This window comes from Cupressus sempervirens, chromosome 5, assembly GCF_028749045.1.
Source record: "Cupressus sempervirens isolate cs-2001-9-10 chromosome 5, ASM2874904v1, whole genome shotgun sequence".
Taxonomy (NCBI): domain Eukaryota; kingdom Viridiplantae; phylum Streptophyta; class Pinopsida; order Cupressales; family Cupressaceae; genus Cupressus; species Cupressus sempervirens.
The window spans coordinates 762,838,859-762,910,947 of NC_143122.1; the positions used below are offsets into that span (position 1 = coordinate 762,838,859).

Consider the following 72,089-nt stretch of genomic DNA (forward strand, 5'->3'; position numbering starts at 1 on the left):
TTAGTCCAAAGGGCATGACTAACCACTCATATAGACCCTCCTTGGTCTTGAATTTAGTATTCCACTCATCTCCTTCTCTTATCTGTATTTGGTGATAACCAATCTTCAGATCTATCTTTGTTAAGTACTGAACTCCACTCAAAAAGTCTGCAAGATCATCCATCCTTGGCAAAGGACATTGATACTTGATGATTATATTGTTTATAGTCGAGAGTCTATACACATCCTCCACTCTCCATCCTTCTTTAATTCTGGTACTATAGGTACTACACATGGACTTAGGTTCTCTTGAATCAAACCTTTCCTCAATAGCTCTTGAACTTGTTTGTTCAACTCCTTAGTCTCAATAAGCATCATCCTATAGAAGCCTTGTTAGGCAAACTAACTCCAGGGACTAAATCTATTTGATGAGTGATTTTCCTTATTAGCAGCAACCCTTCTGGGACATTATCAGATACAATATCTCCATACTCACTTAATAGACTCAAAATTTCAACTAGAACTTCATTACTACCTTCCTTATCCTTTCTAGGAATTAATGCATAACACATATGTTGATGTTTCATGTTGTCTAGAAATTTTCTTCCTTCAACAAGACATACCCTAGCACTACTACATAACTTGTCATCATCCTTTATCAAGGGCTTCAACTTGTGACAAACTCCATCCTTTGTTAGAGAATAGGTGTTTGCATGACCATCATGTATAACACACCTATCATATTTTCATGACCTTCCAACAAAAAATAGCATACATCCACTAGGATGATGTGACAGAGAACCTTGTCATAGTAACTCCCAATCTCAAAATTTACCAAACATTGTTCACTAAGCAAGAACTTATGATCATCTTGCACCCAGACAATCTGATATGGATGGGGGTGGTTTTCTCTCTCTTGAGCTTTAACTTTGAGACCATCTCCTCTAACACCAAGTTGTTAGTGCTCCTGCCATCAATAATCACATCACAACATTTACCCTCACACTTGCACTTGATATGAAAAAAGCTCCTCCTTTGTCTAGGTTTAGTCTTACTGCTTAACAAGACCCTTTCATTAATCATGACCTCTACTCTTTCGGCATCCCTCGAATGTGATAACTTAGCATCACCATCCACATGAGCAACCCTTTCTTAACCATCAACTCTCCTACCTATCCTTCCTTGGTATTGAGGGCACTCATAGGCATGATGGCCTTCTTGGTTGCACTGAAAACATGTACCACAAAAGCCTCCTCTTCCCAAACCTTGTCCACATCCTCTACCTCTTCCTCTTTGATCTCCAAAATTTTGATCATGGGAGTGGTTGAAACCCTCATTCCTTTGGTTTTGACTAGCACCCACATCTTCATTTTTCTTTTGGTCCTCATTTCGACCTCTAAAAGACCTACCACTAGCCCTTCCTCCTTGACCACACTCTCTTTGCCTGCCACCAAACTTTTTGTTTAGCTTCTCCTCAACTTGCAATGCAAACTAGCATGCCTCTTAATTGCTAGTGACTATAACTAGACTTAGCTCCTCATGAATGCTAGGTCTTAACCCATTAAGGTAACATGCAACATTCTCCTTGTTTGCTTCTGCATGCTCTGTCCTAATAAGGACTCAATAAAATAAATTTGCCTGCTTTCTTTAACTTTTTGTATCTTCTTTAACAAATCAAGGTCGTAATAAATTGGAATGAATTGCTTCTTTAGTTTATCCACCATGCGATTCCATCTTGTGATTTTCTCCTTCCCTCTTCTATTCCTTTTGAACTAAATCTCTCACCACCATATTTTGGCATGATCCTTTAGTTCGGCCTTTGCAAACTTAACCCTATTAGGGTCCTCAAAATCCTTGTTTAGATTTCTTGGAAACATGTTGACCTTGAGTTTAGGTTTTTTTCCCAACCTGGCAATGGGCCTAAAAAGCTTCTCCTCCACCTAGTTTGAGACTTCTCCTTCTTCTTCCCCTTCCTACACAACATTTCCTTTTTCATTTTCCTCCTCACTTTCATCCCTTACGACAAGATTCATCCCTCTACGGATCTCCTCTTGCAATGCATGAACTTGTCTTTGGAGGGCTGTAACCTCAAGGGAAACACCTTCAGCTCTTCTACCTGCATGTTCTCTTTGTGGAGACATCTTCTTACCATCTCAAAATTCACAACCACATAGTCCTGGTACAAATTACCTCATCATTAGTGCTGTATCTACACAATCATGAATTTCCACTCTAATACCACTTGGTGAGGGCATAACCCAAGACAAAATGAACACAATAGGAAAAAGAGAATTTTATTATTAGAAATGATATGCTATTACATTCAATACAATGAAAATAAACTCAACTAAATGCCCTATGGGCTTAGGGCTTACAATGTTATCAAATTATCGAGAAAAACCCTTCTCATAGTACCTTCTCCCAAACTCCACAAAAATTGCCTTTACAATGCAAGAAATGACCTTAAGTAACCCGAATTAGGTTTAGGTTTTAGGAACACATTGTAGAATATGCCATTTGGCATCCATTGCCAAAGAAGACGGTTTTTGAAGAGATGTTAGAAGTCGGTGAAAAATTAGAATAATCCAAAAATGGTAGTCCAATTTTTGGGAGGCATAACTTTTGATCCATGATTCTGATTGATGAACCATTTACATTTTTTAGAAAGCTCTCCAAGTGCTCTATAGTCCTAATGATGTGCTTAGCTCTTCTCCATTTTTTAGGTCCATACGAGGCCCTTTAGTGCCTCAAATATGAGTTTGAAGCATTCTTAGGGGGTCTCTAGGAAACTTAAAGCTGCAATAGCTTTCAAACCGTAAAGCTTTTTGATCTAATTCTTTTCCTAGAATGCTTTAAATTACAAGTACAATCATCCCTCCAACTTAAACCCTCTAACTCATCATAATTATCACTCAATTACAAAATAAGCTATTTTTTACATTGGCACATATCCCGAGGTGCTAAAAAAATATGAACCTAAAAGACCAATAGTGGAACTATGAGTTGAAATCTCTATTTGGCCCAAATGGGTATCCATACATACAAACACATTAAAAATAAACTAATACTAAGCATATATTTGAGTGAGACAAGATTGCCCTTACACCACTCAATGTTCATGCATCACCCACTCTTGTTTTTGAAATTAAAAGCGACCAAAAACAAGGGGGTCGGTCCTTAACAGTCAAAAGGTTGGTAACTAGCACATTACCAGCCAGTAACAAAAATAGACAAAAAGAACAGGAGTACTAGCAGGCAGAGACTTAAACCATAAACCAGAAATAAACTAGAACCAGAAGGGAAACAACCTAGCTACTAACCACAAAGTCCAAACAGGCACCCAGGCCATAGAAAATCTTAAATATAGCTGATTACTAGCATCACCCACTCTTGTTATTAATTATTTGTAAGTTAATTTTTGTCATGTAAGTAACACTATGGTTGTGTTGTTAATGGCTTGTCTGGCCAATGTTAAGCCTTTAATTCTAGGGGTGAGCAGCCTAGTATTGCTCCTAATAATAATATAAAAAATGAGAACCATGTAAAGGTGGAAGCTAACATTGAGCTCCCTAATTAACCTAAGGAAACTAGAAAAACAAGAAAAAAGTGCATAAAACACATTAGTTGACTATGATCTTAAGGAATAACCATGCTTGCTAGTTATTCCTTTGGGTCATTAAAAAGGGGCTTTAGCCCTTTCTAATTTTTATGTTTTTTAATTATTAAACATTATAGTTGTACATGTTATGTGGTGTTATTAGATTAATGCATTTGAGAAAAATAATGTGTAAAAGAAATACCCATATCTTATTTCATCCTTGGGACTGCGAACACAAAAAAAAACTTCTAGATATCCTACTATATTTATGATAAATAGTTAAAAAAATAGTTACTCTCTTTGGGATCTGCTCTATATTAAAATGTTAGCCATCCTTTGCTAGAAGAGTTGTCTTCAATCAACTTATTTCAAGAGCACCCAAATAAAACTACAACATTTGTGTATGAATACCAACTTGCAATCTATTTGTTAAGTCAAAACTAATGTATGCATAACATCTTTTAGAGAGGAGAAAGAATGTAACAACTTAAGCTATCAATCTCAAATTGTAATATATCCTTGTATCCCATTTGACATATTAAAGGAAATGAACAAGTTAAATAAACCTACAAGAACTTCTAAAATAAGGAATTAAAAATATACAAATTAATCCTTGAACCAAAATTACGTAATTTCAATGGTCAGCAAAATCCAATACATGATAAAATACATTACCTATAAAACTCAAGAATGTTAAAGAAAATGAAGTAATCAATAAACCTACTAGAGCTTAAAAATCAGGCAAACCAAAAAATATATTAAACCCTCAATTAGAATTACTAAATAATAATGGTACACAAACTTCACTACTTGATTAAATACACTACCTTTAAAACTCAAAAATATTTAAGAAAATGAACAAGCTCAACAAAAATACTAGAACTTCGACAAAAAGGAATCCAAAAAAATATGTTAAACCCTAAACCAAAATTAGTTAATTTCTATGATAAGTAACTTTACCACTTGATTAAATACATTACCAATAAAACTTAAGAAGTTGACAATTTAGTTTACTATTGGAAATAATTTTGTTAAATGTTGTTGAACTGCATTTAGGAAAAACCTAGAGAGAAGTAAAATTCCAATGAACACCCAATAACCTATATAAACATTCATCCTATAGTTGTTCATCAATTGAACTCTATAATAAACACATTTTACTATATACATATATTTTATAAACCTATACTATCAAATGAACATTTTTTAATCACAACATAATATCAAGACATTTACAACATTATTTTTTGTGATTTATGTTTTTAAACTACACAATATTTTGATGAAAAGAAAGTCCTTAACAAGGAGATTTTATAATCCTTTTATTGATAAGAATATATATAAACTAAAGGGGTGTCTCCAGTACTTTCCCAACAACACACCCATGGGCAAGCGTGGCTAAACTAATTGCCCTTGGGGCACACATACATACTTGTAATTTATAAGATAGGATAAGTTAATATATACTTAGTAATGTCCAACATGAGGGACTAGGTGTGAGGAAATTGTAATTTATAAGATAGGATAAGTTAAGATAAACTTAGTAATCTCCAACATGAGGGACTAGGTGTGAGGAAAAGATTAACTCATTCCTTGAGAACACAGAGAAGTCAATCACTTGGTTAGTTGTTTTGGAAATATGGGCTGCTTGTAGAGAAGTTGTTGGTGATCTAGGAAGCATGATATAAGCAACTTCTCATCTCACCTGCAAATAAATATCACTTCATCAATCCTTTAACTCTAAATTTACCTTCATACATTTCACTACAAGAATATTACAATTAACAAGAATAAAGCGAACCAAAACATTCATTCCCAAGAAAATCCAATTAAATATATTGAACCATTAAATTACCTCCATTGTCAAACATGTGATGCCCACAAGTGTCATCTTTATAAAAGCATCAACAATAACTTCAATTGTAGAGGGGAATAATATTAATGGTGCATGAAACTATTTGATAGAATGTCTTAATAGGATGTTGCCAGAAGTCCATTTAGATAGAGGGTGCCTAAGGCAAGGGTTCTATGACAAGGACTTGGCTCTATTTTTCAGGAAAGGGAGGTCCCATGACAACATTTTTTAAGGGCAAAAAGATTATTTGGAATCTTTTCCTTCAAAATAGGAGCCCCTACCTTTTCACCCTCTCAATTTGAGTGGGTTAAAAAGGGGTGGGGCTGGAAATAGATCCATTAATTTAGGAAAAAAATTCTGCCACATGTCAACAATATTCTCAACTTTTTTATTTTTATTATAAAAATATTTTTAATTTAAAGTTTCCCAACTTCCTTAAATTTAGGAGTTGAATTTTTTAATTTGCAACATACTATATATTTGATGGGACAACTCACCTTTAAACATTTCTAAAAAATCTCACTCGCCATAGCTTATTTTTAAGGAAGCCCACCCCATCCTAAGGGTAAATAACCAGGGTTTCATGAGTTGTTGGTGGCATTTGCTTGTCCAATATTGACCATAAGATTGGAAAGGCAAAAATTTATGTGACTATTGAATCAAAACTACTATTCAAAGATTATATAGCTTTCAAATTATACTCAAAATATATGAAGTGGTCCAAGCCATATGAATTCCTTAAGTATTATAGAGAACCATTTATTAGTAATTCAGTTGTAAGAAATAGAATAGGCCATCTTGCTTGACAAACAGGAAAAAAGGCTGATAGATTATCCACCATGTTTTTGCTATCAAAGTTTGTCCTTTGATTATAACAATCCACTTATATTTGTAGCTTAAATTTAGCAGAGAACAAACTACTACATGCAACTAATTTTCCTATTAACAAGAGTATGGAAATGAATGAGATGCACTGTCTAAATATTCTCTGTCAAAGAGCACAACAAAGCCTTCTGATCAATAGTCTTCATAATATGTAGGTAAAGACAATTCCAAGAAAAATCGAAAAGGGTTTCTCACACAAAGGACAATGTTGTAAAGAAAACAACTTGATATCACTCAATTTCCCTAAGATTTGGCTTTTGTTTCATAGCTAAGAAAAGCTTACTGCCTCAATCAACATAGAGGCCAGTAAAATTATACAGATCAAACATTCTCCCACTCCTAGTGTAGTGATGGAAAATGACTGATTAACTGGATGACAACTCTCAATCTAGAAAGCTCAATGTTTTAGTAGTTAAAAAATCTCATAGGCCTTCCATTGCTTAAACTACCAATAGAATAAGCCTATCTTCCTGTCTCGGTGGATGAACACCTACACAAAACAAGGACATTTCTTGTCCAATAATCATGCTCTGTTGTCTATAGAAGATGAAGTGGACAGTAAGCTCGGCCAGAAAACTAACTTTGGCAGAGTAGAAGATTTGAAAGTTTCAAGAAGACAATTCTATATAATTGAGAAATGCTTCCACATTTGTTGTTCCATTGATGTACATACAATTCTATAATGCCCAGGTTCATAGATACGTTTATTAGCTCATTCAGAACTTATAATTTGCTTTTTGTACTTCTCAGAGGCTAATTACATTTTATTGATTTTCTTTGGGCAGGTCCACCTTGGGTATATTTCAATCAATTGCCATCTATTCTTTTGCCATGTCAGAAACTATGTGAATTTGTTGACTTCACAGAACATAGTACTTTGGATTAGTACCATCAATCACAGCATTACAGAAGCATAAAGTTTGATTCTCATAAGCTAATTATCTAATATGATTGTGGAGGGTGTACTAATCTGTCAACTTAGATTTATCGTTTGTTGAATTTATGAAATTCAGATGAGGCAGATTTGTTCCTTAAAGATAATTGTGAGCTTTACTTTACATTAAAATTATATGTATCATAACCAAATAAAAGGTTAACTATTTATCAATCTTTATGAATGCTAATCTATGATCAGTTAAACGTAAAAAATAAATTAGATAAAGCATATTAGCTCAATCCATATGCTATTAAAATAATTTAAGATGTTCTTAATGTGTTTCTATGTGGTTAGCTTAGTTTCTGCTGAATTACATTTCTCTACCAGTTGGCTTATGGCTGTAAGTTGACTGAGCGCCTTGACTGGTGTTTCTTTTGTGCACACATGCTACCACAGTCACTGAGCTTTTTGCTACTTCCTTATTCAGTAGTACTTTTGAGAGATTTCAAGGTCTTTCTTTCGTCATCTAAAGATTACTAGCGTCATTGGCATCAGAGATAAAAAGTGGGAAGTGTTTATGAGCATAGGGTTCCACAATTTCATGCTTGAAGTTGAACAGATGGACTCATTTGGCAGAGTATAACCTTCATGATATTGTATGAATGCTTCCAATGTAGGCACACTGCCAATTGATATCGGCCAAATTTCCCCAACTATGAATCTTCCATTGTTAAAGCATGTCAAAAAACCAAGGCAACCAGTAGAAAAACAATCAATACAAATTTTCTTGTATTTAGAACTTTCAGCTATTGTATGCCATGCAAATTAGTGCAGGAGTTTATCTCTGTATCTTGCACATGCACATGACTTTTCTCTTCTACTCTCATCATTTTTCACTAAATAAGATGATCCCATAACGCTTGAAACAATTTTGTGTTTAACATGTGGGGTTGATATTTTACAACATGTGAAAAACATCTGTAGGGAAGAGCTATCCTAGATTGGGTTTCATATCATGACAACACCTTAGTTACTGGTTCAGATGCATGTACGAGAACTCTGTACATGGATGCATGAGTGAATATACCAAAAGCAAAAGATAATATTGAATGTCAATTGATATTCCAAAAATATATCATCTTGTACAAGAAAATTCCCATTGACCACCAGTACGCATCCAAGCACATTGGTGTGTTCATCCGTGTCTGATACAGAGGGCCCAAAACACGTCTAGTAATTAAGGACAACATCCATAGCATTATAGGAAGGTTAATCATCTGGTGGCGAAAATAAGTTCATAATCCTTTTTATATTTCTTGAATTAGAAATAGCGCAAGAGATGAGCTAAACTGTCATATCATATTATTCTGACTAAGAATCATATATGACTGTTAGTATCTTTTGGTCCACTTTGGTACAATAGCAGATTCTGGTCAAGTCTAAAGGAATGGTATACACAAGAAAAACTTAAAAAAATTAGTAACCCAAAATGGGGGTAAAAACAGTCTAAATTCTAAAACTTAGGCACATATACGAACTGAATACGATTTTTAATCATTCATGTGAATGTGAGAAATATATTAAAATTTAATTTAATACTCACAAACCTAAACCTAAAATTTTACTCGGCAGTTAAAAGTTGCTTGACACATGAAGGTGCCGAGTGCCAATTTTACTTGACACATGAAGGTGCCGAGTGACAGATTGCTTGGCACTTGATGGTGCCGAGTAGTAGGTTGCTCGACACTTGATGGTGCTGAGTGACAGGCAACAGGTGCCGAGTTAGCTCGGCACTCAAAGAAATAATACTCGGCAACAATGGATGCCGAGTAAGCTCGGCTCCAGAGGAAATGCTCGGCAACAATAGATGCCGAGTGAGCTTGGCTCCAACTAAGAAAGAGGATGCCGAGTGTTCTGTTCAACTAAAAAATTATAACTTAAGGAATTCCAACATGAATGCTTTCACCATTAAAACTAGAGAGCCAAAGCTTTAAGCTTTCAAACAAATTACTCAAATGCAACATACAAGGGAAGAGCAATGGATTCAAGTATGCCTGCTTGCCTTCTATTCAATCTTTGATTAAACTATTACAAAATCTGGGAGCATTCGGCTTCAACCAGAAAACCCTAAAATAACCCTAAACTGGTAAAACTTCAAACTTCAATAAACTTTAAACTTGTAACTCTAATGGCTGCATACAATGGTGCCTGGAGCAATCACTACTTCAACAAGACAAATCCAAACAATGACTTACAGAGAGAACAAGGGAAACATGTGCAACTGCAAGTACAAACTTCTTTTCTTCTTCCTTCTTCTGCTCTGCTCTCCTCTGCAACTTTTGATCTGCTTGATTTGCTTGAACTTACTAAATGAATGAATAATCATTCCTTTTGTCGCATTCCATTTTCCCCCTCTTTTTCTGATTTGAAAATCTCACCTACCCGTATTAATGTTTCTATCTGTTCTGGACGTCAGGGGTGTAGGTGAGCATTTGGCTCGAGGGAGAAAATGTACGCTGCATTTAAATATTCCAACAGTGAACTCATCAAGCACTTCAGTAACTTTAGCACCTTTTGTTTGAGTAAATCAACAGGCATCCACGTGGTAAACTTTTAAAACATTACAAATGTCTCAAAACCTGGAAACCATAAATTGGGATTTCAATCTTTACCTGTAGCCAAGTAAAATCCCATCCTTGTATTCCATTTGAAATATTAAACAAAGGAATAAAACCAACAAATCTATCATAGTTCCGAAAGCAAAGAATCCAAATTAATATTACACGTTGAACAAAAAAAGAAAAAGAAAAACTTCACTACTTATAAAACACATTAAAAATATAGATTAGTTAGTTGATACTTTGGCCTTACTAGTGTAGATGAGTTTACGGTTCCATAAAATATTTGAAAGCAAATAAACAATACAATGCTGTGACAGATAAACACAGAATGGGGAATGGGGCATCTATAGACACATAGACACATTTGAAGCCCAATAGTGCATTGCAGCTATATGTTCTATGAGGTTAGTGATCTACTGAACTGTACTAGTAGAGACAAACATGCAAAGAAGTAGAAGTTCAGAAAACCCCCCAATAAGCTTATACATTAGCTTATTCCTAGCATAGTTGAAAAACTCAGATTTCACAAAACCTCACAGAGGCCTTAAAAAAATCAACTGGCAAAAATTCAGAGGAACTCAGCCAAAAAAATTGGAACTTAAAAAATTGCTTAAATATAATGTAATTATTTTTGGAAATATTCAATGCAGAGAAAACACTAGGCAAAAATTCGGAGAAACTTAGCCAAAAACATGCAACTTAAAAAATTACTTAAATTTAATGTAATTAATTTTTGCAATATTCAATTCAGAGATGCATTTAATGAGTTAATGAATGAGAAAACAAGAGAATCAAGCTGAGTCTAAGTATATCTAAATATAAAATGGATACAAAATGTCAGCTTCATGTGGAATGTTGATTGGCTGGTAGCTCGATAGTTTGAAGCAAAATTTAAATAACAAATCGTCTTTGATGTATAAGTGCAACATTAAAATAGTTTGCATCTTCCTCTTCCCACTTCTACTCAAAACTACTGAGGTAGAGGGTCTAGTCCTAGTCCACTATGTTTCTGCCTCCTCACTCGGCGCGACTAGCTATGGCTCGACATTTATCCTAGACATAATGTTGTTAAATCTTGTTCATTAGACTCTAAACAATTTTGAGTACTTAGGAAATGTCATTATTGAGGTTCTATAAACCTACATAAATTCTTCCCCATCACTTGAATTGAGTAAAGTGGGTATAAAAACATCAACTCAATTCGATGTGATTTCCTTGTCAATTTATTATTTTGTTTTTGAATTTGAAAGTGGGGGTCACCAACAAGACCTTTGGAATCTTTATTTTTTGAACATTTTTCTCTAAACATTGACATGTTTTAAATGTCTTCAAATATACTTCAAAGAGACTAAAATCCTTGCAAATGACCTTGCATAGGCTTGGAAGGCTTTTCATCTCTTGAGAAACAACCAAATGCAAACAAAATGATTATTTTAGCTTTTCCATGTTGGCAGGAGACTTATGTTTCCACAGTCAAGTTTTTAAACTGGATGAGCTTTTGACTCGAACTCGCCAAGTTTTTGTGATAGATATTGCACTATATCTATTAAATCCCTATCAAAAGAGTAGATCTTTGCCCTTGCTCTTACTTCTTGATCACTAGAATCAATGGGATCATCTTAGGAATGCAGACTCTTCTAATGGGGATTTAGATGTATAGTCATCTCGTCCAAATCAGAAATATTGCAAAACCAAAGAGAGCAAGACTAGTAATAGTAGATCCAAGACCAGTACCTCACATGTTCTATACCCAATGATCATTTAAAAAATATGTCCCCGTTAGAATTAATTTTGAATCTTATATTTAAATAAGTAATTACTAATAAGGTGTACTTGTGTTTTTCTTAGAATACTCCTAGTCATGACCCCTATCTACAACCCATAGAGAGAATAGGCCTATTATTATAAGGTGCCTATATATATTAGAGCTTCTTGTGATAGCAATGGGTTCAAATCAAAACTTATCTCTAGTAGAATTTCCAAGGCATGAAACGAAGTAGTACCAACTATGATTTCTCGGTAGGTCGAGTACACCCTTGATGGAGAGCGAGTTCATAATCCAATGTGATGTGCCTCTACATGCATGGAAAGGACAATATTGCATGGATAAATGACAATACTATTTTCTACCTAGGCATCCTATGTTCCTCTTAAGAAATACAAATGACAACTGACATATGGGGGGGCTTATCTAAATCCATGGATCAAATCCCTTTTAGTCAAGTGCACTAATCTATCTAGGGTCCCCAAAGGTCTGGGGCTCATATATAGAGAGCACTAAAGATATTGATGCATCTTATTCATATTACAATTATTCTACTACAATAGATGGTCCACCTTATATTGTTGATGTTATTATAGCTATGGTTGGATTCCTTCAGCCTAACATAGATAACATAAATGTTGTGATACTATATAAGTATTGTAACATAATAATTATATTGTATAATTATTATATATTTATAAGGTTAGAGCCTACAATACAATGGTAACTTGTGAGCCTCTCATGTGGGAGGCCTTGGGTTTGATCCTACTCAATCTTAATACATAAAAATAATTAATTACAAAAAATAATAATAACTAATCTAGGCTTTGGCCCAGTACCGATCAAACAATTATTATATTATTGTATTATATAATAACTATTATATTAATAATATAATAACTGTTACCACTTAGAAGAGTAGTGTCCTCGGTGAAGGGGAACCAAAAAGTTATAAAGGAAGATTAATCTCCCTCACTTGAATGATTAAATGTATACAAACATTCGAAATTAGTGTGTAGTTCTCAAGGGTGACAATTGGGTATTGCCTATGGTTGGGAGGGTAAATCTGTGCCTGTAGTTAAATGAGCACATAAAAACAACATAGTATTGTAGTAGATTCCCTACTAGCTTTTGAGGCCACAATATTATTAGATCCTAGAGAAAAACCCTTCTCATGGTACCTTCTCCCAAACTCCACCAAAAACTGCCTTTACACCTAAAGAATGGCCTTAAGTAGGAGAAAAACCCTTCTCACTGTACCTTGTCCAAACTCCACCACAAACTGTCTTTACACCTAAAGAATGGGCCTTATGTAGCATGTCTTAGGTTTAGAGTTAGGAATACAATTTACATTTGAACATTGGCGGCCAACTCTAAAAAAGAGGTTTTAGAATTCAAATTAGAAGTCGGTGCAAAAAATAAAAGGTTCTAGAAAAAGTATTCCAACTTCTAGGAAACATAACTTTTGATCCGGGACTTTGATTGATGAATTGTTTACATTTCCAGAAAGATATATGAGCACTCTATAGCTCTATGGGAAACCTAAGGCCATCCAATTTTTTTGGGGGCTGCACAAGGCTCTTTAGTGCCTTAAATTTGACTCCAATGCATTTCTCTAGGTTTGCAAACAACTAAAAACTGCAATAACTTTCAAATAGTGAAACCTTTTGACCTGATTCTTTTTCTAGAGCACTTGAAATTTCATTTACAAACTTGCCTCCAACTTACACCCTCTAATTCTTCATAATTATGGCTCTATAACAAAATAACACATTTTCTACATTTGTATGTATCCTAAGGTGTGCCAAAATGCTAACCTAGAAAAACAACAATGGAAATTTGATAGTTGAAATCTTTATTTTGCCCAAATGGGTATCCAAAAATGCAAGCACATTAACAAAAACTAACACTAACCATATTTTTGGGTCATAGAGGATTACCCTTATAGTATTGGATGCTCCTACATCAAGTGATCCCCCAAACTATGGCAGAGATGACATGTATATTATATCACAACTCCATAAGCATGCATTCAACAATAATAAATAGTCTCCATTCTTGCAAATTATATCAAATATGAGATGCTGAATCTTCTTCACAATTTGGTCACCAAATTAAGTACAATCATAATCCTTGAACGAGATTGTCACTGGTACAATCCATTGGTAGAGAACAACCAATTCACACTACAAACTATTTAAAAGAATTCCTATTTCTTCCATCTTTCAATTACTGAAACCCTAGCCACAAAATCTTTCACATGTTCACCATATCAAATGCATATTATTATTATTTTTGGCATTAAATACCTTTATAATTCTCAAATGCAAATTTAGCTTGAATATTCCAATTTCCAACACACACTTCACAAAACTTACATATATGGCTCTTTGGTTGCAAAGTTCGAAATATAGTATTTTTTTGTATCTCCCACCAAGAGCAACTTTAAGTTATAATTTAAAATTGACATTATTAATTTAAACTCCCACATTGCTCTGAAAATGATTTTTCATTAATATAATCATATTTTGAAACACAAGGTCCTTGTTTCATGTGTGCATGATTTAAAACTTCTCATCTCAATTCCAACGAGCTATTAGACTAGGGTACTCATTAAACAATTGCCATAGAAATAGCAACCTTAGTGCACATAATTAAATTATAACCGATAATGCATTTGAGTTTGTGAGATTGGCCCAACCACATCGAAAGTGAAATACTACTGCACAAGAGTGATTGTGATGATAAAATATGATGAACGATCCCAACAATGTGACTTTCTAAAATAGACACTCTCTCCAAGAATCTTGGAACCCAATCCGAGAGTTCGAAATAACACTTGAAAGCATCATACAACTCCTAAATTCCTTGGGAATGCGTCCCCGCCCAAAAAGCCTAGGTTTTTGAGAGGGGGATGTCCCTAGGATGAGGGGATGAGTATGTGACATTCCTCCTGTTGGTTTCGAAAACCACAGATTGGAATCCTACGATTCTTTCCAACTTGATGCTAGGATATCCAACTAGTTATGGCCAACTTGACAGAATTGAAAAATGTAGTTCGAGTTCCTTGCACTTTTGGCTTTGCAAAACCAAGGTAAGTGTACCCAATCCTCAAAAAAACACTTGAGTCCAAGACACTTATAGCAGATCGATTAGAATGCGAATGTATTGAAAGTTTCCCAAACAACAAGGATTATAAAAAACTTCAAACTTGCAATTTATGAATTAAGAATAATAAATGAATACATGAATATTTTCAAAATAAGAATAAGTATAGATTAATGCAACAAATAAATATAATAGTTCTTCAAAGGGAAGATATGAAACAATTGCTAGCATATGGATTGCGAATTATAAAAAATATAAAGACCAGTGCCCAAGGGTGGTAGAGTCAGTATTATAAGTTTTAAAAATACAACTTTATAAAATTCTAAGCACATTAATTATAAACAATTTAGTAATCAAGATGCGACAGATCAAATATATTGTAATGTCCCCATTTTAGCAGTTGACCAAGTGTGTGTGCGTTAGCCTTGTTCTACATGGTCCCGAGGGCTAACGAAGGGTTTAATGGGATCTTGGAGTGTTTTGGCCTAGTCATTTCCAGTTTGGGCCAAAACGAAGTTGATTTACTCAGTTTCAGGCATACTTACTATTTTTAGTAAGTCGGCAGGACACAGTGCAGGTCAATTTTGGTGATTGGATTCGATACTCCTCGGTGAGAGCTTTCCGATGAGCTATCACTCGCATTATTCGGAGTTCGATTGCTAATACATTTTAATGCCTGAAGTTTTATTAAAGTAATGTCTAATTTAATTGTAAAATATTAAAGTGTTACTTTAATATTTATTTTATGGTGATGTGTACCCAAGGGAGACATAAGGGGTATTTTAATATATGTTTTATATTACACATCTTTTATCCCACATTGCCCATATGAGTTGAGCGGACCCGTGGGAATAGAATAAAAGGAAGCATCTGTGGCTTCATTAGGCAGGTTGAATATGAGAAGAAATTGGTATGTGAGTTGCAGCTCAGTTCTTGGCATTTGAGGACGTCTATCCTCTCTTGTAACATTCTAGACGTCATTCCCTTGGGGTTTGGCCTTTGGAATTCTTTGTTTTTGGCTTCATTATGAGGCAGTTTAGTTGCATTTCCGGCTACAGGCAGATTTGGTATTTTGCTCATATCTTCTTCACTACTTGTCCGACGCTTATGCCGCTTTGAGGGAATGGTATTACGAAGGTAGTGGACTGATTGAAGGACAAAGTATTGTAGCAGCAAGTTCATAAGCATGGGCTGGAGTATTATGACAATATTGCTGAAGTAATTAGTGAGTTGATAAATCTGCCATGCATTTGGTTTTATGAATTCTGAAAATAACATTTTATTAGCAGCAGTTCATTTCCACTTTGCATATTATTGTAGTTCCTTTCTTGTTTATGTTGTATGATACCAATTCCATGCATGAAACACAACAAACAAATAAACGTTTGATTTCCGGAGTTATAAGGGGTTTTAAGAAGTTGAATGCAAACTGTTTGACATAATTCCTTTCAGCAATTTGGTTTAGTTTTTTGGGACATCCAGGGGTGCCCATTACATATATGGATGCAATTTTAAAATAGTCTATAATGTACTTTAACTCTTGTGGTTCAGAGACAAACTAGACATAGATTCGGAAACAGTTAGATATTTCTCAATATCTATGATGTTCAATTTTAAAATGCTATAATTGATCCTGTCCACTTATCTATCATATAAATTATTTATAAAAATAAAATAAAAATTATAAAGGATGAAACTATATAATATTTTAACTCTAAAGCTTCATGCAAATAAAATAAATATTTCTTACTAATCATGCCTGAAATAAAATTGCACTAGAGGCACTCCTTACAGATGATCCATCCAATACAGTTTGGCTACAAAATCACATAAGAATTTATTCAATAATCCACAATCCATGGGCTTAGTTCAAAAATTCATTCATTTTCCAATGAAAGAATATAATACATCAAATGTGCATGTATAATTGGAAATATAAAATTTAGGGAATTGAATTGTCCATTTTAATCTCTTACATCTCATATTTATAACAAGAAAATAGATGTGAGTCCCTTCTCGAAACAACATGCCCCTCCTTAACAAATAACTAACTCTTTCAAGCTTTAATATAGCCTATATTAGCAATTTTTTATAATTTTGTCTTATGCTCTACATACTTTCTTCAAATGGTTCGCTCAATATTGAAACAGGTTTCGAACTCCATACCTAGATTGCCTCCCTCTGCATATCCATGACGTGTTACAACATGTCCTCTCCAGTGATTCACGTGACTTCATCTTCCTACGTACATAATCTAGGCAATAGCTTGTGTATGTTCATATCCTCAGAGGTCAGATCTCCACCCAAAGAATCATGTGCTCTAAAATGAATTCTTGAAATGAATTGGCTTCTACGTATTTGCTCTTGCCACTCTCCTTCTATGGGCACAAATAATGTATAAATTCATTAGTAGCCTTCACTCTGAACTCCAGACTTGTATATCTATGGTTGAACATAGTTTCTCCTCTCTTGCATGCTTTTCATTAAAATTGCAACAAATAGAAAGAAGCAATAAGTAATGCTAAATCAAACCAGAATGAACGGTTTGGATTCTTATATATTGGTGTCCAATGGGTTAGTGCAAACAGTCATTGCATGTTTGAAATTTCTCTATCTGTACGATGACTTGGTCATCCTCTTGGCATATCTTTCATTACAAGTCATTATATCTTCTTTTATAAGCATTAGAGATTGGATGCTACACATTCTCCTCATGAGTTTTTGGTCTACATTTATTATTGGTTTCAATTGATGAGCATATACAATGGGCAATAATACCTCTCAGAAAACTACTCTGCTAAGTGACCTCCAACTCCCAATGACACCATTTTTCAAGGAATTGATTGTCGCTAATCTATGTTGCACCTCAAACTTCTCTTCACACATATATGATTTCTACAGTTTAACTCATCCATCAAGGTTCATACACACATGCCTTCATTTGACTCTTGGCATGGATATGTTCATCATTAGAACTCCACAGGTGGCCTCTGCTTCCCAAACACATCTTCCTCTTTGGTCACAGATGGCTTGTAGCTTTTGCAAATCTCTATCTCAGTATTTGCAATAATCTCAACATCTTTAATGGTTCCTGAACTAGCCATGATACAGTCACTTCCATAAACATACTTGATATTTAAATCTGGGTGCTTCAATATTTATTATAGTCATTGCCTTTTACTGAATATCTCATTAATTATCTCTGCCAATCACCATCTCACTATTCTTCTAAGTATTATGTGATGTCACTATTCATTGAATCGCCATTTCTAATCCAATGTTACTTTGTTTAATATTTTTCTATCATCCTTTTGAATTCACATACTTGTTCTTTCAATATGATGAATACACACCTTTCACACAATTAGTAATAGACCTATTGCTACATGAGGCTTGTATTTATACAAGTCTTGGAAACATCTATGTGTCTTCATACTTTTAGTCATAAAATATGCTCAAATGGATACCTGAAATTTTGAATTTTAGGTCTCCATCACCTCCGTTGTCCCCATTTTGCAAAAAAAACACAGGAGACATCCTCTATACTTGGGGACATTTTGCAAATAAAAAGGGGTACAGAAGGGGATGCCACATGTCCCCTGACCATATTGGAGGTAGCCGACCATCGCCGTTTTGTGTAAAGCTCAAGCAAAAACAAAACATAAATTTTATCCAAACTTGGTCATCTGATGGGCCCCACCCCTCCAAATGCCCTAAAATGTCAAAAGTGACCACATTATGGTTGTTTTGACAGTTGTTTGGTTTTTCCTATGAAGTTGTTGTGTGTTGCAGCTAGATGGGATTTTCATTTTGCAAGAAGAGGAGGTGATTTTTTTGCTTCCAAGAGCTTGAGTATGGGTTTGATCTTCTTCTGTTGTCCACCAAGGAAGCATGAAACTCTTTATGCTTCCATTTCCCATTTAAAAAATAGATTTGCAGCTTGAAAAGTCTGATGTTTTTATAAAATTGTTTCAGCTCATATTTTCATTGCATATTAAATCTCAAAACAAAGCATAATGAACAACAATGGAAGCACTAGTAGCAGTGGTGATGAGTAGATAAATGTGGTTGGGGTGATATTGCTAGTAGTGGGACCAAGAAAGGAGTTGATCCTAAAACTGATTTGTCTAAATGCCCTTCCACCATCATGAATGCTTTTACAAAGGGTCCTTTCAATAGGAAAAAACCTCTTCTCCAATTTATCACAGGTAGCCAAAAGATAAAAAGAATGTAGGAGGGACTATGGTGTGGGATTCTCATGTTTATTTTTGATGATTTTAGGGGAAGCTATACAAGAGTGAAGTCACATGTTTTAGGTGTTGCATGCCATGGAGTCAAAGCTTGTCCTAACTTGACTGATGAACAAAAATTATAAAATTTCAAAGATTGCACTTAGAGGCTAAAAGGGGGGGGGGGGGGGTGTGGAGCGCAAATTTGACAATGACATCACCATCTATTCAATCATAATCATCTAAGAATATGCCATTCGCCATTGGTACTAGTGGCAGCCCTATTGAGTCTAGAGAGAAGAGGAAGATGAGAATTGGTGACAAGGGCTTGGTGGAAAGTTTTTTAATGCATAGGCAAAAGAAAAGTGTGAGACATCCATTAGCAGATTATTTGTTGCTAATGGTATCTCATATCATGCAACCCATTCCACTTCTTTTTACCAAATAGTGAAAGATATATTTAGTATTTGTACCCCTGGTGAGCATAAGCTACGAACCACCATCCTAGATGATGAGTACTCTAAAGTTGCTTTTTTGTTTAAGGATATGAAGCATACTTGGGTTAGGACGGGCTGCTCTATTGTGCTGGATGAGTGGATTGATGTTAGACATTGGTGTTACATCCCAATTTTTGACCTAGCTTGAAATATAGCCATTGAGGTTCACATGAGGTCAGTTGGCAGTTTAATTTGATATTTAGTCATTATAATTTCAAGTGAAGATGACATGTTAGTTGATCGTTAATCGCGAATTCATGAATTAAGATGAAAGGTTAACTGATATGATTATTTATAATTTATAATTTAATTCCTTGCAGGGAGCTTGTCGAAAGGGTGGAAGCATTATTAGAAAAGAATTAGGCAGGGCATCACCATCACTAGCAGACGGGTAAAGGACCTAACGATTTGAAATAGGATACATCGGTGAAATTGCATGAGTTATTTAAATAAAATAATTGAGTTAAAATATAAAACGTATCTTAAGGACTTTAATTTTTAAAGGATTTTAATTTATCTTTTGTTATATTATTTTTAATAAATATTTATAAATGTACATTTAAATACAAAATCATTTAGCACCATTATAATTTAATAATCAATTAAGTGATGTTTATAAGTGCATGTAAGATTTTAATAGTATTCGAATTATAATAACTTTAGAATTATTATAACTTATTCCTTTTCAATTTAATATTCTTTGCTAACACTTGGCATAGCAAATCAATTTAATATTTGGCGATTTGGATTGTATGATCATTCAACTTTTCCAATCTTTTAATTAATTCCTCTTCTTTTTATAATTTGATATATTGGTATCCGAATGGTCATCTTGGGTAGTCAGATGGTTTTCTGTATTACTGATGGTAACTGATAAGCCAAGCATCTTCTTTTAATAGTCTCTTTGATTGTACTTTGATATATCTCTCTTACCTCTATGCAACCCATGGCTCTCCTTTTTCATCCATCTATATGTTATTGCTATGCATTTAAAATGAGGAGAGTAATTTTGAGTTTGGGGAGTATCGGCTCCAAAGTTCATTGGCTATTTTTCCTCAATTCCACGACAGCAAGAAACCACGGGGCCTTAGTTAGAAAGGTCAGACTAAAGACATGATCATTCTCCCTCAGTCCTTTTCCACCATAGCCAATAGTAATCCCAGGTCGAGAACTCAATAAATCATGATTTTTTCTACCTGAAACATCCTTATCACTGGTCGTGGATCACAGTTTGAAGCAAGGACTTGATTTAAGATGTAGGCCATCCAAAGGAGTCACCTGTAGTTTCTTGCCCTCTTCTTATTGTTAAGATTTAATGTACTGTGATCAAGTTTTGAATTAAGCTCCGCTGGTACTGAGTTTCTTTTATCATAATATAACATTGTTAATAAGCATAAAGTCTGCCATTATTTCTGTCATTTTTCCTAGATGACATTATAACAAAGATAAATACATATAGACTTTTGTATTCCTTGATAAGTTTGTTCTACTCCTTGTAAGGACTGTCATTTTCCTTGTAAAGTCAGTCAATTGCCTTCTAGGATAATATTCCCCTGATTAAACATAAGTCTGATGCTTTCTTTTATCTATATTCATATCCGAGTATGAGGAATTTCTCTAAAGCATTTATGGTAATGGAAAGAAGGTTAAAATTCTAGATATAATCAATTGTATCTTGATATAAATATTAATAACTGAGAGTGAAATTCTGAAATCAGATCACCAAGGAAATCACCGAGCGAAAAAGCCAGTATGCGGTGAAGGTGTAAGGTAACATTGTGTTTTAATCTGACATCACCAAGAAATCACTGGCTTGTTGGCCTGAAGGTAGTGAGGTGTAAAGAAATAAAATATGGGTATTGCATAGTAATGATGTTTTGATTTTCCTGATTTGGAAACACGACCATTTTCAACTATGCATTGTTAGATTGAGATTAAATTATATTATCTTGCTGTTGGTTCTCTACATTATATAGAGTTCATTAAAGATCTTCATCAATTAATATGAACCATTATCAGATAAGACATTTTAATCAATTAATAAGAACTAATTAATAGCTCATGCATATTCTTGTCATGGTGATCTCCTGCTGCCAAGTTGTATGGCGTGTTATTTATCATGATGCCCAGTGGATGGAATGATGCCCCCTGTCAATTCCGAGTAGGGAGGTCCTTTCTCATTAGAGATTGTGTGGGGATGTATATTGTGGTCTGAGGTTGGGTGGTTAAGCCCTTGACAATGTTTCCACCTCACTCAAGATGTCAGATAGAGAAAAACTATGCATACAATTGTTTACCAGAAACAAGTATTATCATTTTTAATATGAAGAGGTAAGATTGAATTGAGTTAAATTCATTGTTATCATTATTTTACACCTGGTTTGATTTGTGAATTATTTTCTTTTATATGAATATTGAATATAAGTATTTATCTAATCTTGAGATATTGTCACAAATAAGTAATCGAAAGGAAAAAAAATTCGAAGCCCTAATTTATTGTGATAGTTGGAATCTTTAATTGATACACTGGTATTGGAAGCCATAGTTGAATCCGTGGTCGCGGAAACCTTAAATTGAATCCGTATTCATGGAAGCCCTAGATAAATTCCGTGGTCGCGGAGGCCCTAAATTGAATCTATAGTCGTAGAAGCCTTAAATTGAATTTTTCATTGCGGAAGCCCTAAATTGAATCCATGGTCGCGAAAGCTTTAAAATGAATACGTGGTATTGAAATCCCTAAGTGAGATAGTTGTATCAGAAGCCCTAAATGAACCAAAGGTAAACAATGCCCTAATTGATATAGTGGTATGTGATGCCCTAATTTAAATTATAGTGGTATTTAATTGAAATTATCATTTGATTTTTAAGATAGTGGTTTTTAGATGGTAGTTGTCATATGAAATCATTATAGAGTATTTGTGGACTAACCAGGTGGTTGCAGAAGCAACCTTATGTTTTGATTTCGATCTCAATTTTTTGACGTATGTGATTTTTAATTTCTGTAGTAATTTAATTTGATGGTACTTCAAGTATTTAGTTAAGAAAATTTTGTTTAATTGATTTTAATGGTAAATCTTCTTCACCTAAACATGAATGATGTAGCTGCCTTCCTATGATATCGAAGTTATAACTGTATTCTATGCTTATGTTAGATGTTAATTTAGACCTGGGAAAATCGAATGTTACAATTGGTCACTCGCAAATATCATTGTCACATCTAGTGTTGGCTCTTATTTTTTGAAAGTCATAGATTGCCCAGGAAAGAAGGATGTTGATTTCCATTCACCATTTTGAGAGATGTCATAGAGGAGGTTGGGTCGAATAGTGTTGTAGATATTTTTACAAATTTTGTACATGTGCAAATCAGCTAGTTTGATGGTAGGGGGTGCTTGTAGGACATCTTTTGGACCCATTGTTGCGTTCGTGCATTGAAAAAATCTATTGAATGACATAGGGAAGATTGAATATGTGAAACAGGTGGTGTTAGAAGCTAGAGAAGTGCAAATGTTTATATATAACAACCACACTTACTCTGTTTAAGTCCTTCTCTAAGAAGGAGTTCCTCAAACCATCTAAAACAAGGCATGCCAATTTTAATTATAGTTTAATTTGCTATATGTTTTTTTTTAATTTATAAATCTTACAAACTTACATGTGATAATTTTAACCATTAATGTTTAACTTTATTTTAATTTATAATTATTTGTATAGGTATTGCATGTATTTCATCTTGATGGAAAGGATGATTGAGGTGTATGAGGCCCTCCAATTTATAGTGGTGAATCAAGAGTGGGGACAATGGTCTAATTCTAAGTTCTCTGAAGGAAAAGTGGTGAAGCAAAGGATCTTGATTTTAAAATTAAATGTTGGTCTTTTGCTTGCTGATTTTCATACTAACTTAAAAAAAATTAAATTCTAATTCTGATATTAATTTTTGTTTGCATCTTGTCGATATATTTTCTCTATCATAGAGCCCATTGTAGATGTCATCAGATATGCTAATACTGATGCTCTAAATTTTGGGAGAGATATATGAGACTTTTGACAGCATATTGAGGAACGATGAAGAAAATTATTGCAGCGAAGGATCCTACATTGATGTTTTACAAGGAGTGTATTAGGCTTATTGTGACAAGGAGGTGGAACATAATGAATACCCTTTTTATATGGAAAACTTTTCTCTAAATCACAAATGGTATGTAGAATTGGGTGGAAGGGGCCTCCCATGTGATGATCTTGAGGTATTGGATGGCTTCACAAGAATCATTGATAAGATATATTCAGCTCAAGAGGCCCAACTTTGTGCATAGTTCTTTGACTTCACCAACCCTTGTGGTCCAAACTTGGGTAAGACACAAGCGAGGTTGAACAAAGTGGCTTTGACACATATAGATCCTATTGGATGGTGGACCTTGCATGGGAGAGAAACACCTGAGTTAAAAGAACTTGCCACTCGCCTCCTTGCATAGGTTGCTAGTTCCTCTGCTGCAGATAGGAATCGGTTCACATATTCATTTATCCACGCTACCAAGAGGAACAAACTTACCTCTAAATGATTGGAGAAGCTAGTGGCAGTGCATCATGCTCTTCAATTTGTGGATTGTTAGACTCTAGAGTATATGCAGACTCTAGCTTTGTGGTGGGATGTTGTGCTTGAGCATGTGGCCTAGATAGATGAGGATGAGACAATAATAGGATTGGTTGGGATCCCATTAGATGAGACCGCACTTCCTAGGGAGCATGATAGAGGGGACTTGTAATAATCCCAACTGGTTATAACTTAATCAAACATTAATTTCTTTCACAATTCAAAGGTTTGACATTTAGTCAAACACTTGGCAGGCATCCTGTTGACTTTGATTTTTTGTTTGACAATGATTTCTTATGATGATATTGATGCATATTGTTAGAGTTTTAGGTGATTCTACAACACCCCCAGGATCAAATGAAAGACCAAGATAACTTCCTCAAGAGAATGGCAAGACAATTGCATGAAGATGCAAGAATGCTATTATTGATAATGGACTTGATTGACATCCAATGGATTGATTTAAAATGTACATAATAGGCCTCTTTATATAGGTGAGGCGATAAGAGACAATGATAAGGAGAATATAAGCTTTCACCCACACAAGGTGGAATCACATGTCCACCAAAGGTGGATCATCCTCCATTATGCAATGGAGTATGTGCGATGATAATGTGATAAGTACACTAAAGGTGGAATGAGATAACAACTATGACCACCTAGAGTGGAATTCTCCTACACCATGTGTTTAATTGAGGTGAAACACCATGTGTTTAATTGAGGTGCAAACTCCCAAGTGTCTCAATTATAGACTACTATGAAATGCATTATCCTAAATAAGCTTAAGTAAGTATAATTAGGGAATATTTAATTACACCAACACCCCCCCTTCAGTGCAACTTAGGAGAATGCACTTAAACTCACAATGCAAGATGGGTCCCAGCAACAAAGCCATTTTAGGTACCCATGTATAATATGCAAAACAATACATGAAATGTAATCTCTCATAAAGTGGAGAAAGAGAGAAAACCTCATGGGAAAAACCCTCCTCCAAAAAGAGAGATAAAAACAAGATGCATGGATGGATAAAGTACTCAAGACCCCCAAAAATTGCATACATCATGTATATACAAAGAATGATCCCCCCATAGGAAGGAAATAAGGAGACATGATATCCCCCCCATAATGAAGAAACTCCAATGTAGATGAAGAGTACCTACAAGCAAAATATAATCCAATGCCTACAAGAAAGATGTCTCTCCTTAGGAAAAGATAAATACATCAAATGATGAAGAAGCCACTCCATGTAAAAAGTGAGGAGGGAGGAAGGTCTCCATGTATGCATCTTTGAAGACTAAATAGGTGTCTCCAAGCTCAAATATTTTGTCACACCATCAAGCTGACCTATGAGATGTGAAAAACCAAGAGAGCATGAAGAGTTGGGAAATTCAATCTCCAAAAAAGGTGAAGAAGTATCTTGACGACAAACCTCCTCAGATGTATTAACTAAATCTGCATTATGAGATTCATCTGAAAGAGCATCCAGAAATTCATCTCACATTACAAGATCTAAAGCATAAAGATCATCTTGCTGAATAGTAGAACTCATGTCTAAAGAAGCAGGAGGTGGAGGAGTAGGAAGTTCAACACTTGTCTCAAGAAAAAAATGATTCAAGTGTCCAATGTTCTCCTCACATGAATTATTCACCCTTGATAAGGGGTTAGGTACATCATGAATACCATCATCATTATCAACAAAATGTGCAAAAGAATACAAGTGTCATCATGAATACCATCATCATTATCAACAAAATGTGCAAAAGAATACAAGTGTGATGTATGATCAACAACTCCCATAGCTATGACATCTCTGGTCTCCATGTCCCTAATATAGACATAATCAGGAGTGAACTCAACAATTTTACCTTGTGCCCCATGAGTAATTTGGTAAATGGAAAGGATATTAGTGGTCAAGGATGATACACAAAGAACATCATTAAATGTATCTTGTCCCATAGGAATAGAACCTTTCCCACAAACCTTCATGTATGTATTATTACCCATCAATATAGGTGGAGAATTACAAAGCTCAATAGAAGAAAACATATCTGTAAAAGATGCCATATGATGTGATGTGCATGAATCCAGAAGCCATTTACCTTGCTCAGGATGTGTGGAAGCAATGAGCGCTTGTCCTTTGCCTTTGGATGATGATGTAGATGTGGTAGCTACTTGATATTGAGAAGAAGGAGAAGACACTGATGAGGGCAACTAGATATTGTTCTTTTGAAGAATGTGAGTAAACTCATCAATATTCTTATGGAAACATTTATGCTCATCATGTCCTAACTTTTTGCAATAAGCACATTTATTTCTCTTTTTTTTAGATGTTTCCTCTCTTGAAGAGGACTTGGATTCAATATTATATTGTGAAGGAGACTCATCACTTTTTCATGTTGCTTAGGATCCTTGTGTTGTTTGTTTCCCTTTCCTTTGGGAGCCTTTGGAAAGGAGTCATTTGCAACCAATGCTTGATGCTTTAAAGGCTTCAATTGACCCATGTGTGCTAACTTTGCTTGTTCCCTTGTGAGCTGAGTTGCAAATTCATCAAGATAAGGTATTTTGTATGCACTGCCAAGAGCATCCATAGTAGCATAGAATGTGGAAACAAAGATTGAATATTTTGGACCAAAGATTCCTTCCAATGTAGTTTAGGCATCATGAGGATGTGTGTAGGATGCAATTTGATATAGAAAATCATTAGAGATGGTAGATCTAAGAGAGCCAAGTTCTTTATCCCTTCTATCAAACCATTTCCTTCTTTTCTTCAACCCTTGTATTTGGTTCTAGATCCTGTCTAAGAATCATTCTAAGCAATCTAATACTCATCAACTAATTAGAAACTGCTTGATTCCATTTATGATAGTTATAGGAAGTGTGTAATGGAACTTTTTAAAAATCCATAATGAAATCAAATAATGACTAAAATCAATTGATAACTCCTTCAAATTAGTGACCCAATTAAGGAAGTTGCAATCCAAGTATTCACCAAGTGCAAATATAGCCAAAAAAGACCTATTTATGAAAGTGATATGCCCACTCCAAATCATTGAAATCTGATTACAGATTTGGAAAGTAGAGGAAAAATCATGCACTTTCAAACAAAATTTGCACATGACAATGTTGCCAGATGTGCCCAAACCATAGTACCAAAAATTGCCGAAATCGCCGAAATCGCGATAAGATTCATGGCTCTCGTTTTTTTGGAATCGGAAATCGCTGGTGGTGATTTTTTCCTGTGAATCGCCTAAATCACCAAAATCGGTGATTCATGGCAAAAATTGCCAAAATTGCCATCGTCAATCTCCAGAAATCGGCCGCGGCAGCAAGGATCGAGTTCAATTTAAAAAAAAAAAACAATGTTTTATTTTCTTTCTAAGTTGACTTTCCTCTTTGTTATAACCCTAAAGAGCGTTCTATTTGCTTAGTATGAGTAGAAGAGAGGAAGCGTGAGAGAGAAGAAGAGAAAAGAGAATCCATAGGTTTCCAACCGGCAAGAAGGAAGAGCACCAAAGAGATCAGAAGTCCATCTGGGGAGGCCATAAATTGCATTGGGAGCATTAAGGAGTCAATATCAACACTCCTCAACTCATTTGCAAGAGGTAAGTGTTGGTTTTTTTTTTGCATGTTAGTTTAGTATGCATTTTTTGGTAAATTTTTTTAGTGTTCATTTGCAAATCTTGAATGTTTTTTATTTTTACTAAATTGCAAACCAGGGTTTGTTGTTTTGTAGTTTTTGTTTATTAGTTGCAAACTTTGATTTTTTACATGAATTTTTTTATTGCAGCAGCCCTTTGCTTTCATTTTCCAATTTCCACAATGGGTAAAAAAGATGAATGCTGGAAATATAATGAAGAGTTTCCTGGGAGAACCAAATATCAAACAAAATGTATATTTTGCAAAGAAAAAATAAATTCGAGAGGTATCTATAGATTGAAATACCACATTGCTGGCATACCTAGCCATGATGTCACAGTTTGCACTTATCAAACCACTGAGGCAAAATGTACTTGTTTAGTGGCATTAGAAAAAATTGAACAAGACAAGTTGACTAAGAAAATGCAACTTGAAGGGTTAAGAGGTATTGGCTCCTGTGCTCCCACATCCGCAACCGCATCTACATCTGCAAGTGCATCTGCATCAGCTTCTGCATCCGTAGGTTGTGTTGGAGAGGGTTCTTCTAGGCCTCCTTTTCATCCTAGTGCTAGTGCTCATGTGAGTGTTAGTGGTAGTCGGTCTCATACTGAGACAGAGTCCAACACCAACCTATTGTGGCCTAGAGTGCAGAAAAACAGAATGGATAGTTACTTTGTGCCCCGCACTACTCCTGGCTCCCAACCCATGCTTGAGGGCATGGGTTTGAACAAGGAGATTCATGATGCTACCAGAAAAGAGATTTGCAAATTTTGGTACTTTTGCAACATTCGATTTATTGCAGCCAGGTAATTGATTCTTTTTTCTTTGTTATCTTCAAAGTTAAAGTTAAAAGTAAAAGTAAAATTTTAATTATATCTACTTGTTTTATGATTTTAGTTTTTGACATCTAAATTCCTAATCAATATCATTATCTATTTGTGACAGGACTCCTTATTGGCAGAACATGATAGATGCAGTTACCATTTGTGGTCCGGGGTTTAAAGCCCCAACTGAGGCTGAGTTGAGTGGATACCTCCTGGAGGAAATGGTTGAGGATATGAGGCATGAGTTTGAGGACAACCGAAAGAAGTGGATTGAAAAGGGTTGCACCATCATGATTGATGGTTGGACAGATAGGAGGGGAAGAACACTCCTCAATTTTCTTGTATCCTGTGGAGGTGATTGATCATTCTACTTTCCTACATACATAATTTTGAATCGTGATTGACTATTTCAAATTTTGATTTGTTGATTGCTAATAGTAATTATAATTCATTGTTTTGTTACTTGTAGGATATACCATGTTCCTTAAATCCATTGATGCTTCTGCTCATGTAAAAAATGCCACATACATATGTGAGGTTATTGAGGAAGTTATAGCAGAGGTGGGGGAACAACATGTGGTGCAAGTGGTGACGGATAATGCAGCAAGTTATGTTGCTGCAGGTAAACTTTTAACTTTTTAAGTTTTGAAAATAAATTTATTTGAATTTTGAACTTTTTCTAATTCTAACTTAGAATTTCTAAGTTTCCTAAGTTCTAACATGTTTGAAATTTGAATTTCTAATTATCTTAAAATTGTTGTAGGCAAACTTTTGATGGAGAGGCACCCCACCATATTTTGGTCCCCTTGTGTAGCACACTGCCTTGACCTCATGTTGGAGGAAATTGGCAAACTTGAGTGGGTCAAGTCATGTGTGGAAAGGGCAAAAAACATATGCAAGTTTATTTATAATCATTCATTTGTCCTTAGCACAATGAGGAAGTACACAGGAGACAAAGAGTTAGCTCGTCCAGGGATCACGAGGTTTGCCTCGAATTTCATCACCTTGCAGTCCTTGTTGACATCAAGGGATGATTTGAGAAGCATTTTTGTTAGGCGGGAGTGGATTTCATCTTCCTATGCTACGACCACTGCAGGGATAGATGTGGTGGATTGCATATTTGATGATGATGGTTTTTGGAAACCTGCTAGAGAAATCCTTAAGGTAATTTTATTGCAATTTAACATTTAATATTTTACAGTTTACTATGCTAATTGTTTAATGATTTAGTTTTACCTTAAGTTATATTATTGAATTATTCTATGTTTAAGTTTTGACTCAAATTTTTGTTTTACTTTATATGTAGGCCACTGATCCCCTTGTATCTCTCCTACGAACTGCTGATGGGGAGAAGCCCTCTATGGGCTACATATATGAGGACATGGATAGGGCCAAGGAGGCCATTAGAGCTCAGTATGTAGGAGTGCAGGAGAAGTATGCCCCTATTTGGGACATCATTGATAGGAGATGGCAGAATCAGCTCCACAGACCCATCCATGCAGCAGCTTACTTTTTGAATTCGGCATTTCGTTTCCGTCCTGACTTCAAGGCGGATGAGGAGGTTCTCACTGGATTATATACAGTGATCCAGAGGTTGAGTACTGATGAGGATAACAGTGCTGCAATTATTGAGCTTGATAAGTTCGATAATAAAGAAGGGCCACTTTTCTCTAGCAGGGTATCCATAGATGCTCGAGAAACAATACAGCCAGGTAAAAATTAAATAATATATTCAATGTTCATGAATCTAGATTCTAAACTTAAAGTTGATTATGTAATTTTAGAGTTAACTTGTAATTTGTAATTTGTAAATGAGACTAATTATTTTTATTTTCCCTTATTTCAGATAGATGGTGGCAAATGTTTGGGGCCACAACCCCAAAACTTCAAAAAATTGCCATTCGTATTCTGAGTCAGCCAAGCAGTGCTTCTGGATGTGAGCGCAGTTGGTCCATGTTCGAGCACATCCACTCAAAGAGGAGAAATAGGTTGACAGTGCAGAGGTTGAATGATCTTGTCTTTGTTCATTACAACCTCCGTCTTAGGATCAGACAAATTTTGGGCACTAACTCCTCTCCGATCATTCTGGAGGAGATTGATCCAGAATTAGAGTGGCTCACAGAGGTTGTAGATCCAGTCTTCATTGAGGAAGACCGTGCGTGGATTGACCAGGTGGATATAGAGGCTAAGGCAGCTAGAGCACGTTCTTCAGGCATTAGTAGATGCACACGTGCACGCACAGACATAGGCCCTAGCGACATTCGTGAGCCCATCTTACATGCGGGAGATATGGCTCGATAGTCCTCTAGGACCTACATTAGACGCCTTGCTACTAGGCAGATTGGATACTCAGAGGCTGAGGCTGAGGCTATAGCCGAGCTTGAGGATGATGATGACTATGAGCCTGAGGCTTGAGCTGGAGCCTTGTTTTTATATTTTGTTTACAGATATTGATACTGAATCATTGATAGACATATGTTTCAAACTTTCATGGATCTTCATCTTAGATTCTTACATACATTTATGATTTGATGTCTTATGGATCATCTTACATACATTCTATGATTTAAATCATTATGATCATTTGATTTCTATTTACTTCAGCTAGCCTACAATTTATATTTTAGATAACATAGTTACGTATGTGATGGATTTTATGTTCCATGTTTATGTATGTTAAGTTTTAACTTCTATTTGATGATGTTATAGTGTGCTTAAGTTATATTCAATAAAGGGTGCATGAAATAAGTTTTAAATTGTTAAAATGATAAAATCTTTAAATTTAAAGGGTTTTTTCAAATTTGCCGATTCATTGCCGATTCACGATTTGATTCGGCCTTGCCGATTCCGATCTGATTCCGATTCACGTTTCTTTGGCCCAAACAAAGCCTTGAAAGTTGCCAAAAATGGGATTTGTGATTTTTCAGAAATATTTAGAGACTGAGATCCAAAATCACCTACACCACTATGTAGATAGTGAAATTCTACCCCAAAATAAAAAACATTGCTTGGAAAAAGGAGTTCGTATGAGGGAGATATCGCTATTTGAAGATCACCTTTGAAATTATTTTTTCTGAATTGCTGATGTCGTACCTTCAAAAATCAAATGGTTGTAGATTTGGCCTCAGATGTTTGATTTGTATGAAACAAAATTTGATTTAGGGGTTTTTGGACCTCCTCTATATGATGCCACCTGTGATTTGCATCGACAAGCTCCAATTTTTGCCTGCAATAGAAGGTCACAAAACATGACTCTTGAAATCTCTTCCAAATTGAGATGTCCAAATTGCCAATGCTGCACCAACAATAAGTCTAGCCAAAATTGTACTTCTTGAGAAGAGGTCTTCACACCATGAGAGCTTTGATACCATGTTAGAGTTTTAGGTGACTCTAAAACACCCCCAGGATCAAATGAAAGACCAAGATGACTTCCACAAGATAATGGCAAGACAATTGCATGAAGATGGGAGAATGCTATTATTGATAATGGACTTGATTGATATCCAATGGATTGATTTAAAATTTACATAATAGGCCTCCTTATATAGGTAAGGCGATAAGAGACAATGATAAGGAGAAGATAAGCTATCAACCACACAAGGTGGAATCACATGTCCACCAAAGGTGGATCATCCTCCATTATGCAATGAAATATGTGCAATGATGAAGATGATAATGTGATAAGTACACTAAAGGTGGAATAAGATAACAACTACGACCACCTAGAGTAGAATTCTCCTACACCATGTGTTTAATTGAGGTGCAAACTCCCAAGTGTCTCAATAATAGACTACTATAAAATGCATTATCCTAGGTAAGCTTAAGTGTGTGTAATTAGTGAATATTTAATTACACCAACACATATATGAAGGAAGTTAATATAAAATTCTGAAATGAAAGTATTTCTCTCAACACAAGGATAGATAATTAGCTCAAAAGCAATTATTCTAAAGTTTTATTAAAATCAAGAATGGCTGCAATGATGTAAATTATTACAAGAAATGAGCTTGTCCAATGTACAATTCATAGAATGATTGCAATAGATTTCAAATTATGCACTCTCCTTATACCAACAGACCCAATTTGCAATGTCTAGATGTGTAGATTAAACACTAATAATGAGAGTAGGCCTCGTAAATGTAACTACAGTTCCTTGGAAATTCCAAATGCAAATCTAAAAGTTGAATGCAGACCCTCCAACTATGAATGCAAACTATAGGAGAACAATATCAAGCCTCAAACATGTAACCATAGCCATAAACAAATTAACATAGGTGTAAGAGTTTATGGCAGTACTCACAAATATCCAAACTGCCCCCATCAATTTTTCTTCAACACTTAATCACTTCTCAAAAACAATTAGCATTAGAAGAGAAGCTAGGGAAAATTACTATACTTGAGCCGTAATTTGCAATTCCAATTCCCAAATTAATTTTCGGACTTCACAACTCTCAGCCAAATTCAAGATAATAATAAATAATGACTTCCAACAATAGTAAGAACAGTAGGAAGACAAAATAATTCCTTAAAATTAATTCACAATACCTCAGTTATGAATTACTTCGTACTTCTCCAATCTAGACCCTTATACTTCAACAAGGGCACAAACCACAAACTCAGAATTATCATAAAGACAACAAAGGCAAACAGATAATCAAATAATCAGATGCTTTTCTTATCAAATATCCTCATATTTATAATCTCCAAATGACACCGGTTTCCCAAAAGAACTCCACTTAAGAAGCTTACTCTGCACAACAAGGTTGCATGGGTACTCGTACCCATGTACCCAAGTACCAGGTACACGTATCCCACGTACTGGGTACTCGGTGGAGAGCATCATAGCTAAGGACCTTGATTAAGATTCTAATTTTTTTTTGGGTTTTTATTTTTGTATTAGCTTGTTGTTTATCAAACTTAATTCAATACCAAATCAATTTGAAACTTTGATACTCATTAACAATAAACTTTATCACTATTCAAGTCATAAATTTATCATTTGCAATATGTCATTGTCATATGATTTAGGATCTTCTTGTTCATGTTTAAAGTCTGCCTTCTTTGTTATGCATCTATGCATTTATCATGTATTATTATTTCAAACATATAGCAAATTTGAAAATGAAAACAATATATTACATTTGCAAACTTTATCACTGTTCTTGTTTTGAAAAACCATTGTCATGACTTATAATTTTAGATTTTTTATAAATATAAAAGTATAATTCTTAAATAAGTTTGACATACCCAAGTACCTCCGTTCCCTATTATGAAAAATACTTTAAACATTAAACATTCAGCAATAGCATATATATATATATTATAATTTGACTTATGGCTCATATTTTCAAATTTCTTGTTTTGAATGCTCAATGTCATGACTCATGACATATAGTAGGAGATGATTTCCACAGCTAGTCAAATTGTGATGTGAATATCAGGATTTAACTGTATGTCACATCACAATTTGACTAGCTATGGAAATCATCTCCTACTTATCAATTGATGAGCTTAAGGGGCTTTCTAATGAATGGTTCATAAGGCACAACACTTGGTGAAGGTTTTGCAAATGGGGTTGCAAGCTTTGGGTTTAACCGTGGAGGAAACTTCGTAGTTAAGCGCGCTCAAGCCGGAGTAGTACTGGGATGGGTGACCTCTCGGGAAGTCTCGGTGCTTCACCCCTGTGAGCATCACCTAGATCCAATGAGTGCTAAGTGTTCCATTTATTGTCATGAGAGATGGATTCATGTTGAATCACTACTCATGAAACATGGGTCATCGAGTTTGACTCAAAATCACACAGTTAAATCCTGATATTCACATCACAATCATGACATATATTTTGATTTTTATATTTTCTATAAAATATTAATTATATAGAAAAAATTAAGCATACACACGTACCACCGTCCCCTATTTTGAAAAATATGCATACCCATAACCGTTCCCATTCTTGTACCCACGTACTTGTGCAACCTTGCTACACAACATTAGAATATATTAAAGTGCCATTAATATAATTTATTAATTGCTTTTGGCTCTAAAAAATGACCATTTCCACCATAAATTAAAATTTTGACACATAAGGCTACTGTTTCTTGTTCCCATGATTTAAAACTTTTCATCCTAGTTCCAATGAGCTATGATAATGAGGTGACCAACAAACAACACCAACAAAAATAGCCTTAGCATGGTTAAGTTTAGTCAAGGTGGTTGAGTTTGTCCCACCTTTTTCTCCTTCATAAAATGCAATAGTTACTTCCACAAATAATAAAAATGTTCCTTTTTGACTTGAAACACAAGGCTCTACCCGATTGAGCCAATAAGCAAAATTTGGGTAAGAGTTATAGCCTCTTGACATTTTGTTCAAGTAGACTTTGAGATGTTCAACCACTTGTCTAACCACTTGTCTACACTCATGTAGCAATTCAAGCTCTTACAATCTTGAAATTCTATAGTCCTCATTAGCGACCAAATATTCAATGATACCCTTAGTGAAGAGCCCTACTAAAGAGGAAGCATCGCCTTTTGTTCCATAAACTAGTGCCAATAGTGTAGCCCCTATAGCCATTTTGATGTTGTTTCTATATGCCCACAATACTGGATTGATTAGTAAATGTCAATCTCTCTAGGATTTGTTCACAGTTATGTATAAGATTTTGAGAAAATTCTCCCAAGAGTAGTTTCACCAATTGGAACACTAAGTGGCCCTCCTATATCAATTACTCTCATTCCTCTCATCAAACTGTTTGTAGCACTCATAACAACAGCTCTAACTTTATTATTTCCTAATAGTTGTTGTACCTCACAATTCACACTTATTGGTTGACTAGTTGTATCGTATCTTTAACTATCAAAGAATTGTAAATTCTAGGCATAGTACCTAGAGGGAAAGATAATCTAGTACTAGGCCGATGATCTGAGCAATACGTCCTGCCTTCTCTTTGACAAGTGTGGAAACCCCAAAAATAAAAGGATTGGTTCTCATAAATAATAAATAGGATATTGATTCCAATTGCTAATCGTTAGCCAAAAAAAAACCTAAAAAAGCAAAAATGCTCTGTAATGAGTTGATCAGTCAATAATCATTTTAGAGTTCTAACTTCAATTTACTTAGTAATCTCTTTCTTTGTAAAGTTCAACTTCGATAATGATCTCAAAATGGATTCATTATCATTATTTAAAATGGAATCAATTTTTCTTTTTGTTCAATGAATTTATTTTATTCAAAATAGAGTAAAACTTATTTGCTCCAATTGAGTTGAGTAATAAATCGTAGCAAATAAGTTTTACCTACTATTGGATTTGAACCAATGACTCTTGCCATATGAAAGTGATACTCTAACCACTGAGTTAAGTAGGTTCTTTACTGAGCATACCTAAATTCTAGGCATAATTAGACATATAAACAATATGCCCTTAAGAATGATTAAATCAAATATCATCTTGATAGAAAGAGATCTATTTTATTAGTATATTTTTAAGACTAAACTATGAAGGGCTATAGCTCAGCTTGGTAGAGCACCTCATTTACACATGCGCCAATGGTTTTCAGAAGAGTTTATTGGTTCATTCAGTTCATAAAATATATTTGAGTCTTACTCTATAAATTAGGAGAACAATAGCATGACAAAGATGAAGTTCGTTGTATGATTCAAACTATAGATCAAGTTGATATGGTCAATCTCGGGGGCATTCAATGTTAGACATAATGAGTATAATACATACAAGGATCTCAAAAATACATTTCTTTTCACTCTATGAACTTTGAGGTGTATGAATTCTCATATTCTTATTGGATCCTTCTCTCATGACACTAGAACTTGCCATAGAATTTATAGGGCTATATCCCGACACTATCCAGTCTTGTATCCATAGAATAGTAGGGGCCTCTCCGAGTGAGAAAATAAACTATTCTCCCACCCCCTACTATTCTTAAGGGCCCTAGTTGGAACCACCTTATCTTCCCTTCCTTTCACTTCTTTCCTGTAGGGCCGGTCCTTACAAGACTTGGGCAACCTATTGCACGTCCATTGACATCTATTGCTTTCAACCTGCTGTTCATCCTTACAACCTTCCGCCAGAGGACCTTCTTGTGTTAACTTCTATGTGGGTACCAGGAAGAATCCTACTTCTCACCTTGAATAAAACTTCCTACTTCTCTAGCCCCTACTATTTTATAAGCTACATCTAACTCCCCTACTATTATAAGGCCCTCCGACCCTCCTGAACCCCCAGTAGCTAGTCGATCCAGTTGGGAGGAGAAAGATGGTACCAAATAGCTGGCCCACCCTTATCAAGCCATTGGTTGCCCTCCGTCATGATAGTTACCATCCCTCCTTTTTATTTCCTTCTTGTTAGGCTCCATCCCCCACCCTAGGTAGGAGTCCGTAGAATAATTTTCCTGCCTACAGCCTATTCTATGGTAGTTGTAGGGCTACAATAATATGAAGGTGCATCTGCATTCATTTTTTATTTTGTTGTTTCTGTCATAATAAGGAATCAAAGTAGGTTGACTCCTCCCACTGCTTGAAAGCATTACGGTTTCATATTCTATTCCAATCCCTGCTGGGGGTTCTTTTCACATTTCCCCTGTGGTACTATTTCGCTATCGGTCACCCAAGAGTATTTAGCTTTGCAAGGTGGAATCCCTTGTGAATGTTTTATTTGATGCCCCATCATGTTCAATACCTTGAGGGTAATAGATTGAGGAAAAATGTCGAATCATAGAGACAAACAAATAGATATAATCATTTTTCAAAAAAATTCAAATGCTTGTCTTGTGATTTTAATGTGTTTTGAGTTTTGTTTGTTTGATTGTGGATATTTATTTGAAGGTAGTTTTGGGAAACACTTTTGTTTAGGTTTAATGTTTAAAGTATTGAGCAACACTAGTTGTGTTGCTCATTATAGGTAGGAGGTGTTAAGAAATACCTTTGTTGTATTAGTGCATTTGATACTTTTTTTTTAATAATATTGAGAAACACTTGTCCTATGTCAGTGGAAAACTTCTCTAGACCACAACCTAGGCTTGATAGAAAGTTTAGTCGATCAACCACCATTGAAAAACTAGGTTTGACAGTTGGACTTGCTAGGAGAGAGGGCTCTTAGTGAAATACGAGCATCCTAGGATTCAGATATATACATATTCTAAACTAGGTGAATAATGCATTGTAAAATTCATGTCAAGTTCAGTAATCTCATGAGAGTGACTGAAGGATATATACAAGCTAAAAATCAAATAGCCAAATGGTCAAGTGATGTATTGATAGATATAGTGTTGATCACAAGTGACACCTATTTTTTGAGGTTTTCACCACTTGGCAAGAAATTTTTTTTTTTCTAACAAGATGCCTATTTAATAGGTTTTCATCATGGCCCCTTTTTCCTTTTTCGATTCTTTTGTTCTTTTCACTTTTCCATATTTTTGGGTTTGTTTCCTTTTCAATTTTTTAGTATTTTTTCCTTTTTTCAAATTTTTTGTTTGATACATAAAAGTATTGGTTTTCCAAATTTTCACTAAGATGACCGTTTTTCCAAGACTTTTGCCATTATTTTTTATTTTCTTTAGAATCTATATTTTTTCTAAAAGTTTTTTCCCAAGTATGTCATTCGTAAAACCATTTGAGATGTAGGGTGTTGACAAGATCATGGAGAATGTCTCCCTCAGTTGTTGCCATTTTATATGCACCTGATCCAAAGGAAGTTTTAAAAGTGTTGAGAAACACTTATCCTATGTTAGTGGAAAACTTCTCTAGAGCACAACCTAGGCTTGACAAAAAATTTAGTGGATCAACCGCCATTGGCAAACTAGGTTTGACGGTTGGTCTTGTGGAGAGAGGGGTCTTAGTGAAATAAGAGTATCCTAGGATTCAAATATATACATATTCTAGACTAGGTGAATAATGCATTGTAAAATTCATGTCAAGTTCACTAATCTCATGAAAGTGACTAAAGGATATACACAAGCTGAAGATCAAATAGCCAAATGGTCAAGTGATGTATTGATAGATGTAGTGTTGATCACAAGTGACACCTATTTTTTGAGGTTTTCACCACTTGACAAGAATTTTGTTTTTTCTAATAAGACACCTATTTAATAGGTTTTCATCATATGGCCCCTTTTTTCTTTTTCGATTTTTTTGTTCTTTTCACTTTTCCATTTTCTTTGGTTCTTTTCACTTTTCTATATTTTTTGGTTCTTTTCCTTTTCAATTTTTTTGGTATTTTTTTTTCTTTTTCTCAAGTTTTTTCTTTGATACATCAAAGCACCAATTTTCCAGGTTTTCACTAAGATGACCATTTTTCCAAGACTTTTTCCATTATTTTTTATTTTCTTTAGGATCTATATTTGTTCTAAAAGTTTTTCCCCAAGTATGTTTGGCATAAAACCATTTGAGATGTAGAGTGTTGACAAGATCAGGGAGAATGTCTCCCTCAGTTGTTGCCATTCTTGATCCAAAGGAAGTTGTGATGATGAAGGAACCCAACTAGTTGGATTCAAGTTTTCCCTATTGTTCTCTATGTAATTGATTTCTTGGATTTTCTCTTAAGACAAGATCTCCTATTTCAAACACTCTTGGTTTACTTTCTTGTTATAGCCTCTTGACATTCTATTCTGGTAGACTTTGAGACATTCAATTGGCAAGTATTTGTTCTCATCGAGCAATTCAAGCCCTTATAGTCTTGAGATTTTATAGAAATCATCAGCGACCAAATATTTTAATGATACCCTTAGTGAAGGAATCCCTACTTTAATAAGAAGCACAACTTTTGTTCCATAGACTAGTGCAAATGATGTAGCCCTTATAAGCATTTCGCCATCAATTCTATATGCCCACAATGCTGGATTGATTTGTAAATGCTAATCTCTTCTTGATTTCTTCATAGTTCTATGTAAGATCTTGAAATTGTTTTATTTGGTGGCTCAGTATGTCCATTACCTTGAGGGAAATAGATTAAGGACTCGTGCTTAGGGATTTTAAACTTTCTACATAGTTCATTCATCCTTTTTTTTTATATCGTCTCCCGTTGTCAATCACAATTGATAAGGGTACATTGGTACCTGCTTACCTGTTGCATTGGATAAGGGAACAACTTGATGCAGGGGCATCTAGGGGTAGTTGGAAATCCTATATGTTGGTGATGTAAGAGCATTGAAATTGGATTTGTGGATCCTATGGTTTGTGTGGTTAGGGTTATGTTTGAGGCATATTGGTGGACCTTGTCATATGTGCACATAATAAATGGATAGATTGTACTCAAGTTAGATCCCTTTTGGTGGCTAATAGTAATGTGTTCTTTATTTACTGGGTAGACTTTGGAGATAATTTTTGCAAGCTTCAATTCGTGGGAGTTATCTTATGTGATCTTAGATGTGGATCATTGGATGGCATGAGGTCCTATGTCTAAGGCCACATAACCTTATTTTTTCTTATGAGTTAGTTATAAGTGTAAACTTAGGGCTTGTCATAGGTGTTATGTAATCTACCAGGCCAACTTATAGCTTGATTTTTTATTTAATGTAACTTGCTAGGCCCACCTATGGCTTGGTTTAGTATAAGTAGAGGGTTTTGTGATGTCTACAGTCACATTCATCATGGAGTTGAGCATGGAGTAGCTACAAACATCTTGAGGATGATAGCTAGGTGATGGATCTTCACATACGGGGATCAAGTTGTTTTTTTTTTGTATTGGTCGTATCTCGAAAGGCCTTACACCTAGGCATGTTGCATGTTAATCTTATGATTCTATTATGAGAATATGAGTTGCAATTGATCTAAATCTCTTGTTATTATGGCAATTTGTTGGGGGCTAGGTCATCTCCTTTAGGGACACACCTACCTTGCACTGCATCAAGTGGTACCAAAGCATAGTTTTGATCTGGTTGGTGATTGTTAGTGTATGGTTGCAGGATTTCATGTGATTCTTATTGTAGATATGTGTTACTAGACTTGTGAAACCCAAGTCTGTTGTTTGTGCGAGGTGGTGGGCTGTGATTTGACTTGCAAACAACTTGGGATTGTCACAAGGTGCTCGGATAGGAATTTTTGCAGAGGGTTTTCAAAGATCTTGGAAGATGCCTCTGAGTAAATTAGACACTACGGCGATTGCAGATCTTTGTGATGAGGTGGAAACCAAGATTTCAAAGAAGGTTAGATCTGAGATGGAGTTGATGAAAAATTTTATGGTCACTGAGATCATAAGAGATATAGCTTGTATACCAAGGAATGTGGGTATGGAAGATAGTTATGAGGAAATTGCAGAAGAATTTGAGGTTGTTGGATCTAGTGGAGAAGACAAAATCGATTGAATGGAGAGATCTATGGAAGACAGAACTGGTTAGTTGGATAGATTTAGAGCTCAGTTGAAATTAAAGCATAAGATGGAGGTTCTAATTTCATAGGTACATTGAATCCCAAGGACTTGATTGATTGGATTGGTTAACTAGAAGACTACTTTGAGTTAGAGGATATTGGAGATCCTCTCAGAGTGAGGTTGGCACAAACTAAACTAGAAGGGCATTATGCTTTACGGTGGAAAGAATTACAAAGAGATAGAGAAGAAGAAGGTAAAATGAAGATCACTTAGTGGAGATTGATGATGACAAAATTAAAAGCCATGTTAAATCCTACTAATTATGAACTTGAGTTGTTTAAGAGATTGTAGGATTTGAAGTAGACAGATATGACCGTGAAGGATTATACTGAGTTTTACAAGTTAACTATTCGATTTGGACATAGAAAACTTCTAAAGAAAGGGTGGCTAGATATATTAATGGTTTGAGATTCAATATTTAGATGAGATTTCTATGCAAAAGAATGATTTAGTTGAGCATGATTATCAATATGCTCTAAAGGAAAAAGATAAGTTGAAGAGAAGACATCAAAGTAATTCTTGAGGGAGGGAAAAGAAGGATCACTTAGTGAAAGATAAAACAATTGCTAAGGATGGACCAAAACCCATTGAATAGAGAAGAAGAATAGGTAGAGGTGCATTTAAAGGTACTTGCTATAGATGTGGTGAAGGACATAGATTTTTTGAATGTCCCAATGCAGATAGGAAGGTTAGTGATAAAAGAGTTGCTGTGGTGAATGAAAGTGAGGACTTGTGCCTGAGGTGGAAGATAACTTGTTGGTTCGATGAGTATTATTTGGGAAGAAGGTGTTGGAACCTTGTCAAAAGAGAGAAAATTGTTCAAGACTCAATGTTAGTATGGAGGTAAATCCTGGAATGTGATTGTGGGTGGTGGTCGTACTAATAATCTAGTTGCTAAGGATATAGTTTAGAAACTTAGTTTGAAGAGAGTGAGACATTCTTGTCCTTATAGGATCATTTAGTTGCAAGATGAACATGCTTTGGAAGTTAGGGAGCAGTGTCTTGTTAAATATTAGATTGGGCAGTATGTGGATCAAGTGTTGTGTGATACTGTGGACATGAGTAGTTGTCACATATTACTTGGTAGACCTTGGCAGTTTGATTACAGGGTAGTGCATGACTGTGTCAAGAATATGTTTACTATTGAGAAGGGTGGTAGGAAGTTTTCCCTAATTTCTTTGCAGGATGCAAAACTTGGTAGGAGGAACCTAAGTGTTGGTAGGTGAATTGAGTTGAAGGATTCTTGAAGGGCTCGAGATCAGCATGGGAAATAGACTTGTGGCACACCATAGATAGATGTAAAGTTATTTGTTCCGAATTTATAGAAGTGGAATAGAGGCAAGAGTGTACAAGTTGATAACTTGGAGAACATGTATGGGAAGAACCAATTTAGGGTTCATGTGCTAAATTTTAACAGATGTTCTTCCAGCTATTGAGCACATCTTTTTGCATGTAGGGTGTTTGATGCAGGAGCATCCTGGGGTTGTTGGCAATTCTGTATACTGATGATGCAGATGCATTGAGCTTGGATTTGTGGACCCTATGTTTTGCATGATTAGGGTTTATTTCAAGACATATTGGTGGACCTTTCCTATTTGCACATAAAGATTGGATGGATCCTATTAGAGTTAGAGCTCTTTTGGTAGTTGATGGTAAGGTGATCTTTATTTCCTAATAAGATTTAAGAGATTGTTTCTGTGAGCTTAAATCCATGGGAGTTATCTTATGCGATCTTAGATGTGTATCATTGGATGGTGTGAGGTCCTATGTCTAAGGCCGCATAATCATATTTTGTCTTATGAGTTAGTTATGTTGGTAACCTTGGGGCCTATACTAAGTGTTATGTAATCTACTAGGTTGACTTATGGTTTGAATGTTTATTTAATGTGAGTGTTTATTTACTATAACTTGCTAGGCTAACCTATGGCTTAGTTTAGTATAAGTAGAGGGTCTTGTGATATCTAGGGTCAGATTCATCATGGAGTTGAGCATGTAGTAGCTGCTAGCATCTTGAGGATGATAGCTAGGAGGTGGATCTTCACTTATGAGGATTGAGTTGTATTCTTTTTTTTTGTATTGGTTGTAACCCGGAAGGCCTTATAGTTGGGCATGTTGAATGTTAGTCTTATGATTCTATTATAAGAATATGAGTTGCAATTGATCTAAATCTCTTATTATTGTGGTAATTCCATTGAGTGGTTATTTGTTGAGGGCTAGGTCATCTCATTTGGGGATACACCTGCCTTGCACTACATTACAACTTCTAACCACTCAGTGAGGTATTCTATATCGGTAATGATGAGTTTGTATCCATTTAAAGAATTGGGGTAAATTTTCCCCACCATATCAAAGGCCCATTGTTGAAATAGCCAATGTGTTATAAAAGAAATGATCTCCCTAGGTAGAGCATGTATTAGATTACTATAAGTTTGACATTTAAAAAAAACTTTTAGCATAATTGATAACATCTTTTGCCATAGTGGGACAATAGTACCCCACTCTTAGCAATTTCTTAGGTAATAAAAAACTATTAAGTGACATAACATTAAGAGATAGTTATACAAGTCTTTAGCAATAATTACATATCTAGATTCAAGTCTTAGTAGGAAAAATTTCTCCTTTCTAGAATAATTTTCAAGCATAGTTTGATCTTTAAGGTAATTATAGGTATGAGAATATTGTGAAGGTTCTTGAGATTCTAAAGCAGAAATTATTTGGAAATCTAGTGAATCATAGGTGTGGAAAGGGAGTTCTTCCACTAGCAAGTCATAGCAAAATTGATGTTCTTCCAGCTGTAACATGGATGCTAAGCTAGCCATCCCATCTACTGCTTTATTCTCTGATCTTAGAAACTGTTCAAAAGTGATGTAGACAAAATACTTCTTCAATTCATCAACCATTGTCTTATAAGGCATGGGTTTATGATCTTTAGTTTGGTATTCATTATTTACTTGATTGATAACTATGTGTGAATCTCCATATATGTGCAACTCCAATATTTTCCATTCAATAGAAAGTTTAAGGCTATTCAGCAAGGTTTCATATTCTGCAATGTTATTTGTACAAGGAAAGATCATCTTGTAAGCCTTGGAGATTTTATATGCTTATGGAGTGATGAAAAGCCTTGTAATTTTTATATCCTTGTGGAGTGATGAAAAGAGAACCTGCTCCTAATGCTTGTTGAATAAAGGAACCATAAAAGTACATCTTCCATGGGTGTTTCGTTAAATGCATGATTGTTGCATCAAGAAACTCTTCATGCAATGGTTCATTATCTAGCATTGGTGACTCTGCCAACTGATCTGCTATCACTTGTCTTTTAATTTCTTTTCTTTCAACATACTCAATATCGAATTCACTTAGGATAAGTGCCCACTTTGCTAGTCTTCTTGTTAATGTAGCTTTTTTCAATAAATACTTCGAGTGGATCAATCTTTGTAATTTACTTTTCTTTATGAGATAGCATGTAGTGCCTTAGTGTTTGTGATGCAAACAAAGACAATAGCTAAGCATGCATTTTCTATCATGGAGCTGTTTAGTTCATAAGACGGAAGATTCCTCTGGATATAATAAATTGTTCTTTCTTTGTTAGTTTCATCTCTTTGTGCTAATAAGACTCCCAAAGATGTGTTTGTGGCTGATATGTATAGAAGTAATGGCTTCCCTTGAATAGGAGGCATCAAAATTGGAGGATATGCCATATAGTTCTTGATTTGATTAAAACTCTTTGTTGTTTACTGTATGAATATATACAATTGGTAAAGTTAAAATGATATACAACATAAAAACAATTTTTTCTTTGAAAGAGAAAAGGATGGTGAATGTAGTTGCCCGAACACTATTGAAGTTTCCATTCAGCAAGTCGATTAGATGACAAAGTAGCTGATAAATAGCATTTTGTGAGGGATAATAGTTGTATGAAATACACAAATTCATTTACGTTTTCTCTACATAGGAACATAATATCAAGAGGACTCAATGCTTGAGTTGATTACATGTTTTGGATTTGCAATAGAAATCTTTTATCTATGGATGTTTATTCTGATACAATCACCTTCATATGCAAAGGATGTTGATGATAATAGTAATATTAAACATAAAGACATGTGTCATTTAACTTGAATTAAGGCATGGAAATTGGAAGAGTTATATTTGTAATAAAGAGTTATGCTTATAAAATTGAAGAGACCTTTGGGTAGAATATGAAGTGTCTCTCTTTATGCTATATATCTCGTGTCAAGCAAAAGACATTGTACATATGAATTCATATTATCAATAAAATGATCTTTTGTAGTGCAGCTGAATTTTTTCCCTTCATTTTTGAAGGGTTTTTCCAGGATATCTTCTAGTGTTGATTATATCTCTATTTTGGTTTCTTTATTTTTGTTATCATCTTATTTTTTGTGCTCTACCTCTAACATGGTATCAGAGCTTTGGTTGGTTTGATAATGGAAATAAAGGAGAATAGGTGAAGAACTTTTTTACTTTGGCCCAATAGAAAAGGTAGGCATACATTGTACACTTGAATTCATATTATCAAAAAATGATCTGTTGTTGTGTGGCTGGGTTTTTTCCCTTCATTTTCAAAGGGTTTTCCCAGGGTATATCTTCTGGTGTTGATTATATCTCTTTTTTGGTTTCTTTATTTTTGTTTATCATCTTATTTTTTGTGCTCTATCTCTAACATGGTATCAGAGCTTTGGTTGGTTTGATAATGGCAATAAATGAGAACGGGTGAAGATTTTTTTTACTCTGCCCCAATAGAAAAGGTAGGTACACATTGTACACTTGAATTCATAGTATCAATAAAATGATCTTTTGTTGTGTGGTTGGGTTTTTTCCCTTCATTTTTGAAGGGTTTTCCCAGGGTATATCTTCCGGTGTTGATTATATCTCTTTTTTGGTTTTTTTATTTTTGTTTATCATCATATTTTATATGCTCTATCTCTAAAATGGTATCAGAGCTTTGGTTGGTTCAATAATAGCAACAAAGGAGAATGTGTGAAGATGTTTTTTTTACTCTGCCCCAATAGAAAAGGTAGGCAGATGTTTGCATTCATTAATGAAATCTTCATCTTCTTCACAAAATGGTCACAAAACCAACAAAAAGTAGTGTGATTCAAAGAATTTGGTTAATAACAGTTTGATTTAGAGTAGAGCAAATGGGAAGTTAATATCTCCTCAACTAGGATCATCACAAGCATTTTTCAATGTTGTATGATCATGGAGATCACAATGCATTGTTACCCCTCTGTTGATCTCAACAACCAACTTCAGTTGAATTTTCTCAGTAAGTCGTTCGAGGCCCTAATCTGTAAGCTTTCATGAGCTTTCCTATCTATGGACCATGTAAAACATTCTCTCCTAGGAAGGATCATAGGTGTTGTACCTGATCATTGTTGGGATTCATATCTGTAGACATCGGTTGCTAGATCTGATCATGTCATTTAGTTTTTTTAAATTAAAAGTCATCACTTCTCGTAATAATATCTTCGGTCCTCATTATGGACACTTCCATTCATTTTTTATTCATTTGAAGTTGATTTCATGTTGTCTTGTTTACGTTCTAGTTGGTAATGTCATTAATTCTTGGTTGTAGAGTGAACATGAATTCTTCCTAGTTTCGTCAATCTATTTTCTTGCAGATTTGGGCTTATTTGTCTCTTGAACAAAACTCTAATGCATAGTTTGAGTTTTTCAGATTTTGTTCGACATTTTTGATAAAGTTGGGCTTCAAACTCAAAGTCTCGACTCTATGAGGAGAGAAGCAAGCTTTGGCTCATTATGTATCATGCCTTCTTATCATTATGCCTTCCTGTCGAAGCGTCTTTGATTCTTTTGGCATTGTGGTTTCTTGGTGTTATGCACTCTTTCTGGTATACATTATGAGTTATGCTTTCTTGGCCCTATTCAATCAGAGTTATTCTATTGGATTTCATCAATTCCTCTTCTCATAAATAAAGCATAGGTGGTCCTTCAATGCTCACTCATCTCTGCACTCAACTCTTCAAGTAGCTCTCATAGTTCATTGTCAACATTGTCCTCTAATAACTGATCATTTCAATGCAAGGAAGTAAATTCTTTTAACTAATAGAGCAGTGTTTGCATGGATAGGCTTGACTCTTTAATGACTGGAAAAGTTGTTGTGTTGATAGTAATTAATGCCCCACCATTAAGGAGCAATCTGTATTGATGGATAAATAAATGTGAGAATGGGCATTATGTAAAAATGACAAAGGATATACTTATTTATTTCGATAAGAATATACTTGATTTATATGGTTTAGTTAGACTCTTTAAGTTTGTTTTTTTTGCAATATGTCTTTTAATTAATTGGGAAATTTGAAGATAACCATTAATGCATTATTTTCTTTGTCATATGTGGTAATTATCAGATATTTGAGCATTACATCAATTATAGAGGCTCAAATCAGAAGCCCTTTTGTGTATATATCTATATGCAGGTTTTTATGATATATCTTGAGATGACAATGGATTGTCAATAAGTGTTTTATTTATTGTGTATAGATCATGAGGTTTTTATTGAAAATATTATGCTTTTAGCATTAATATTGATGATAGGTTTATCTCTCTTGGTTGCAAGATGCAACAAGATACAATAAGATAAGAATGTTGCTTTGACATGAGATTCAGAGAGAGATTGTGATGCAAAAGAAGATGATCAGCCTCAGAGGGAGGTAATGTCATGTATTTGAATATGGATACAACAAGAAAATCAATGATTAAGAGGAAGATGTTTTAGCTTTAGAGGGAGGCTTCATAATTAAGAGAGAGTGCTTATGGAATCCCCTTCATTCTCATATGTGCTTGTAATACTTGTGGTATTTGTAAAAAATTGTGACTTAAATGGAACTAAGTCTTGTTTTTGTTCTTGTGTTTATAAATAAGATTGTAAGGATCAGCTGTGATAACTCTTCCGCTCTAGGAGTTCATCATGTGGAGAGAATCCATGACTACATCACATGGAGAAAATCTGTGATTAAAGGCTTAGCTGTGATTCTCATAAATCTATCATGTTGAGTGATTCCATGATTGAGTAATTGTTTCAGGTCTATCATGTTGAGTGATTCCATGAGTAAATTTTCCTCTCAGTGTTATAAGAGAATCTAGTTGTATTTCTAGCAGGATTTTCATGTTAAGTGATTCCATGAAATTTTATAGGACCTATGTGATTAGATTTTATCATTGACATTTTGGTTGCAGCCTTGTGTGATTGCTCAACTAAAGATTTCTCTCTTGCTAAGACGAAGTGTTGGAGTTTGTAGCTATGATAGAAATCTTTATCTTTGGACATTTATGCTGTTATAGTCACCCTTCAGCTGAAAAAGATGTTGATGATAATTATGATATTGAACATAAACACGTGTCACTTAACATATGTTAAGCCATGGAAACTTGAAGAGTTATATTTGTAATAAAGAGTTATGTTTAGGAAAAATAAAAGACCTTAAGGTGGAATATGAAGTGTCTCTCTTTATGTTATATATATCGCATCAAAAGAAATTGTACACTTGAATTCATATTATCAATAAGATGATCTTTTGTTGTGTGGCTTGGTTTTATCCCTTCATTTTCGAAGGGTTTTCCCAAGATATCTTCTAGTGTTGATTATATCTCTTTTATGGTTTTTTTTATTGCTGTTTACCATCTTATTTTCTGTGCTCTACCTCTAACAACATGGACTTGGGTATTGACTGAAGAGAAGTCTCTTTTCACTTGAACTTGTTGGTTTGAAGTTTAAAATATTGATTCACCTGCTCACCCCCTTTTAGTATTTTTGTGCTTTTAGTGAGAGGAATGGAAAGTCAAGAGTGAATCCTAGTTTACGATACACACGTTCTATGCACCTATGTGGCAAGAAAACTCCTAGTCCCACCCAACCCTAATAGTAGGGTGGTCGGGATTGGATGGGCATAGATAATCGCAAGCCACTAAAGCCCTTTCCGAAACCCAGAACTATAATGAAGCACTTGCCCTATTATATAAAGTTCTTTCCAAAGCCCAAAACTATAATAAAGCACTTGCCCTATTATTCTATGGTAATTATTATTATTCTATAGTAATTATTATTCTTGAACAATCAAATTTTTGAACTCAACGAGTTTTTCATAAAACTTCTGCAAGTTTTTTCAAAACTTCGTACAAGGTTTTAGGCAAGTAAAAGTTGTGGAAAATCACTAAACAAATAAAACAAGTTTTGCCAACTTGACATCTATTACGCTAGGTATAAAAACATCTATTACATGATTATTTATCGATAAAACTTCATAATTAACATTTAATTTAAAAATAAGAAATTTTTTGGATTCAATTGTGTATGTTTTTTTACCATCAACGTTTCGGATCATACTACATGATCCATCATTAGGATGTGAAAGAGCAGGATAGAAGAGATGATGATGGATCATGTAGTATGATCCAAAACATTGATGGTAAAAAAACATACACAATCGAATCTAGAAAACTTCTTATTTACAAATGGATTGTGGAAACTTGATGATGTTAATTTAATTTAAAGTATTTGTATAATAAATCCAGGACATCAAATGATTGACTTTTGAAATTTGAGTTTTTAACATACAGTATTTTGATGGACTACAATGTATAGAACATGGAGGAATCTGTAATCATTTATTCATCTTAAACAAAGATCTTTTGTAAAGAAATATTTGATCTAAACACAGTAAGATAAATAAAGACAGAATCGCTGAAGGTTTTATCTCCTATATCAAAGATTCAAAATATACACATTGAATATTCTTACTTGAAATGTAAAGCTTAAATGACAATGACAAGTAGATACCTGGTGTCTTCTCTCTGTGTTAGTCTATGTTAGTCTAGGTATCCATGTGACTGTATATAGCATGCATTGGTGCGCATCTCCATGCAAAACCACAAGATCAGAGTCATGGTGTAGCATCTGTAGATAGCTTAACCATTCCCTCAACAATTTTATATCTGCTCACCCAGCAAAAATCACTCTTCCTATCATTAATAAATTCATACAAAAGTAACAATGAAACTAATGTTGGAAGGCTTGTGTTGATTACCAGATACTTAAAGCTAAGCTGTGATTCAAGGAGTGGAACAGAACATATCCGTAGGATCTATGCTTGACAACAAATCCAAATAGATTAGCTGTGCAAAAGAAGATCAAGTCATTCCCTGAGAATACAGAGAATTTAAACATGAGGTTACCTGTTTTGAAAATATGATTTCCTTCTATAGACGCTAGTTGTAATTTATGAAGCAAGCTATAACGAATCATCTCTTCTCTGAATTATTTATATGAACTCTTATTAGATTCTGTATCTCATGCCTGCATTGAAATCTCAGTTCATCAGTCAATTGAAGTTGACTCAAGCCAAAAGGATTAAAAATGAGAATGATTGAAATAAAACCATAACATTCATTCCAAAGAAAATCAAAATACAGTGTGGGAACCGAAAAATTAAAAGAAAATTGGCTATCTAGATCTGAAATGTTTTCTCTGCAGTCTTAGATCCCAATGACACAGAAAAAATTAACGAGCATTAGATGAAATTGTATTAATTACAGTATCAAAGCATTAAATTATCTCCAAAATAAAAGATGCCTTGCCGACCAATGTCTTTGTAAAGCAAGCAATAGCAAATGCTTCAAGGATAATAATACTAAGGGTATATAACCAGGGCTTACGACTCTAAAGGATAGAGATGGAAATAATACCAAGGATGTCTAAAACTTATTTAGGGGTTGTACGTAAATATTATTTTCAAGTTTGTATGGAGTGGACTGAGGAACATTATGCTTAGCGCATGAACTCTTTGAACTGTTTTACAAAATTCCTCAAAGAAATATGGTCTCATGTCATGCCATGATCTCGAAGCGAAAGAAATGGACATATGAAAAGACCAATTCGAGGTGATCTGTATAAATCTTGTAGGTGGCTGATTGACTATTTCCTCCAGGTAATGAAACTGAAGGAATTCAAATGAGAGTACAAATGTAGTAACAATGAAGTAACCAAATGTGTTAGGTTTTCATACATATACTAATAATGAAGTATATAAAGTACTGCCTGGAAGAAGATTTTACCATCTGTTCCTCTGCATCTTCCTCTGCTCAGCCACAAAAATGTAACACCAAAAGCCAAAATAGACAAACAGAGCAGCGTGCACGCTGTACACAAAAACAATGAAAATTTGAAACAAAGCATGCACTTTGAATAGAATTTGAACAAAGCAGAGAGAAAGATCAGAACATTGACTAAAAGAACATAAAATTGAAAGAAAAGAACAATACATTGATAGAGAAGGGCAACTAGAGAAAGACCAAATTGTTATAAATTACAACTGACAATTTGTTATAATTGCAGTGCTTAATGCCGACAATATCAAGAGAAGCTCTGAGCAACTTGATTTCTTTTCAGAAATTTTGTGAGCCTGTTACTCACCATTTGCCTCATAGATGTCAGGCAAGCCCCTTTGTAGATGGAATACATGAGGCTTCAGGGAATATGCAGGCCGACAGTTTATATCATATTTTTCTTATAACATGTCTATGACTGTTCTGTTGGGGTAAAAGTGTGTATTCTTTAAATTAATATTTCAGATTTTTTATTTTTGAAAATAGATAAAAATATATATTCTTTTAAAACTAAAAATAATCCTAGAAAAGCTCTTTTAAAACTAAAAATAATCATAGGCAAGCTCATACAATACCAAAATATATTATAAAGCAAATCATTAATCATTTTTCTTTGAATGTGTTGCCAGCCAAGTGCAAAACAAGTGCTCTCTAAGAAACATTTGATCTCCATGAGAATCACATTGGTTTAAACCACTTGGTGTTTAGAGTGATACCAATGTAGCTGTTGGCCAATTTTGCCCCCCATTCAGCCCATCATTGATAACCTATTTGAGAGATCTTCAATGGGTTATTTTCTTTAATGTGGGTTAACACACCTTTTGGTTAGGTTAACATCTCATGTTAACTTGGTATCTTCATGAGCCGAGTTGCCTCGGTTTCTTCATTGGCCGAGCTAGTTCAGTTTGTTCATTGACCAAGTTGGCTCAATTTCCTTCATGTGCCGAGTTGTGGGTTAACACGCATTTTCTACCAGGGTTAACATTTTGCGTTAACCATTTCTTCTATTTCGGAGAATGAATTTGCTTTGCTATTTTGGAAGGCTTACCTTTTTGCCTCCGCAAAATTGTGAAATCACTGTTGCCTTTTCAACTGAACATTCAAGAAATGTGCTAACCAACAGATTTATGCCACGTGGCAGATCTTTCTTAAGCTAGGTTGCAGATCTTCAGATATTTTCTAGATGCATCTAGGTTGTCCACTCTTTTGAAGAAGATCTTGGATCTATAGTTGTGTTTTATTCATCTATTGGGGAGATTTTTTGCAGTATCTTGGCCGTCCATATTTAAAAGAAGATCTACATTGAGGGTTCACACCTTTTTGGGGCAAATCAGATTTATTCCAACGTGAGTCAACTCTGTGACTTTTGCGGCTCGTTAACATTGCGTGTTATTCCATCCTGCCTTTTTTGACAGCAATGTAGATTTATTTGTTGCGGTCATGGCACGTTACAAGGATTGATCTTTAATATTGAACGACATTCTTTGGCCTTGTTCGTATGACATCTATGCATCTCCATGTCTCTTTCATGATTGTAATGATCAAATCTCATGGGATTTGATTTCTTATAGCTGGGTGCATTTTTTTTGCTCTTCTTATCACTTCACTACAACAAGTTGATTTCAAGATCAGATTTTACTCTGATATTCATTTATGGCTTCTTTGCAACTCAACTCCACTTTGGTTGGGTTTGAACTTCAAGTTAGATTTGAGTTATGCCTGAACTCTTTAAAAGGCAGTTGTAAATACTTTTTTTGGGTTCGTGTCTATTCTGATAATGTTTACTTGCAGTAGCCTTGTGCTATGTAATTGTATTTCTTGCCTTCCATTAATGAAATAGCTGGTTTCTTACACTTTCTTGCGATTCATTAATCTGTGCATGTTTATTGCCTTGTTTTGAATGCTTCTTTTCCATTTTCTTAGATCTACATGGTGTGTCAAGTTTGTTAGCAGTTGCTACATAGTGAAATATCTTTTCCTTTCAACACTTTAATTAGTTCTAAACCTGCATGTGATTCTTTTGAAGATAGATTAGAGTTCATATTAGTGTAGTTGGGTGTTTTATTGATGTAGTACATCTGTAGGAAGAGTTGTAACCATTTCTATTTGGTGCATCACCCCCTTTCCCTTTCTGCATTTAAATTTCAGTTTCCTTCTCCCTTTTCCTCTCAAGTGGTAGTGTAGGTGCATCCTAATAGTAAGGAAGCCGACCTTCTCCGAAGATTCAGCCTCAGAGCACAACTCCAACTCTTAGAGGCTGTTTCCATGTTACACAAGGTCGCTTGAGGGTTATACCTCAAGCAAGGGTGCAGATTTTTATGTCAACAATTTTTGGCACGCCCGATGGGACAATCAATTTTAGCTACTCAAGTCCGCTGGTAGTCATTGTAATCTTCATCCATTGAGAAATTGGGTGTTTTCCCTCAATGTCATCAGCCTTTGGAGGCATTCAACCAAACACTGTGGCAACTCTAGTGCACATCTACTAGTTTCAAGATGAAACAGTGTTGTTATGTAAAGAGCATTCTTGATCCTTTGTGATTTTCAAGATTTTCTATGAAATTGCAACTTTTATGAAGCTCTAACAATGGACTCATTTCATAGAAATAGTTACTATTCCCTCCATATCGTGAAAGTTTTATTCCTCAGCCCTCATATTGCAAGGCAACAGGAGATCGAAAGACAATAGGAGATGACATACCAGGCCTATCTCCAACAATAAGGAGAGAGGGAGAGATAGAGACATTTTGAGGAGAATCTTGCAATGCAAGTTGCTACAACAAGAGAAGAGGAAATGAGGCTCCAGTTAGCTCATTTTTAGACCAAGGAAGTAGAGGCAGTCCCTTCTCCAAAATATGTCACTCTAAGCTTTAAGAAGTCCCCTCCATTACAAGAGCCTGCTACTGTAACTTCTCCATTCCTTGTGCAAAAAAAAATGGCTTGGTCATGAGCCTCCCAGGCCTATCACCATTTCACTCTTTGAGGGTGGACTGGTTGTATGGACTCCTGATGGTCCAAATAAGGAGTTTTGGGAAAGTGAAAACAAGCCCACAAAGCTGCCATGGGAGGAGTTGCAGCCTGCTGAGGATGACAAAGAGGTAGCTATTGAGCTAAAGGAAGATGACCCAATCCTCTTATTTGAAGAGCTTCCCTCCTTTGTTGAGGAAGAAGAAGAAAATGATGTTGTTCCTTCTTTTGAGGAACAAGTCATGGCTTTTGAGCCTTTAGAACAAAATGAGGATCTACTGCAAACTGAGGAAGAATATCATTCGTTGCAGCAGACATTCCTCCACGATCTAGAGGATGGAAAAGAGAGCCTCAAGGATAGATTTGCCCTCGAGGAGGAACGTGATGATATGCATGAGGTTGTCCCTTAGCCTATGCATATTACTAAAGCAGAGCAAGAGGATTTTGATGAGGAAACTTTTTGGAATGAGCTAGAGAAGTTTTGTTCATCCTTGGACATCAAACAGTCTGCTTCTTCATCAGATAATCATGAATTATAGCAACAGTGAGTGGAGAGTCACACCATACCAGTAGCTCAAGAGGAAGTGGTTTGTGAGAAGTATGATGATGTGGAGATTATGTCTTCACAAGAAGAGGAGGTGCCACTTCCAAACCGACAAGATACCAAGGTTGTAGAGCACAACAATGCAGCCAAGGCTAAGTTCTTAAACCTAGTGCCATCAAGAGGATGCCCCATCAAGCATCTAGCTTTGCAAAAAATCAACAAGTTACCCCTGGTCATGCTTACTCTTGAGCATGAGGATGAAGATCACAAAGAAGAGAAAGTATGTTTTGCTCCACAAGGTAATGCCCCAATGCTAGAAAGTTTCATTGTTTTCAGCATTGGAAGGAAGGTATTCCATGCGGCAATATGTTTGTCATGCTTGCTGGCTTTTCAGCTGCCCACCTGCATGGAACAAGAAATTAGCTTGTGAGGAAGGGCAACCAGTTCAACAAACCATTCAATGGCTTTGTTTGATTTTTTGTGTTGTAAATACTTGTACATAATAAAGTAGGACTCTTTTTTCTTTCCAAGAAGTGCACGAGCACATTTGCTCTCATTTTTGGAGCTCCTTGGAGTTTTGTTTTTTGTTGTTTACAAAATTTTGTGAAGTTGCAGGTGGGATAACATGTCAATTCTTATCATTGACACCATGCCCAATGGATTGCTTAAGCCCACTGGTTTATGCTTAGCAGGCGAACATCCCCTCTGAGTTGCCAAGAATTTCCCCACCCACCCCCCCCCTTTCAGCTCATCACTATTAACCAATCTAAGAGATCTTTAATGGGTTATTTTCTTTGATGTGAGTTAACATGCTTTTTGGTTGGGTTAACATCTCATGTTAACTCAGTTTCTTCATGAGCCGAGTTGGCTTGGTTCCTTTATTGGCCAAGCTAGTTCAGTTTATTCATTGACCGAGTTGGCTCAATTTTCTTCATGTGTCGAGTTGCGGGTTAACACACATTCTCTACCAGGGTTAACATTTTACATTAACCATTTTCACCATTTTAGAAAATGACATTGCTGCTCTTTCCAAAATTTTTGGATGCATTTGGTTCGTCCATTCTTTTGAAGAAGATCTTCGAACTACAGTTGTGTTTTATTTATTTGTTGGGGAGATTTTTTGCAGCATTTTGGCCATCCATATTTAAAAGATCTACATCAACGGTTCACACCTTTTTGGGGCAAATCAAATTTATTCCATGCGAATCAACTCTATGATTTTCGTGGTGAGTTAACATTGCATGTTATCCCATCCCACATTTTTTGACAGTGTTGTGAATTCATTTGTTGCAGCCATGGCACATTACAAGGATTGTTTTTTAATGCTGAATGACATTCTTTGGCCTTTTTTGCATGACATCTATGCATCTCCATGCCTTATTAATGATTACCTTTTTGAGTTCACAAAATCATTGTTGCCTCTTTAACCGAACATTCAAGAACTGTGCCAACCAATAGATTTATGCCACATAGTGGATCTTTCTTGTTCTAGGTTGCAGATCTTTGGATATTTTTTGGATGCATCTGGGTCGTCCATTCTTTTGAAGAAGATCTTTGATCTACAGTTGTGTTTTATTCATCTGTTGGGGAGATTTTTTGCAACATCTTGGCTGTCTATATTTAAAAGAAGATCTACATCGATGGCTCACACTTTTTTGGGGCAAATTATATTTATTCCACGCGAGTCAACTCTATGATTTTTGCGGTCGGTTAATATTGCATGTTATCCCATCCTGCATTTTTTGACAACGGTGTGGATTTATTTGTTGCAACCATGGAATGTTACAAGGATTGTTCTTTAATGCTGAATGACATTCTTTGGTCCTTTTTACATGACATCTATGCATCTCCATGCCTCATTAATGATTGTAATGATCAAATCTCATGGGATTTGATTTCTTACGAATGAGTTTTCCCTTCTTGTCACTTCAACAAGTTGATTTCAAGATCAAATTTTACTCAAATATTCATTTATGGCTTCTCTACAACTCAACTCCACGTTGGATTGGTTTGAACTTCAAGTTAGATTTGAGTTATGCCTAAACTCTTTAAATGGTAGTTGTAAATATTTTTTCTTGGTTCTTCTTTGTTTTGATAATGTTTACTTGCAGTAGCATTGTGCTTTGTAATTGTATTTCTTGCCTTCCATTAAAGAAATAACTAGTTTCTTACCCTCTCTTGCCATTCATTGAACTGTGCATATTTATTGCCTTATTTTGAATGCTTCTTTTCCATTTTCTTAGATCTACATGTTGTGTCAAGTCTGTTAGCGGTTGTTGCATAGTGAAATATCTTTTCCTTTCAACACTTCAATTAGATCTAAACCTACACGTGATTCCTTTGAAGATAAATTAGAGTTCAAATTAGTGTAGTTGGGTGTTTCATTGATGTGTAGTGCATCAACATGCAAAGTTGTAACCATTTCTATCTCGTGCATCACCCCCTTTCCCTTTTTGCATTTTGATTTCAGTTTCCTTCTCCCTTTTCATCTTGATAGTAATGAAAGCCGGCCTTCTCCAGAGATTCAGCCTTAGAGTGCAAGTCCCACACTTGGAGGTTGTTTCCATGTTACATAAGGTCACTTAAGGGTCATACCTCAAGCAAGGGTGTAGACTTTTGTGTCAACAGTAGCCTTTTTTTATTTCTCATGAAAAAATGTCATTTAGTGGCATGGTCTAGAATTTATAACTGATCCAAGTCCTATTCAATTTATGAAAAGCACATGTAGAAAAGTTTCATACAATAATCTGTAACTCCCACTCTCTAGTTTATCGAAAGCTAAGATAATTGTCGAAATATTGTAATTCTTCAACAAAAAGTTCAAAAAAGGGGTTCAAACATTAAATGTTCCCTGTAGATATTTACTTTAGCACAATGTGATAAAATTATGCTGTGAGCAACTACGTAAGCCTCTGTCAAGAAGTTCCTTGCATTATAGACAAGTTCATAACCATTGATAGACCATTGAGATCCTCAAATGTGATCCAATGTTTCTCTATCTCTAAAGCTCCAAAGTAGGTCTTCATATACTTTAAATATTCATCACTGCAGAAGGTATCATATAGCTATAATGGAATGACTGCTCAAATTAATTATCATGGGTGAGATCATATGCAATAATTATAAATTGAAGTGTGGTTACTCCACAAACTGAGGACTCAATCACCCACAATAAGTAACTTGAAGAACTTGAGGAAGGCTCAACTCCTATACGAGATAAAGAACCCAATCAACTTTCATTTCAGTTGGCTTAAAAGACTAGTATTCCTGGATAGCTAGGAACTATATATTCAAACTCATGTTTTTCAACATGAGCATCCATGAGAGTGTTGCATTAATCCAACCCAGCTTTCTTGAAAACCAACTCTAAAATTCTAACACAAGGATTTTTTTTGAGTCTTTGTTGGGATACAATCATGACCAAGAGATTGAAGGAAGGCTCAACTCCTATACGAGAAAAGGAACCCAATCAACTTTCATTTTAGTTGGCTTAAAAGGCTAGTATTCCTGGATAACTAGGAACCGTATATTCGAACTCACATTTTTCAACATGAGTATCCATGGAAGTGTTACAATAATCCAACCCCGCTTTCTTGAAAACCAACTCTAAAATTCTAACACAAGGATTTTTTCCGAGTCTTTGTTGGGATACAATCATGACCAAGAGATTGATAATCTATAGGTATCCATTTAAATAAAACCATAAGATCAATGTCCTATATATCAAACTTGAATACTTAGTCTTCTTCAAAGCTAAAAGTTACATTTCACCCTCTATGAATGAGTTGTTGGGACTTGGAACTATATGTCAAGTATTTGAGATGATTGTAATCCCTTGAAACAATGGGACATTTAATCAACTATTACATCTACCGAAGATTATAGATGCAATAGGGATCTTTATCTCTAATTTTATGAAATAGAAATTCCACCATTATGGTCATCTTCGGCTGAAGAAGACATTTATGATAATATTTGAGATAATATTATATGTAGAAACATGTTTCATGTGAAGAGGCATGCATATGGAAATAGGAAGAGTTTTTAATTTGGAAATTGAAGAGATCTTCAGTTGTGTAAAGAAGAGTCTCTATTCTTTATATTTATTGTATCAAGCATTGTACGAGAAAATTTCATTATCAATAAAAGTGACGTTTTCATGACGTTGATTTTTTCCTTCAAGTGGAAGGGTTTTCACAGGATAAATATTTTACATTTTTATTATTTCTGTTCTTCCTTATTACTGTTTACCATTTATTTCAGGGCAAAAATTTAAAATATCCGCATTGCTAAAGTTCAGTCCTCATCCTATCTAATAGAAAACATCTTCTTAATTATTATAGATTTTGATACTTTATATTGCTGACTATTATTTTTAGATTTGATTGTACAATATCATTTTTCATTAATATTTTGAATCAAACTCTATGATCTATCATTTTTTTCTCCTTATCCACTCTTGTCATACAGTCATCCTCATAATAGATTAGGAATGTATCAAAACGTTGGAATAAAAACCATGACATAATTCAATAACAATCAAGCATTAACCTGCTTAATCTTCAAATAGGAACCCACTATATCAAAATATACACATTGGATTTTCCAAATCCACATATAGATCACAAATGACAAGTAAATACCTGGTGCAATGTACGGGCTGTAACACATGATGGCTTTCCTCTACACGAGTTTCGCTAGCCAAAATTTTCCATTAGAGCCTCCATATGACTCTCCATTGGTACATCGATGCACAACCACACGATTACATTATTTTCTGCTTACCCATCCAAAATCACTCTTCGTATTATTAATCAATTCTTACAGAAGTAACAATGAACCTAATGTGGGAAGGTTTGTGCTCATAACTAGATACTTAAAAAAATCCTATCATACAACCACAACGTTACATCATATCTGCTCACCGATCTAAAATTGCTCTTCGTATTATTAATGAATTCTTGCAGAAGTAACAGTGCCTAATGTGTTTGTGCTGATAACTATATACTATTAAGAAGCCTACCATACTAGGAGATGTTCTTTTGTGCTGATAAATAGATACTAAAAAATGCCTGCCATACTAGGAGTTGAACAGAACATCTACTTGGGATCTGTGCTTGATAGGAAATCCAAATCGCTTAGCTCTGCAAGGAAATGTCAATTCGTTTCCTAAAAACGCAGACAATTCAAACACTGGGTTAGTTGTTTCAAAAGTATGGTTCCCTTCTAGAGAAGCTACTTATGGGCTAAAAAACAGGACATAAGAAACCTCCTATCTTTTCTTCTCTAAATTGGTTATATGAAATCTTGCCAGGTTCATGTCTGCATTGGAATCTCACTTCACCTATTCTTTATGCAAGCAAAAAGAATTAAAAAAATAAAGATGAGCGAAAAACCAAAACATTCATTCCAAACAAAATCAATAGATTCAAAACACAATGTGGAAACCGAAAGATTAAGAGAAAAATTGTCATCCAATTGTGAGTTGTTTTATCTACAAATCTAAATCCCAAATGAGTTAAAAAAACCAATGGTAGATGAAATTGTATTAATTGCATTAGAACATTAAATTATCTCCAAAAACAAACATGCCAAACCCACTACTGTCATTGTAATGCAAGCAACAGCAAAAGTTTCAAGGGTACTAATACCAAGGGTAAATGACCAGGGCTTGTAGCTTAAAGGGAAGACGGTAAAGATACTAATGGGGTATAAAACTTATTGAACTGTTTCAAGTGAACATTATTGTGTCAGATGGTATAGTTGGAATTCTGACAGATGTATTCAAAGGATTCTGAAGCGTATGTTTAGCGTGTGAAATGTTTGACAAAATTGCTCTAAAGAAATGTGAAGCCATAGACACTGGGCGTAAATTGTTTGACAGAATTCCCCAAGAAAATGTAGTCTCATGGCGAGCGATGATCTCTAAATGCACAATATGCACGTGAAATGACCAATACTAAAATTAAAAGTTATTTCTATTACCTGCTCATGACAAGTGTAGCATTTTCTCTACCTGACGAAGAAAACAAATGTCCGCTAAATTTACTGACATACAATAATAACAATTAAAAATGAAATCCATTCAAATGGAGTCTATGAAAAATTACCTGAGAGAAGACTTTGCCCTCTATTGTTCTCCCTCTTCCTCTGCTCTTCCATAAAAATGTAAAATAAAATAGGCAAAGAAGCCAGCGTCCACGCTGTAGGAAAAATCAAAATAAGACAAGCACTTGAAAATAATGGGAAAAAGCATTGACGAAAGATGCAGTAAAAAAAAAAATAGCAAGAACAAAACATTCGTACAACAGAACATCAGAAAGAGGCAATCAGAGAGAGAAGGAATGCTGCGATGGACTTAATTTATCTTAATTTCGTGCTTTTTTTTGCCGGTCTACATCGACAGCTTTTTAAATTTTCTTTCCCGTTACTAGTCTCTCAACGGCTAGGCTTTAATGTATGCATATTGCATATTTACCAAGGTCCCGTTTGGTTGGGGAAGATGAATTTCTGTCATAATCAGGTTATTTTATAATCAGGTTTTCGAAAATTCAATTATACATTTTAAGAAGATAGTTGGACTGTTTGGTTGACATGGAAGATGAATATACAAATTCCTATTCTACGTTTGGTTGTCAATTTAGAAATTTGAATTGAAATGAAATATGACTGGGAATATCTTTTTCTTGCATTTGGTTGTTCATTTTCGAATTGGAATTGAAATTTGAAGTAAAATTTTTTAATCTTATTTTATTAGTGAAACACAAGTATTATAATGAGTAAAGTATTAATATTTAATTTAATATTTATGATTACTAATTTATTTATAATTAGACTACATTATTATTATTTTTAATTCTTGAATATCCACAGTTTTATTTTGTTAGTAAAGAATAAATAAAATGATGATTATTTTTTATTTTAATTCTATTTATTAGCAAAGAGAAGTAAAAAATAATCATACTTGCAATCATTTGTACAAAGTTATTTTTTGTCTCATAGTTGGAAATTGTCATCATATATATTATATATTTTTGAAAAATTATATAAGACAAATTTATCGTCGAATTGCATTTATTGTCGAATTCATCCGAACTTCATAATTGTTGAACTCGAACTCAAACTTTGTGACAGCCGTTAAATACGAGAACACTAGGAAATCCACGCTCTATACCATTATGCCCCACATTCGACGAGAAACCCTCTCATGTTGTTCATGCTTCCCATTATTGTCAGTATTGTTAGATGGTCAATCCTGCATATATAAATTAGCAATCTCACCTTGGTGTGTGATGGGTATGCCAAATTTATTTTGGAGATAAATTATAGAAAAAATTTATATTTATGTATGCATTTGTGTTGCATGTGATAGTCTAAAATCAACTATGCATCCACCTAAAAGGATCCAAAAATGTCTTAAACCAACCCTCAAAATAACTTGAAGATAATTAGGCTCCTCACTCCATTAGAAATAGCTTCATGTTTGAGATCTCCATCTTTCTATGTCCTTCTGTCTCTCTCACTTCCTCTATCCCTCTCTCCCCCCCTTCCTTTGTATATGTGTATGTTTGTGTCCTCCCTTTGTCCCTCTCTCAACCTAGCCCACTCTTCTCTCCCCCCTCTATGTATATATCTCTCGAGGACATCTTTCTATAGATGTAGGAACACACAAGCTCCTCTCTCTCCGTCCAACCGTCCGTCTGTCCATCCCCCCTTCCTATCCCACACTCTCTGCCCCTCTATGTATCTCTCCCTTTCAATAAATTTATTAAGTTAATTAATTATTCAACAAAATATGCAACTAAATTTTTACATGAAATTACTAATAAGAAAAAATATATTATTTTACATTCACACATATTAAACATTTGATGATAACTTTAACAAGAAAAATGATGCTTTGTCAATAATTGTTCTTAAAAAATGTGGAATTTTGGCTACATAGATTTTACATGCAATTTTTTTTTAAAAAAAATTGTCTCTATAAATGTCGACCCAAATCTTCAGCCATATCTGTTCACTCAAATCACAATTTAGCATGTCTAATGTTCAATCCACTTTGGTGCATGTGCAAATAGACTTTACATCATTTCCCATCGAAACAAGTTCCAGCTTAGATAAAAACCAATTAACCAGGTTATTTGTGTACAACCATTACATCTATAACAATAATTACAGATAAAAAAGCCATAGTTTTATTTCTTAAATACTTAAATATCAAAATCTCATTGACTATTTTTTTTAATGTTATTTTATTGTTAAAGGGAACTCTATAAAATAGTTTTAGCTTTCAAAATTTAATTTAATTATATTTATACTTAATTTTACTATTTTAATTTTTAATATTGATTTTTCTCTACTTTTATCCACTTTTCTTTTTTACTCTATCTCTACTTATATTTAGCTAGCCCCCCCCTGCCCCTCTCTCTCTCTCTCTCTCTCTCTCTCTCTCTCTCTCTCTCTCTCTCTATATATATATATATATATATATATATATATATATATAACTTTCTATCTAGATACTTTCTTCCTAGAAAAATATAACAACAATCTATTGATAATGGAGTAAAAAAGCTTAGAGTACATGGACTCCAATTACATGTACATACATTATTTTGTACAATATTTGAAACACTAAATTTCCTCTAACTATAGCCTATCTCGTACACTATATTTAATAAAAATTCTCAAAGAAGTTTTGTAGCTTTTAGAGTTAGGGACATCAGGAAAATATTATAGGAAGTTTTAAAATATTTTACTTATAATAAATCTGGAGTGATTAGGCTTGTGTATTTTTACACTATTTGACATGTTACTATGAATTAGGGCAAGGGTATGTGTTTGATTTGAGTTAATCCACGATGATGCACACTATATCCATCTTCAAACCATCTAAACTAATTTCATCTAATTTGGATCTTGCCATAGCCATGTTTGGTTTAGGTAAACATGATCATTCCATTAAGCTCAAACACACATTATCTGTCTGCAAATATTTTGTTCATGTAATCTTTCTTGATTGAATATGATAAAAAGGTGGTTTCGTTGTTGCACAGGGTTTTTCATGGCTCTAGAACTCAAAATTATAGCTTGTGAAAACTCAGTTACAAAATTTACAATGGTTGTGAAGTTTCTGAGTGGGCCAACTATAAGAACACTATCATCCCTCACAATTGGACTCAAAGGTGTGCTTTATTGTATAGCCATAATATAGGAAATACTTCTCGATGGTATCATCCGCTTTGTCTTTGCAAAAGAGTATAATGTGCATTTAGATATACTAAACATAGGGTATGCTTCTAGTTCTACTTGGTTTCACATTGCTAAGTGTTAGTTTATGTAATTAAAACTATTGGTGATGCATGCATTTCAATTTTAGGGTCATATTTGGCATTTCAAATCACATCATTACAAATAAGGAGTTCAACACTGGGATTCACAAGGGAAGAGTCTCATCACATGGTTCTATCCTTACATTACCCAAGTTTAGCCACTTAGGGCACAAACCCCCAAGGAGGAACAATTGATGTGGATTCAAGCCACCTCCTCATGTTGACGAAGATGCTTAGTTATGCATTACACTGAAAGAATCTTCTCTCACTCCCTTTATGAGCCTAAATTAGCACGCAAGACAAGGGTGAGGTACATTTTATCTTTATTAGTGTTATCCATAATTTATTGATTAATTTTTCAATTGATTAATCACTTTCTATAGGTTGTTGCACCAACCCCATGGAAACACTCGCTCCATTAGTGTCCACAGACTTTCGTCTCAGGTGTTAAAATACATATGAAATCCATGACCAAATTTACACACATATGTACAAGTGACCTCAAGCAACTTTGAGAATAAATAGACAGGTTCTTTCAAAGATCATGTACTAATAAATTTTTATTATTATACAAATTGACATACAATATTATGAAAAGAAAAATAAACTTCACTCTATGATCATATAAATCATATTTTAACATCCTAAAATTTTGATAATAAATTTCACATAATTTCTACAATATGAAAACTTGCTAACTAGATCACATTATACAACCATTAGAAAAATTTACCCATCATTTAAACAAGATTAATAAATTTGAAAATAATTAATAAATAATCCTTTTCAATAATGGTCGTCTAAGCCCTTCCAGAAATTCTAAATCGTTGATCATCATAATCAACACTCACACTTTATATAGGAAATGCCTTTGGCATAACTATCTATAGATCAAACAGATACCAACATTCAACTAACAATGTCATCAAAATATGTTCAAATTATGAATGTGATCCAAATATATTTAAATTAGATATGTGATCAATAATTCAATGTTACATATGTAGCATAAGATAGAAGATAGAAAAACAATAGATCTATGAATTGATGAGAAAGAACAATATCCATGATCTAAATGGTGGTGTGAAAACACACCGTTAAATATAAAAACATTGAAAAATCCATGATGTATGCCCTTATGCCCCACATTTGATGAGAAACCCTCCCATGTTGCTCAATCTTTCCATTACTGTCTGTATTGTTAGATGGTCAATACTACATATATGAACTAAAAATGCTTGAAAAATTAAAACCTAATTATTTTTTAATGGAATACACCAAGGAGTGGCATCAGAAATATTGACCGTTTACAAACATGTACAGTAAAAAATCATCATATAGCTCATTTTTTATCAGCATGTGTGGTCTTGAAATATTAGCAAATCAGGAGCAACAAAAAAATACAAAAGAAAGACACTTTGTCAATACCGTTGAGAATCTTGTCAGGAAGCACATACATAGGAAACCAAATTGTGGAAAAAAGACAATAAATTTAAAAAATATCCAAGAAAATTAGGAATATACATATAACATGGGATAGAATCATGAACTGTACAATCATCTACCAGAAATCCTCAATACTTTTGATAATCTTGTCAGCGAGAACATACATAGGAAATCAAAAAAAAAGACAAGAAATAAAAACATATCCAAGCAAATTAGGACCATAGATATAACATAGGAAAGAATCATGAACTGTACAATCATCTACCAAATCACATTTCTATCAGCATATGCTCTCAAGTTCTACAATTGAGCATTCATCATTTGCTACTCCTCATGTATTCCACGTATGTATGGTTCAAATATAACTCTAATTAGCAATGCAATGAACAACTACACCAAACGTTTATGAGATCATAAACTACGTATAGATCAAGTATGCTTAGCAAAATAGTAAAAATGTGCTCAGTAATGAGTTCCAATATAGTGTTGTGAGAGATCAATGCAATACCATTAAACAAAGCCAACTAACCATCTAGACTTACTTTACATGCGAATCATGTGAATGCCAATGAAATGAACAACTAACTGCGTATTGACCAATGCCAATCATGCCAATGAAATGGATGACTAAACTATGCATAGATCAAGTATGTATACATACGTACATACATGTGTGTACATACATACATACATACATATGTACGCACATACATGTGTGTACATACATATGAACATACATACATACGTACATACATGTGTGTACATACATACGCACATACATACATACATACATACATACATACATAGAATTTGTTTCAAATCTGTTTGGCAAAATAGTCAATATGTGCTCACTAATGAATTCCAGTATAGTGCTGTGAGAGATCAATACTAGTGAAATGAACAACTAAACTTTGTAATAGTTTCTTGCCAGTAATGAGTTCTAGTATAGTGTTGTGAGAGATGAATGCAATACCATTAAATAGAGCCAAGTCATAAACTATGTATGGATCAACTATGTATAGATCAATGGCAATCATAACTTTTATCTATATATAATCAATATGTGCTCAATAATGAATTCCAGCATGTGCTCATGTGATTACCTGTATATATCATAGTGCCAATCATAATAGCCATATCATGGTTCTATTTCTATCTACTATCTGCTTAGCAAAACAGTCAATATATGCTATAACTATTTGTTTCGAATCTATTTAGAAAAATAGTCAATATATGTTGTAACAGTTTTTTTAGAATCTATTTAGCAAAATAGTTAATATGTGCTCACTAATGAGTTCTAGTATAGTGTTGTGAAAGATCAATGCAATACCATTAATCAAAGTGAATCATGCCAATGAAATGAACAACTAAACTATGGATATATCAAGTATGTATTGATCCATGCAAAATCATTCAACATACTTATGAGGTCATAAACTATGTAGAGATCAATGCAATACCATTAAACGCAACCAACTCATAAACTATGTATGGATGTTCATCCTATATTTATGTAGTATACATGGAAGATCAATGACAATCATGGCTTTTATCTATACATAGTTGACCTATACATAGTTTATCATGGTTCAAATCTATTTAGCAAAATAGTCCAATATAGACATCAATGCAATACCATTAAATGTAGCCAACTCATAAACTATGTATGGATGTTTGTCCTATATTTATGTAGTATACATGGCAGATCAATGGCAATCATGGCTTTTATCTATACATAGTTGACCTATATATAATTTATCGTGGTTCTATTTCTATATGCTATCTACTTAGCAAAACAATCAATATATGTTGTAACTATTTGTTTTAAATCTGTTTAGCAAAATAGTCCAATATATGTTGTAACAATTTGTTTAGAATCTATTTAGCAAAATAGTCAATATGTGCTCACTAATGAGTTCCAGTATTGTGCTGTGAGAGATCAATGCAATACCATTAATCAAAGTGAATCATGCTAATGAAATGAACAACAAAACTATGTAGTCATCAATGCCAATCATGCTAATTAAATGAACAACTAAACTATGTATTGATCAATGCCAAACATCAAATAGAGGCAACTCATAAACTGATCCATGCAAAATAATTAAACAGAGGCAACTCATAAATGAGAATTACTTCAGATGCCAATTAAATAGTCAAAATGTGCTCAATAATGAGTTCCAATATAGTGATGTGAGATCAATATAGTTTAAGTTTAGTGCTATTAGAGATTAATAAAAAACCATTGAACAAAGTAATCATGTAGCATATGTCATTGCAATCCAGTTAGTAGCTAAAATAGCTAAATCATACCAAATGTCATTGCAATCTAGTCCACTCTCTCCGCCTCATCCAGCATCAAGAACCCTTTGGCTCTTTCATGTTGAAGCACGAAGGTATCATGTGCTTTCACAAAAACTACTTGACTCAATTCAGGGATAGCTTTGAGAGCAGTATATGAGACACTTAAAATATTATCCTCTTCAGATTTATCCATAATTACAATATGAGGCTTACCAAGGCCATCTTTCATTTCCTTCATAGTTTCATATATCACATCCAATGATGTAGACAAAGATGTCTTCTTCCTCTTTCCCCTCCTTGATGATGATGGTGGAGGAATCCCTCTAGCACTTGCACTTGATTGATTGGAATGATATAACTCTTCATCAAAATCTGGTTGGTTGTCAAGAGGTGTACCACAATTGGTATCATCCTCATCAAGCAAGTGAAATGCATCGTTCATAAGATGCCCTTCTTTAGCATCAAGGGACGTTGTAGCTGTGAACCCTTTAGCAATGTCATTGCCGACAATTACAACCAACTCATTAAAATATTGGAAAGGTGACCTCTTATACATTTTTTCACTTTTGAATTCTCTCCTCTACATGTAAGCATTAATAGATGGATTAGGTTGTAAGTTTTTCATTATTAAAATAAGAAGGGAAAATTTCTTCGATGAAAAGAGTACAAAGATCATCCTACCTTCAAAAGCTCATCCCACACTAAATCCTTAGCATTCACAGTTTGAGTTTCTTCATTCCAAGCTAACCCACCTATATTTTTCAAGTCCTTCATTACTCTATATCCTACTTTCCATGTTTTCAACGTATTCTTAAAATGATCTCATGATAGATTCAAGTTCATCCCTACATTGAATGTCCTCTCTATTGCAGTCCATGCTTCTTTTTAAAAACCACCTTCACCTTTTTGTCTGAAATGAACTTTTTTGAGGAGCAAGTCTAGAAACTTGCGTTCCATTGGTTTTGTCCACATTTTCTTCTTTGAAGAAGAAGATTTGTTGCTCGCAGTGAGGGATCCATCTATATCACTCAAAGTAATGGGAGAACACATCTGGTTCACATGATCAGATCCATCTATGCTCATCATGAGCTCGGTATATGCCATTGTGTACTCCTTCCTGTATTTCATTTAAATTTGAAGGTGATAAACTTTAAATATTAATTTTTAATACATGATAATGGAACGAGGCTAACATATTGAATAGGTAAACATATTATGATTTAAAGTAATCATACAATTGAAATTGAAAGTTACTGCTCTTTAAATTTAAATAGAATGTAGCAAGGAGTAACATTAGAAAAATAGGATTTTTAGCGAATTCGTTGTTCTCTTGTTACTAGTGGGCTTATGATCTTCATCATTTGGTACTCCTTGCTATATTTCATTTAAAATTGAAGATGATAAACTTTAAATATCATTTTTTAATACATCCGAATGCAATGAGGCTAACATTTAATAAACTTGAAAGCATTTAACTGAAGATGATAAACATTATTCAACTATAGCATGTGACAGTTTGAGTGGTTTTGAGGCAGCAGATAGGAGGAATAGTTGGGAGACATTTAAGCTACTCCTATCAGATGATACACATTTAAGCAGTAATTGATGATAACACATCAGCATAAAAAAAACTACCAGCAAGACAAAATGGTGATATCAATCAAGTAAATAGTCGCGAGCCCCATTATGAAGCATGTTATTGTACTTTCTCAATGCAAAGATGTATAATAATTGTGCTTTCTTACATTTAAAACAATGTAATCTACATTTCAAGTTGGATTGTGTATTGTAGATATAATCAATAGTTTTTGTACATAAAGTAGGTGTGAAATTGAAAGTTAATGCTTTTTTTATTTAATTAGAATGTAGCAAGGACTGATATCAAAATAAAAAAATCACACCCCATCATTGTATATGCATACATCAATTTAATCATATAAAGCACATTGCCTTCTAATAAATCATTTATTCTCGGGATCTATAATCTTCCCACATCCTACTTGCTATATCTTCTCGAAATTGGGACCACTCATTTCTATCCTCCTGAGACAACCCATATGTCTCAAGTAGTGGTACCTCTATCCCATCACGATCATCTTCCTCTTCAATAGCTACTTCCAATGGAAGACCATCCTCTATCGTAATGAAATTGTGAAGTATGCAACATGCTAAAACAATATAAGATTGTGTCATGATATCCTAAGACATTGCATGTCTTAAGATTGGAAAATGCTACTTTAGAATACCAAATGTATGTTCTATTGCATTTCTAAGAGAGGAGTGTTATTGGGTTCTCTCTTGACCACTCTTTCAAGTGGTAGCGTGTACACCGATAAGGAACAAGAAATCCAGGTGCATTTGGATATCTAACATCCACTAGATAATATTTTCCTACATAAAGAAATCATTTTGTCAATACTTGAACCATTTAGGATAACCTTGAGTATATTAAAATGTGATTTGGCTTACCAGGGGGAACTACAAGTGGATCTAATCTGGATAGAGCCAAGGCTAGAACACAACTATCTATAGTAGAGCCTTCCCAACCAGTAAGGCAGTACTGAAACTTACAATCAAAGGAGTAGACACCCATAACATTTTGTGATAGGTTCCCTTTTCTATCATGATATTTACCCTGTATGTTGACATCGACTCACACTGGAATATGGGTTCTGTCGGTGGCTCCAATGCAATCTTATGGGATATGGTACACTGATCAAATGTATGCTCAAGTAATAATAAGATAAGGATAACAATCTAGACAATAAACTTGTAACAATGTGTGATTAACCTTAAAAATGGTTCAAAACGATCCTTCCCACTAATTTTGGGAGGAGTACCTGGACTAGGTGGTACGAAGTAATCTTTGTGAAGGGCTAAGATAGCCATCAAAACCTTGTGGAAGTACCGACTGACTATCTCTCCTAAGTGCCCAATCAAAACCTTGTGGAAGTACCGATTGACTATCTCCTAGACTATCTCTATTATGGGCAATCTTGTGGTTCCTTAGATTGCGCCCAAGGGTGTGGAGGAACATCACTAGTTGTTCCTCTAACTTCAAGTGGATCATATCTCTCAAGCTTCCTTTCAGCCTGAGAATACGAGCTAGAGAAAAGAAGGCTACCCTACTCATCTGAATCTGATCATGACAAACCACCTCATTTGAATGAATAATGTCTCTACAAAAGGAATTTCCTTTTCTTATTCGTTTACCCATTTGACTGCCTTCTCAGGCTACCAGTACTTTGGCTATGCCAATGAAAGAAAAAAGAATTGTGAAAATGCGGGTGTATGTGGTCTTCATAACTATGCTTCCTTGAACCTCTATAGTCTCCATAGGATCCATTAGTGGCCTGAAACGTGGACAATTTAAATACTATTAGTTATGAGATATCAACTATCACCTATTGAGATACAACATGATTATTTGCTAGCCTCATTGCATTAAGAAGTCAATTATTTATTTAAATATAGTAAGGAGTACCAACTATTGAGGATCATAAGCCCATAATGAACAAATTACAATAATATGTCATTCTACTCCATGTAATCTATCTATACCAATGAAAGCATAATACTGATTCCATTTGTCTATATGTATAAACACATGTACATACACACACATGTATGCATGCATGTACATACACATACATGTATGCATGTATGTACATACACACACATGTATGTATGTACGTACGTACACACACATGTATGTATGTATGTATGTACACACACATGTATGTATGTACGTACGTACACACACATGTATGTATGTATGTATGTACACACACATGTATGTATGTATGTATACACATACACACATGTACAAATGTACAGACACATATGTATGTATGTATGCATACACATGTACAAACTATAACCTGAATTTGGGTTTTTATGAATGTGTTTTAATAAACCGTCAGGTCTGCTGAAATTGAGGCTCATCTTTTAGAAGATGAAAAGGAGCATTGTTGGCAGTGGGAATAGGGTTTCTTTCTACATTGATCTATACATAGTTTATGACCTCATAAACTATGTATAGTTGATGTATACATAGTTTAGTTTCTCATTTCATTGGCATGATTTGCATTGATCTCATTACTGAGCACACATTTACTATTTTCCTAAGAAGATTTGAAACAAACTGTTACAACATATATTGATTGTTTGGCTAAGTAGATAGTAGATACAAACAAAAACTATGGATAGGTCAACTATGTATAGATAAAAGCTATGATTGTCATTGATCTACCATGTATACAATATACGGCATAAATATAAGATAGATTTAGTATCCACCCTTTCCCAATGCAAAACTAAAACATGTGAATAGGGTCATAGGCATAAATGCTTATAGTTAGGTACAACCATACATAGTTTATGACTGGGCTGTGTTTAATGGATTTGCAATGATCTATACATAGTTTATGATTTGGCTATGTTTAATGGAATTGCAATTATGTATACATAGTTTATGACCTCATAAACTATGTGTGCATGCACTATG

At 34.6% G+C, this 72,089-nt stretch overlaps 1 long non-coding RNA gene across 1 annotated transcript; it reads right to left on the reverse strand.

Moving 5' to 3' along the window:
• Positions 1–4,746: 4,746 nt before the first annotated feature.
• LOC149558144 (uncharacterized) lies at positions 4,747–59,271 on the reverse strand. Its single transcript, XR_016352439.1, has 6 exons — positions 59,144–59,271; positions 50,939–51,022; positions 50,060–50,180; positions 49,912–49,968; positions 49,665–49,819; positions 4,747–5,282 (listed from the first exon to the last, which is right to left on the reverse strand). It is a non-coding gene; the product is annotated as an uncharacterized LOC149558144 (long non-coding RNA).
• Between the last annotated feature and the right edge of the window lie 12,818 nt (positions 59,272–72,089).